Source organism: Adiantum capillus-veneris, chromosome 7 (genome assembly GCF_014529385.1).
Source record: "Adiantum capillus-veneris isolate H3 chromosome 7, ASM1452938v2, whole genome shotgun sequence".
In the NCBI taxonomy this organism is placed as follows: domain Eukaryota; kingdom Viridiplantae; phylum Streptophyta; class Polypodiopsida; order Polypodiales; family Pteridaceae; genus Adiantum; species Adiantum capillus-veneris.
The window spans coordinates 48,028,173-48,100,261 of NC_140937.1; the positions used below are offsets into that span (position 1 = coordinate 48,028,173).

At 44.9% G+C, this 72,089-nt stretch overlaps 2 protein-coding genes and 2 pseudogenes across 2 annotated transcripts; 3 read left to right on the forward strand and 1 right to left on the reverse strand.

Annotated features, from left to right (window-relative positions):
• Positions 1-12,457: 12,457 nt before the first annotated feature.
• On the reverse strand, positions 12,458-21,622 carry LOC147453799 (uncharacterized; annotated as a pseudogene).
• Positions 21,623-31,205: 9,583 nt separating this feature from the next.
• Positions 31,206-32,558, forward strand: LOC147453800 (uncharacterized). The gene has a single exon (XM_086515895.1). It carries the CDS (start codon positions 31,561-31,563, stop codon positions 32,551-32,553), a length of 993 nt encoding a protein of 330 aa, XP_086372021.1. The 5' UTR covers positions 31,206-31,560; the 3' UTR covers positions 32,554-32,558.
• A 235-nt stretch (positions 32,559-32,793) lies between these two features.
• LOC147453801 (uncharacterized) lies at positions 32,794-33,480 on the forward strand. The gene has a single exon (XM_086515896.1). It carries the CDS (start codon positions 32,794-32,796, stop codon positions 33,478-33,480), a length of 687 nt encoding a protein of 228 aa, XP_086372022.1.
• A 78-nt stretch (positions 33,481-33,558) lies between these two features.
• LOC147453802 (uncharacterized) lies at positions 33,559-38,050 on the forward strand (annotated as a pseudogene).
• Positions 38,051-72,089: the final 34,039 nt, after the last annotated feature.

A 72,089-nucleotide genomic window follows, 5' to 3' on the forward strand; every position in this document is an offset into this window, starting at 1 on the left:
CAGACCACTCAAGGAGCCACAAGTGGCACGGTTCAAGGGAACCAAGCTCGCACGACTTAAGGAGTCCAAGAGACAAGTGATGCAGAAGATGCAGAAGGTAGTAATGCATTACTTAAGAATATCACCATTCCTGAGTTTCATGGGGAAGAGCGTGATCGCAACAAGGATACAGTCAATACGTTCTTACACAAATGGAGTGATATTCATAGATTGAGATACACCCCGAATATAAAGACGGCTGTGGAAACAAGTCTATATCTTAAAGGCAAGGCCTATAAGTGGTGGATGATATTTTCAATAGATGCTCGTCCTCCGTATTGGGCTACGTTTCAAGCTTCTTTCTCCAAAGAGTTTTTGGACTCCAATGAAGAAGATAAGAATTGGTTAGCATGGGATGCATGCCGCATGTCTGGCCTCTCTCTCACACAGTACCTTTCGAAGTATCAGGAAATCATATTAAAACTAAAAGGTCTAGATGAATTCCAAAAGTTACGGGGTTTTAATAGGGGTCTTGACAAAGACTATCAACTTCATGTCAAGACCCAACATCCAAAAACTTTGGAAGAGCCATCAGTCATGGGAAAAGATACGATGATGACCAAGAGAGGAAAGGAAATGTTCCCTACTCTAAGAATACTTTTGTTAAGAGAAATGCGGCTAAGAGCCAATCGTAGATCTCCCACACATTCCAAGAGGAATAAGAGACAATCTACCTCTCCACGCCCACAAGAGGCTAAGAAGCCTAAGCAATCACGAGATACTCCACGTGGGTCTCTCAACACTGCTGATTTTGAGCATGCAAAGAAACACAATTTGTGTTTTAGATGTCTTTCGGACCAACATAACAAGAAAGATTGTCCTCTTTTGCAAGGCAAAGAAAAGGCCATGCACACGGTGCAACGCCTCACATTAGATTCATCTCCTAAATATTGTGTTGTAGAGGTTCTTCATATGGAATAAAAGCATAAGTGTTGTGTGTCTGCTTCAATGTGGCAGCCCACCGTTGGCTCCCATGATTTGATTCGCATGCATGGCACTATTAACGTACAACGTGTTCGTATTTTAGTGGATGATGGTGCAACACATAACTTCTTGAACTATAAGCTAGTCAAGAAATTGAAGCTTACACAGACTCCTTGCTCTCACAAGTATGTGGTGGAGCAGATGTCTAGGAATGACAAAGAATTATGGGACACGGTAGTTCAAGGGGTTGAGCTTATTGTTCAAGATCATACGATGACCCTTGACTTCCAAGTTATGAACATGGACCGTGTTGATATAGTTTTAGGACGGGAGTGACTGCATGGTTTAGGAAACACATTGCACACGAGTTATGAACACAACTCCTTATCCTTTATGGCCAATGGTAAACATGTGCTTTTGCTTGTGAGAAAAACATACCATGTGCACCTCTTATATGTACAACCAAGCTTTCTATTCTGCAGAAAGCAAATTTAATAGATGAAGTATTTTTGTGTTCGCCTTCTACAACTACCCCCACAATAACCTCCCATGTTGGACCCCCACATTGGTGGGAAATGTTATCCTCTGCCTCATTATCAGAGGTTTGGTTAGTCTTATCCTCTTCCGGCACGGTTCTGTCCTGACTTGACCTAGAAGTATGACCACCATCAAAAAAATTATTATCAGAATTGACAGGGTTGGCATGCGCATTGATGTGATCCTTTTCTTGCTGGGGGTCAATGTTGCTCCGAACATTTGAGACAGTGGTGAAACGACCATTATGTATACTAATTAGGAAGAGGATGGGGTCTAGAAGGGCCTCTTTATTTGCCATGCGCTTATGGAGGTGATTAACATTTTGACAAAAGCCATGTGTGCAAGAATGGTGGGTGTGTAAGAGATGTGCAAGAGTGGTACTTTTCTCCCAACAAGGAGGTGGACAATTTTATGATTTTCGGCCTTCCATAACTCCCACAGATGATCTTCGATTTGAGCGGAGATTATAGATATGTAATCCACGCGACGAGCTCTTTCCATAGATATGCTACATGATATGGTTTTACCCGCTAGATTTCAAATTCCATTTTGGGGGGAAAATTTGAATTGAAATAAAGTAGTCATTTTGCCTGTTTGAATTCAAAAGCTCTCTTTTGATTACTTTCTTAATACTAAAAGTTTGACTTCCTTAAACTACCAAATAAAGAGGCCCTCCTAGACCCCATTCTCTTCCTAATTCGGATGAGGACTTACTTGCATAGGAACCTGATGGGCTAGAAACAAGACCTCGCGGTTAGGCATTGAATAAAAAGGTCCACCCTCTGTTGTTCTCTGCGGTGACAGAGTAGGAAATTGATGCACATTGTTCAGAGCATTGAAGCCTAAGCGATTTTGCAGAACTTGTGCGTAGGAGCTAGGGCTGATGGAGATGGGCTCGGGTTCCTGCAGCTATGCAATAGGAGAGAAGTGTTGGTTGAAGGACAGATTAGGGTTAACTCTTGCAGCAAGCTGAAGGCCCGTCCTAGCTGCAACAGAAAGTGACTTTCAACTTTCCTCACCACACCATTTACCAGTGCGTCTTGTAACGCCATCGCGTCTCTCCTCAAGGGGAAAGGCAAGTGTTGGAGTCAGAAGGAAGGACCTCATGCAATAACCAGGGCGAGGGTAGGCTTCAATGTACATGCCTTGGGGGATTCCCACTGTACGGAGCTCATAACTCCCTCGAGGTGAGTCCGCGAGCCATAAAAGTACACCTCCAATTACCAAGTTACAATGATCGAAAGACCATTTACTTTATAAAAAGAAGATATAATCTTTATAAAACTTTTCTTAAAGAAGAAACAAGCAAGTCAAGTGAGCATTAAAAGAAAGGGACCAAAATACAATGATGAAAATACTCGTTTACATTATAAAAAAATAGATATAATCTTTATAAAACCTTTTTTTCAACAAAAGAGGACATGTGTCCACCAGCGGCAACCTCTACATCAACGGCCAAAAAATTGCACCATTTTTCCACCACAATGCTACGACCAACAAGGTGAGGAGTCACGATGGCCTGCTGAAGGTAAGGGGGAGGGGGAAGATTTATCGAAAGTAGGTCTCAATCAGTTGTGCAATTGTATTGTTTTGATATAGAATTGTATTGTCTATATACACATATAATTAGGCTCCTATCAACTGGGCCGCGTGTCCATCATGAGTTGGATGACCATGATCAACATGCCCTTGCATGAGAAGAGTTCGGATTACAATAACTAGCACAAATGCTGTCACACTGAGTGCGTGCGTGAAATTAGAAAAGTTGCTACGCGTCTAATCAAACGGCAGGATTAGTGTTGGGGTTGAAGTTGGGCGGGCATGGGAGGCCGATACAGTTTTGAAAAAAGTGTGTCGCTAAGCTAGACGGCCAACTAAGTTGGGGAAACACGGACAACATCCCAGTGTGACAGGTGACTCTATCGGCACATCCGTTGATTGGTTGGGAAGAGAATAAACGTTGTTTGCATTTCCCAATGTGACACGAGCATTAGAAACGAGCGGTTCCAAACTAGCCTATCGATCGGTATGGCCCCCACCACTGCCTTTGACAACGGATTATGGATATGGGAAATGCACTTTCCCTTTGTCCCCAGCCCCCCCACACAAATGCACACACATCTACATAGACGTGAAATGGTCAACAAATAGTGAGGTTAAAGTTTGTGTAAATGTGGAAAGTTATGGCCTTCAAAATGAAAAAAGTGAATCATGCTTAAGATGACACTTATTTTTCCAAACTCTATAAAGAAGTAGTAGAGATGCCTTGTCTGTTAATGGATCTACTTAAACAAGGTGAAAAGATCACATTGACATTTTAAGATAAAATAAAGTAAAATAAAAATATTAAAAAATAAACATAAAAAACAACAAAATAAAGAGACCCCGTTGCAAACTAACAAGTGAAGGGTCACGACGGCTTTCAAAAACAATAATAAAGTGATAAAATTATTAGGTTGAATTAAACTGGTATCAGTGTTTGGGAAAGGATTGTCTCAGTTTAGTCTTGAGCCGATTGAAAATCGAGACTAGCTAACTGCAACCATGGTAAACGGAAGAAACATCGATGAAATATGTGAGAAAGTCATCCAAAAATTTTGCAAATCTCAAAATTTTTGCTAATATTTCTGATTTTCTTCTTTGTGAGGAAGAAACTCAATCAGCAGCCACTTAATAAAATAGACTTTTTTGAACGTTAACACTGAATGGAATCAAGCTATAAAATGCAAGAAATGTAAAGCCATGTGAAGTTGTGAAATGAAAGGTGAAATAAAAAGAACTAATTAATATATATGTGTGTATATATAGAATTTATTAGAATTATGCAAAGTGAAGCTTCACTTTAGTATTCTAAAACAATAGAATTCAAGAAAAGTAAAGACATGTCATGATGTGAAATGAAAGGTAAGTCTCCATCATGCAGTGAAAACAATAGAATTCAAGAAAAGTAAAGACATGGCACGATGTGAAATGAAAGGTAAGTCTCCATCATGTCAGGATGTGAAATGACTAAACCAACACAACACTAAGGGTTTCTTTTAGAAAGCCAAAAAGTAAATCTAATAAGCATAGATAATAATTAAACAAATTCTTAAGAAAAAGTAGGTTCAATAAGAGTAAAAAATAAAAAAATATTTTCATGAAATGTCCTTTTAGGAGGTCTTAAATGAAAAGATTTTTTACAAATCAAAATATTACATTATTCACATCATGTCCTTTTAGGAGGTCTTAAATGAAAAGATTTTTTTACAAATCAAAATATTACATTATTTCACATCATAGGATCAAAATTCTATGAATGTACTACTGATGCTTTGTTCTTTAAGGTTTTCTAAAGAAGTCCAAATAAACAAAGATAAAATAAATTTTTTAATAAAATGGAGCCCATGCTTTTAAATGAAATGATTTTTTTATAAACTAAAATAACAAAAAAGAAGTGGAAGAGGACAAAAAAGACTTTGTGTGACCCAATTTTCAATGGTCCTCTTTAAAGAAAGAGGTACACAAATGTCAACACCTTTCATAAAAACCTTTAAAAAAAAAAAAAAACAAGCAATTGTATACGTGTCCTCCATCCAATCGACTTACATCCACGGTCCACAATTTGCACCCAAAATCCACCCACCTCACTATGGTCTTCTGCAGACCAAAAACTCACTTTAATGGTGGCATGTTTGCATCATTTTGCAACCTCCTCTCAACCAAAAAAGAAAGTCAAAAGTGACCCTTAAATGAAGGGACCAAGTTACAGAGATGGTAAAAGTCCTTTACAATATAAAAGAAAGATATAAGTTTTACAAAACCTTCGTTTTCAACCTAGAGAACACATGTCCACCATCGGCAAGCTTTGCATCAATGGTTGAAAAATTGCACCATTTGCTCCATGACCCCTTTACAGCCTTTTGCAGGCCAATAACCAACTGCTGAAAAAAGGGTTGCCCGACTCCGCGGTGGTGAGCAGTCTGAATGTGCCCTAAGGCACCAAGGCTTCGTTTAGAAAGCCAAAAATGTATAGAGAAGCATCTCGATTCGTCACTGCCGTCGTATATCCTCGTGACTAAATGGCACAGGGTCTTGAATGAAGACCCCGCCATGGGATAGATGGTGGATGGCAGACGGCGAGGATCTCGAGGAGATCCGACGATGGAAAAAAAAAACGGCAGCGCTTCCCCCACCTACACTCAAACCTGGACAGGCACTGTGACGGCCCAATGTGCTAACCGAGCAAACGCAATGATTTGGTTGAAATGGAGGTGTGTTTACACTTATTTATGCTTGTCTGAGTTACACCCCGGATGTCCAAGTTTACAAAATTTGTTTGAGTTTACTTTTTAAAATCAAACGGCTCGGTGCGCCTCTGCTTTTGTGCGTAGAGTTCTCCTCTGTGGATCCCATGACGGGGTCTTCATTCAAGACCCCATGTTCTTTAGTCCTGAGGGTCGTGTATCCTTGGCATTAAGTAACACCCATCTTTAATGCTTAGGGGAGTAATGGGATCGACGGTCCCAGTTGAGGGGCAGGATCTCGAGGCGCACTAAACACGACCGTGCAAAAAACTAAGCGCAGTTCACCTGCAGCGAGAAAAACGAGGCGCATTGCCGGGATTTGAACCGATGACCTTGCAGTCCGGGTTTAGGGTCACATAGGCTAACCACCTCACTCACGTGTGCATCATGTATGTGCAATCATTTTTATGACCTTATATTATGAGGTGACATGCATTCTCTAGGTTGTCCAGGTTTAGGGCCCATCCAGGTTTAGTTTTTGATTTGACTCTTGCGGCTGCGTTCTCCCCCCCCCTCGCGAAGCGGCTTCCTTCCCTCCTTCCTTAAATATCTACTAACATAATATGGTGGAAGGGGAAGCCCTTTACACGTGTCGCAATCTACGACCTGAAGGCTAAAGTCCAAAACAAAAACAAGCCCCTTGCATGCAATAAAGAGGGAGAGAGGGGGAGAGAGAGAAGCCGCCGAAGGTGGCCGGCCATACTAGTAGGTGTTACGTAGTATTGAGGGTCGTGTATCCTCAGGACTATATACACATGCACATTTAAGAAGCTCGTTCATGGGATTGACGGCGCGGAACTGGGGTGCGGTCGGCGAGACGATCTGGATTGTTCGCGTGGCGGGGCCGGGCTCGGGGTAGGAGGTAAACCCGGGCGACGAATGGCGGGATGACATGGCGTCGGGCGGGTGACATGGCCTCAGGCGACGAGGTGCCACATGGATAAAGGGGCAGGTGGGTGGCCGGGGCGGCTTTCCGTGCGCGGACAATGATTGTCAGTTAGGGCGCCGAAAGGGATTGCTTCATGCAAGGTGGGGTGGCGGGCCAGTTTCATATTTGAATTGGGGAAGGTCGTGCAACAGAGCAGGTGTAGGGGTGGGGGTAAACCCGGGCTTCTGAACAGGGGGCGTAGGCGGGTGTTTTGTGTTGACGAAGATGCACGCCTCCACCAGTGGAGGGGCAGTGGTTGGGGCCTTGGGGGTGGGATCTGAATGGGTTACTTTTGTAGCTACAAGGCAATGAGAGCTTCGAGGAGCTTGATGGTGCTTGGAACGAGTCCGAGGGGGGGGGGGGGGGGGGGGGGGGGGGGGGGGGCGGTTGGCGCTTCGGATGGAAACTCAAGTGATATGGATGACGTGGAAGAGTTCTTTGAAGAGCATCGAAGTGAGTGTTTGGATGCATTTGCTTTTGCATCAACTAGGTACTTTGCTTTTGATAGACAAACATACAGGCTTATGATAGCTTCTATCGAAAGTGGCCAAACGATTACCATAAGTGCTCTCAAAGCCCATGACAAGCGAGGTGTGCTAGACTTGAAAAAATGGGCAAGAATGAGGGATTCACTCCACGTAATGGTTGACCAAGGTGGATCTTCGCGTCTTGTTATTGGGAATGGAAAGTTGATTGCATGTATAGAAGATTGGGAAAGCATTGTTTCCGCATGCCACTCAAACGACCATTTATGCTTGCGGGCAACGATGGCATCCATTGCATGTACATGGTGCACAAGTATTAGACAGCATGGAATCCCACTTGCTTATGTGAAGGAGTTTTTGGACTTGTGTGTTTGTGCATCGTTGCCCGGTTTGGGGGAATTGGAGAGCCATGACACCACTTCCACAGAAAATTGCCTGGGTTTACAAGACAGATAAAAGAGTCCCGGCAAGGATGAAGGTGGTGTTGAGGAACATACATCGCCGATGGATGATATTCAAAATGTGATCAACGCTATTGCCATCAAGCACAAGGCTAGATTGGTAGAGCGGCAATCATCGTCGTCGAGGGGCTTCATTCAACTTGTGTGTCATCGCAATGGGGAGGCACAAAGAAAGGGCCACGATCATCGAAGACTGCGCACATCAAAGAAGTGTGGATGCCCATTTACTATCGTCATTCAGCGCGTCTATGATATAAAGGAAAGTGTAAGGATAAGGGTTCATGTTGGGCACAAGGGTCATGTGCCGGGATCAGGTGAGGATCTTTATCACTTGCCGGTGCATCCTATTGTGAGGAAACGATGCATGGAAGATTTTTTTGACGTTGGAACATGTCGCCATGTCGCAAAGATGAGTGTCTCCAAGGAGCTATTCCACTTCAATATGGCATTGCCGATAGAGAAAGTGTCACATAGATTCTTCATGATACCAAAGGAAATTCAAATGATGGCATATCAGCTCCGAGCCGAAGGTAAATAAAGCCCTGAATGTCTCTGGGATAATCATAGGTTTGTATGGGCTTATCTGTCATGGAGCCTGGGTTTATTTGTCATATTGACTGGGTTTATCTGTCAGATTCATTTAAGACTTGAGTTTAATTGACTGCTTTTGTTTAGGGAGGCTAGGAAGAGATGACTGGTCTTCAATGTACTAGGAGGCTCTAAAAGTAAAAGAGCAAAACAAAGTTCTCTATTGTCAACCCTACAACCCGGATGCCTTCGATGAGATGGAAAGGCCATTCATACTCATTATTCAGGATGATTGGATGCTCCGCATGTGCTTGCGTTTCTCAACAAACAATGCTTGGGCAATAGACTCCACATTCAAAACAAATGTTTTTGGGATGCCACTATATGCAGCCGTATTGCCAAATCAAAATGGAATTGGTTTACCCTTGTGGTTTATGTTGTGCACACATGATGTAGGAACATCTCAAGAAAGCATTGCTTTGCAAGTGACACTAAGGCTTGTGTTCCACAGAATGAACAACATTCGCCCTCGAGCATTGGTGATTGACAAGTGTATGACTTCATTATTGGCCATCAATAAAGTTGTTCATGCTGATCAATCTTGTTGGGAGGTGGACAAAGATGGGACAACTCAACAAGTTGCATGTACTGTCTTGCTATGTTGGTTCCATATCAAGAAAGCATGGGTGGAGCACTTGATTCCACAGGTTTGTAATATGGTTATGTATATGTGTACATGGGTTTATCTGTGTGTGTGTGAGAGCTTATCTGTGTGTGCCTGGGCTGATATGGGTGAACTGTAGATTATCTTGTATATGTTTCTTGATATGCCTGCCCACTTTTTTTGCAGGCTCCTAAGGAGATGCGTGAAACCCTATATGCATCAATGGAAAATCTAATGCAATGTGGTACAGAGGACAACTTCAAGGCTTTGTATGCCCAGTTGTTGATAGAATGTGAAGGTCACCCTAATATTGTAAGGTATATCTGCAATGGTTGGGCCGCAAAGACATGCATCTGGCGACAAATGTGCCCAAAATATGATCGTTTATTTCCACATGGGCATGTGGACACTACCAATTTGGTCGAGAGACTATGGCAGTATGTGAAATACACGCTTCTAGATGCAAGGATCAATCGATCAGCCTTGGATCTATTGCATGCCCTGGTGGGTGACTCCAACACCGGGACACGAATGGGTGGCACTGCTATCGAGTTCTTTTGTCAGAAGCAAGAGATGTATAATATTTTCTTTTCATATTAATCATAGCAAAGGCAATGGGTTTTTCTATGACTGCCTAATAGGATTATTCGTTTGCATGAAGACTTGCATTTGTGCCTGGGTTTATAGTATGGTATAGGTTTATATGGTTGCCCGGGTTTATCTGTGTCTGGATTGCTTCTAAAGCTGATCACTGTATATTTTGTGTGGTTGACTCTGGAAAGCACAACATTTATGGAAATGATCTGCTGCAGACCACAAGACTTGCACGAGGTGAAGAAATCTTAAGGAGATATGCAAATGACCCATCGATGATTCAAGTTATCGATGAAGCTGCACTCTTATTTAAGGTCTTGAGCATGTCATCCACAGGGACATGGTATCAAGTTAGTATACAGTCGGCATATTGTGACTGCCCAGATTGGTTTAGCAACTACAAGCATTTATATGGAATGCGACTCATCTTAAGGGACTTCTTTTCTCATATTAGCCATATTCTACCCATCATTGACACGGCACGAGAGCTAGTCATGGAGCACGATCCTGAACAGTTTGAGGATACTACCATCGATGTAGAGCCCACACAAGATGCAGATGGGCAAGGGCCTCCTCCAACACAAGTTTTGACCCAATGCATTGACGAGCTAAAAGCACTCTTGCACAACATTGAAGAGGGCATTCCATCATATAGTGACTCAAAGATCTTGTCATTGGTGGGGCAAGTGCGAGCAGCATATGTTGGCCTCTTTGCTCAAAGAGCACCCATGGAGATCGATTTGCCAAAGAAGGGAAGTGTAACACAAGTACAGGCACATGTAACTGCCACTCGACTTGGGCATGGCCAACCTAGGCCAGAAGGAGTAAATATGCAAATCACGGTGCCCACACGGCCTGCTAGGCAAACGGGTGCCTTGCGACATAAGCATCAAAGGGGCCATAAGCGAGTTCGGTTTGCTTCACAAAGGTGGGTTTACTGTCATCATTGTTGCACAAAGACTTTCTTGGTGGACGAGGGGGTCGATACATGCCACACTTGCAATTCATTGTTGCCTATGACTCCACGGCTAAGAGCTCAAGAAAAGCTAGGAGCATTGATAGGCCGACAAGCCTTGTTGTTTCATGGGTCTAATGCTTATGAATGCCTTGTTACGTTCGTGGTATGCGAACCAAACAATGACGATGAGCGTTTGCTTGATCTGAAGTTCAATGATGGGGAAACCATGCATGGAGTATTGGCCTCAACTCATCGAATTGTACTTTTGTAAAACTAAGCAGTAAACATCCTCCTCTTGCCTTGCTGTTTTGCCCGGGTTTATTTGTATCCCATGTTTGGTTATTTGTACTATTTTTGGACCTCTCAATCACCTACCATATCTTTTCACCTGAAATTGAGCAGTAAACATCTTCCTCTTGTCTTGTTGTTTTGCCCGAGTTTATCTGTATCCCATGTTTGGTTATTTGTACTATTCTTGGACCTCTCAATCACCTACCATATCTTTTCACTTGAAACTGAGCAGTAAACATCTTCCTCTTGTCTTGCTGTTTTGCCCGGGTTTATCTGTATCCCATGTTTGGTTATTTGTACTATTCTTGGACCTCTCAATCACCTACCATCTCTTTTCACCTGAATAAGGCAAGTTTTAAACTTATTATTATGGTGGTAAAGGAGTGGACTATTCTTACTTTGTACAACTTGATAGGCTTTTTGTTTGTCTTCTTTCAATCAACCTTATACCTGTTTTGGGTTTTGCTCAACCTATCGGCACTACTTCTTGTCTTGTGATGGAGAATTTTGACTCATTACCTTCCCTAAAATAATTTTCAATACCTCTGCTTTATACACTTAATTCCATACCTATTTTAATTGACCATGGGCTACCTCTTTATGTGGCAGTTCATTCTCGATGCCCTCTTAGGATTGTATTTCTTGTGCAACTATTAGGTGTATAGTTTTTCTCAACTTTGATAGAGATTGCAGTGTCTATATAGTTAGATTTAAGTTATACAATAATAAATTTTTATGTTAATATTAGACTAATTAGGTTCAAAGACACACACACACACACACACACACACATAGACTATCAACATAGTTTAGTTGTAGAAATGTACGTGATGCAAGTGGAGAAGAGATTTGTCCTTCTAGTATGATTGTCTTATACTCTTGGCAGCATCTTCCTTTCCTCTTTCTACCATCATCATTGTGGATTTTCACTACGAGCACTAATACTACTACCACTACTAATAGCTTAGGCACAATGGCAATGTCAATGTTGTTTTTGAAACTTGTCCAAGGAAAACCAAATGCATGACTAACGCACCAAAACATAAAACATGATGAGGCCTCATAAAACATTGGATGAGTTTTCGTGTGTGTGTGTGTGTGTGTGTGTGTGTGTGTGAGAGAGAGAGAGAGAGAGAGAGAGAGAGAGACTTTCAAACCATATGGTGAAATTGCCATGACACCAAACAACACAACTTGCAAATACAACTTGAATGACAGCTTGCAAATACAACCACAAAATCTACGCACTTCACAAATACCATGGATGTCTACCCAAGGCACACTATTCAAACTATGAAGCAACTTAACTTCATAGCTTAAGCCAAGAGAGAGAAGGGAAAGCCAACACATTGCATGTTAAAGCTGATGAGTATGTGATGCAAGTTCATACAAACAACATTTTCTAAGTTTGCAGCACACTATACAAATAACATATAAAACCATGAATGCAAACCACTATACAAATAACATGTCAACCCCGACAACATATCAACCCAGGAAATCCGTAAAACCTAGACTTATTTGATAACCGATAAAGTAAACCCGGTACACATATCAACCCAGGCAATCCATAAACCCATACTTAATTTAACATGCGAACATGTAAACGTGGATAACATGTCAACCCAATTTTTTTTTAACACAAACTTGTTTTAACCACCTAGCATAAGCCGAGGAGAGAATGAAAAGTTCACATTCCATGTTAGAGCTGATAAGTATGTGAAACAAAATCATACAAACGACATAGTCACTCAAAACAATCTCAAGCAAGGATGCTTGCAGGTGAGGATAAAATCTCTTACGCCTCATCCTCGTCACTACTAACATCTTGGGTGCCATCCTGCTCACTTACACTCTCACTGTCCCCTTTGCCACTTCCACCGCCGTCATCCTCGTCATCACCGCCACCACTTATGTCACCCCCACCATCGTCATCACCGCCACCACTTATGTCACTCCCACCACTTATGTCATCAACGCCACCACTTGTGTCACCCCCACCATCGTCATCATCGGCACCACTTATGTCACTCCCACCACTTATGTCATCACCGCCACCACTTATGTCACTCCCACCATCGTCATCATCGGCATCCCCATCGCTACCATAATCGGGATCATCATCCCCACTCCCATCCTGGTTAGACTCGTCATCCTCATCTCCATCGTCATCACTCCCTCCGCTACTCCCCCCACTGCTTTTATCCTCGTCACTACGAACAATCAAGGTCCCCACTTTGATCTGGCGCTGCAATAAAACAGATTAATTTAAACTCAAACATAGCATAAACCTAGGCACTTACAAAAACACAAACCCGATTAAAATAGTAAAGTTGGCTTCTATGACCATAGAACTTACCCTAGATTCATAGCCTTCCTCCACATGACTCTTGATCTCCTTTTTCATTGCCTCTTCCCTTCGATCGATCGTTTTCATGTGGTTGGCCACAAACTGCATGATAAAAGTATCTTTCTTCATGGCCGTTTGAGCCTTACGCGGAAGAACGTCCCAAGTGAGGGCTGCCCTATTCTTTGCTCTCTCCTCAATCCTCTTGTGATTTACTGCAAAATTTCAACTCACATCCTTAAAGCGCTGTTGGGCCCGTACCTGATCTCGTATACTTGACTTGGGCACGTCGTTGTTGACACTCCCTCGAGGCCGCCCTCCGAGCCTTTGAGGGATGAAGACATCCATCCCATGTATTTTCTTTAAGTGTTGAATCATCCGTGATCGCTTCTCCATGAGAGTTCGCACATGGTGGTTCAGCCCGACAAATCCTCGCCAACTTACCCCCATTGATAACCTCAACATAAGGCGTCTACATCCAATACAATACAAAAGGCAAAGCAAGTCAGTGAGAACCCGGGCAATAAAAAATACTAGAGAGAGAGAGAGAGTTGCACACCATGCCGTGACAAATAAACCCGGGCAATAAGAATACTAGACAGAGAGAGTTGCACACCATGCCGTGACAGATAAACCCGGGCAATAAGAATACTAGAGAGAGAGAGAGAGAGTTGCACACCATGCCGTGACAGATAAACCTAGGGACTTCTTACCACAGTTGTGGAGGTAGTACAGCTTGCCCCTGATTGTTTTGCTCTCTTTACTTAAAGCTTGGGCCGCTTTGAAGAGCCGACAAGAGCAAGAGCCTTATCCGCCGGCCCTTCATCCTCTTGCCCCTTCTCCACATGCTTTTTAGCCTTATTCTTCACACCATCCTCTTTAGAGCAATCTTAACCTCCGGCACCTTCTCCAACTGCCCCTTGCCCGTGTGCCCTTTCACCTTGACCTAACCATTTTATCAAAGAAGAGGAAAACCATAAGATAAAAAAAAACAATTCATTGGCTTCTTGCACAACACTTGAGTGGCTTACCTCATCAACAGCAAGTTTCCACTAGATGGCCTCACAGACTTCCACCTCTTTCATCCTCTTCAACCTCTTCACATTTTGTTGCTCGGGGACCGCCGTACCTTCTTTCTCTTTCACATCGGCCTTGGCCTTTCTCTTGTTCACCTATGACAAAGCACTCAGACATAAACCCGGGTGCAAGGACCAAAAACATTTGCAAGGCACACTTTCATTGCAATAGTCTGCCTAGGGCCGTTTGTTGCATACCTGTGTCTTGGGTGGCTCGCAGCCTGCTGTGCCACTCAACTTCTTTGCTTGACCACTCTTTTGAACCTTCAAGGGACTTGATCCTTCAAGCACAATCATATCCTGCACACATTGACACCCATAAACACCTTACAGCCGACACAATTTTCAAAAAAATTGCACAATACCCGGGCACTAACAGATAAACCTGGGCACAGTCCTACGTGTTTAGTTTGTTGGTCCTCCTTTGGAGCCTTAGGAGCCCCTGGTCGGGTGCCCAATGTGCGGCTCCCCTCCTTTGACTGGCCGCTTTCTTGAGCCTTCAACGCGCCTGATCCTTTAACCAGATTCAAACCCTGCACATGTTAAACACCTAGGAGCACTTAACAGCTAGCGATACTCGGGCACTGACAAATAAACCCAGGCAGCTCGGGCACTGACAGATAAACTTAGGCATTTCTCCTACCTGTTTTGTTGGTTGGATCTCCTTTGGGGCCTTTGAGGCCGGGGCCTTCTTCAAACTAGCATCTTGGCATGGCTCCCGAGGTACATCGATGACAGAGGAGCATCTTGACCCTGCACAAATCTTACATGTTTTGTTGGTTGGGCCTCCTTTGAGACCTTTAGGGCCTTCTTCAAAACAGAGCCTTGGCCTTGCTCTCGAGGTACATCCGCCGACAAAGGAGCATCTTGGCCCGGTGGCATTGCAATCTTCAAAGGCGTTGCAATCTTTGGGGCCTTTGGAGCCTTCTTTGAAGCAACACCTTGGCACGGATCTCGAGGTACATCCGCCGATTGAGGAGCATCAATCTTCAAAGGCGTTTCCCTCTTCAAACCCTGCACATGTGAACACTTAACAGCAGGCACAAATTTCCCTTAAACCACACAAATCTTCGGGCAATGACAGATAAACCCGGGCATCTACAGAAAGAGTCCTACCTATTTTGTGCGTTGGATCTCCTTTGGGGCCTTTAGAGCTTTCTTCGATGTTGGGGTATAAAGCCCAATGTGGTCGCCCAGGTAAGTGGGCGGGCCGCCAGGTATGTAAACATATTCTTTCGTAAAAACCTAATAAGAACTCACTATGCTCTACACATTACAGTAGAGCGAGTTCACCATATCGTCGTGCTCTTCTTCTCGCACTCTCTCTCGCGTCGCACTTTCGCTCGTACTCCTTCAATTGGTATCAGAGCTCAGATCGAGGCTCAGGGCAGCATTTGCAGGTAGCCAGAGTCACCTGCTCAGATTGGAGTGAGATTCTACAGGCGAAGACACGGCCCCAAATCCTGTGAGAAAGCCCGAGGGGCTCGGTGTTCTCAGAATTTCATTATGAGGTCATCTCGGCCACCGTTCGGCTTCGACAAAGTTCTGCGCAGGCCATTTTCGACTACGTGGTCTTAGCGGGTGCAGATCCGACTCTGCAAATTTGGGGTTTCGGCTTATGACTGCAGGTGCTGAGGATATTGGCACTCCCAGAGTGCTGATTCGTGGCTGTCTACACATCGCAGAACGGCTCACAATTCTTGGAGGCGTGTCACATACAACACGGGCACATCTATACATAGATTGTAGGCGACATCCACTAGTTTATCAGGTAGCTTGTGTTTGCTGCTTGATATTCCAGATTTCATCCTGACATTGCAGGTACTTCCACATGGGATGTATTGTCAGAGATGATGTATGCCTGTTGAGGGTTTGCTGGCTGTGAGTCACGCAGCAAACAACCGCTGCAGCGGTTACAACATATAGTGGGAAATTTGTGGATGTATGACTTTGTGGGAAGTTTATGTACTGTCAGATTTACTACAGCCTTTGTTGAGGGTCGAGTGAGGTTTTATTGAGCTGGGGGATTCTCAAATGTTGAGATCCTTTCGGTGATACAGGTCTTGGAGCGATCCCTCGAGCACCCTTAGATAGGCAGCTAGGATGTATTGACTGTGAGTTAGACAGTTGGGATTGCATCTTTGCTTTACTGCCGTTGAGGCATTGTCGCAATCTATGGTTACACGACAGTGACAGGACAGTGAGAGACAGTACAGGTGGAGGACAGGTTTACCCACAGCTTACAGTGTTAGAGAGACAGTGGTTTTTTGAGTTGTTTTTGGTCTGTTTTTTGAGTACACCAGAGCCATTTTACAAAGGAGACTCTGCCGAAATTTATACAGAATTTGAAGCTTTCTTGGTTTATTTGACAGATTGATATTGGTTCAGAGGTCAGTTTACAGGGGAAACTCTGCTGAATTTTTCCCAGGAAAGTAAACTACTGTGAAGCGTAGCTATGGTTGTATCACAGGACACTGCTCTTTACAATATCAAGAAGCTGGATGGAACCAATTTCCCATTGTGGAAGAAGCAGATTTGACACGTGTTGGTACAAAAGAAGCAGATAAAACCTATAAAGCTCAAGGGGATAAAACCAGAAGATATGGACGAAGATGAATAGAGCAAAATGGATGAATTGGCACTTTCTACCATTATGCTGACTTTGGCAGAAAGCCTTTACTTCAATGTAGCAGACGAGATGTCGGCTTATGAAGCATGGACAAAGCTGAGTGATCTTTATGAGAAGCAGAGTGCAGCTTCACAGGTATACTAGCTTAAGAAGCTTGATGACTTGAAGATGAAAGAAGGGACACCTATGTCCAATCATCTGAATGAATTCAACACCATCTACAGTCAGTTGTCAGCTCAAGGTGTCAAGTTTGATGAACCTGTTAGAGCTATGTTCCTGTTGATCACATTGCCGGAAAGTTGGGACACTTTTCACACAGCTTTGAGTAATTCTGCACCTCCAGATGGTTTGACCATAGCAGGTGTAGAAGGCAGTCTGCTTACTAAAGAAACCAACAGAAAGACAATGGACAAAGGCAAAGGAACAGCCTTAGTTGTCAGGGGAAGGACCAAAGAAAAGTACAAAGGTGGAAAGAGGAATCAGTCTCGTAGCAAGTCCCGCAGTGCTAAAGGCAAGAGTGACATAGAATGCTACCATTGTGGCATGAAGGGTCACATGAAAAGAGACTGCAGAGAATGGAAAGCATAAAAAGGCAAAGAGAAAGTTGAAGACCATGGTGAGAAGAACAAGTCCTCAGTGAAGATTCAAGAAATAAATGTGACAAACACTGTTGCAGAGGATGACAGTCTAGTGTCAGGAGACATCTACTTCTTGAAGAATACAATGGACTCAACTCTTCTTACAGCATCTGATGGAAATGCACTGAGTGACTAGATTATAGACTCAGGGGCATCACTTCATGTGTCTCCAAACAAGGAGTGGTTTACCTCTTATGTGACCACTAAAGATCATGTTCGGCTAGGCAATGGGCAGACATGTGAGATCTTAGGTGTTGGAGATGTTCAATTGAGGTTTCAGAATGGCTCTTCTTTCACGCTGAAAAATGTGAGACATGTTCCCGCAATTACATAGAGCTTGATCATCACAGGTTTACTTGATGATGCTGGCTACGTCACCACTTTTGGACATAACATGTGGAAGATATCCAAGGGTTCCATGACAGTAGCACATGGAGTAAAGTCTGGAGGACTTTACATGATTTATGTATCAAATGTCTCTAAAAATGTAATCAATGTAACCGAGCAGCCGAACGTTTCTTTGTGGCATAGCCGGTTAGGACATATGTCCAAGAAGGGAATGGAAATCTTGTCTCATTCTGGTTATTTACTTGGCTTTTCATTTAATGATTTTGAATTCTGTGAATATTGTCTGTATGGTAAGCAAACACAGCAGCCACATAAGCATAGAAGCAGTAGAAGAGATACACAGTTGGCACTTGTTCATAGTGATTTGTGTGGACCTATGCCTAACCTATCTCTAGGGGGAGCTTCTTACTTTATGACATTTATAGATGATTACTCGAGGAAAGTATGGGTTTACTTTCTCAAGCACAAGGATGAAGCGTTTAGTGTTTTCAAAACGTTTGTGACACTTGTGGAGAATCAGAGTGGCAAGAAGCTTAAATGTGTTTCAAAGGCCTTTCAGGACTTTTGTGAGTCAAAAGGTATAAAACGTGAACTTACTGCTCCTTACAATCCTCCTCAAAATGGTGTTGCTGAGAGGATGAATAGGACCATATAAGAGAAGGTCAGAAGTATGTTGTCTAATGCACAACTGCCAAATGGGTTTTGGGCTGAAGCTGTATCAACAGTTGTTCATCTTATAAATAGATCTCCTAGCAAGGTTTTGCAGAAGGATTCAGTGCCAGAGATGGTATGGTCAGGCAAAATGCCCTCATACAAGCATCTCAGAGTCTTTGGCTGTGAGGCATATACTCATGTTCCAAAGGAATTTAGGAACAAACTTGAGCCAAAGAGTAGAAAGTGCATCTTTCTAGGTTATGGTAATTCTGGTGAGATGGGGTACAGACTTTGGGATCCCGAATCAGAAAGGTTATCCGCAGCAATGATGTTCACTTTAATGAAGCCAAATATCATTCTAAACCAGAGAGGGTTGAGGAGATTAGAAGAGTTGTCTTCCAAGAAGATGGACCTGCACGTGCAAGACAAAATGTCAGGGCTCAAGAGGAGCAAGAACAGGATAGAGTGGAACCACAGGTTGTGGTTGAGCCTGAGCCACCCATTGTGCGTAGATCTGGACGTATCACACGACCTCCTGATAGGTTTGTTCCATCTATGAACTATGTCATGTTGACTGATTGCAATGAGCCTTCATGTTACAAGGAAGCAGTGCAAATGAAGGACTTAGGGAATTGGCAATTGGCCATGCAATCAGAGATGAAAGCTCTGCATAAAAACCAGACATGGAAGCTAGTTAAATTACCACAGGGCAAAAAGGATCTACCTTGTAAATGGGTTTACAGGTATAAGATCACCGCTCATGATAGTCAGCCAAAGTACAAAGCAAGGCTTGTTGCCAAGGGCTTTAAGCAAGAACAAGGCATTGACTTTGATGAAGTCTTCTCTCTGGTGGTCAAGATGACTACATTGAGATGCTTTCTTGCATTGGTTGCCATATATAGATTTGGTGTTGCACCAAATGGATGTCAAGACAGCGTTCTTGCATGGTGATTTAGATGTGGAAATTTACATGCAGCAGCCAGAAGGGTTTGTTGAGAAAGGCAAGGAAGATTTGGTATGCCAGTTGTTAAAGAGTCTTTATGGCTTAAAACAATCACCGAGGGTATGGTACCATAAGTTCCACAAGTTTATGCTTTCCAAGGCTACAAACGTAGTGAGTTCGATCACTGTCTATATACAAAGAAGGCTAAGGATGGCAGTTGGCTGATCCTTATTTTGTATGTGGATGACATGTTGATTGCTGGCAAGCACCTGGAAGAAATTTCAGCTTTGAAGTCAAAGATGGCAAAATCATTTGACATGAAAAACATGGGTGAGGCAAGTCATATACTTGGTATGCGCATTGAGAGAGACAGATCAAAGAAGTTGATTTGGTTATCTCAAACAGAGTATATTGACAAGGTTTTGCAACGTTTCAATATGGAGAAGGGAAAGGCATTGAGTGTTCCATTGCCACCTTATGTGAAACTCAGCAAACAAGATTGTCTAGTGTCTGAGGAAGAACAGGCTGAAATGGATAAGATTCCATATGCATCTGCAGTGGGTAGTTTGATGTATGCAATGATTGCTACTCGCCCAGACATTGCATTTGCAGTGGGAGTAGTAAGTCGATACATGTCAAACCTATGCAAGAAACATTGGGAGGCAGTGAAAGGAATATTGAGATACCTGAAAGCTACAAAGAGTATGCGTATATGCTATGGGAGTTAGGAGCTAAGTGTAAAGGGTTTTACAGACTCAGATTATGCAGGTGACTTAGACAACCTAAGGTCTACGTCAGGGTATGTCTTTACATTGGCTGGTGGAGCAGTATCATGGCATTCTAGATTACAAGATTGTGTTACTCAGTCTACTACAGAGGCTGAATATGTTGCAGCATCAGAGGCATGCAAAGAATCAATTTGGCTTAATCGACTAGTAACAGATTTGGGAATCAAAGAAGAGATGCTTGTGTTATATTGTGATAGTGAGAGTGCTATACAATTGGCTCGCAATCCAATTTATCACTCAAAGACAAAGCATGTGGATGTGAAGTATCATTTCATCAGGGAAATGCTCGAGGATAAGAAAATTCAGCTTTTCAAAGTTCACACCACAGAAAATCCTGTTGATCTACTTACAAAAGGACTTCCCTCAGAGAGCTTTGCGCATTTTCGCAAGCAGTTAGGTGTAGGGTAGTACATCACTTCTCTACATCTCTTGTATATTAGCTTGTATAGTAGCTTCTCTCACACTTAAAGTACCACATTGGACTTTAAGTGGGAGGTTGTTGGGGTATAAAGCCCAATGTGGTCTCCCAGGTAAGTGGACGGGCCGCCAGGTATGTACACATATTCTTTTGTAAAAACCTAATAAGAACTCACTATGCTCTACACATTACAGTAGAGCGAGTTCACCATAGCGTCATGCTCTTCTTCTCGCACTCTCTCTCGCGTCGCACTTCCGCTCGTACTCCTTCATTCGAAGCAGCACCTTGGCACGCCTCTCGAGGTACATCCGCCGACAGAGAAGCATCTTGGCCCCGAGGCATTGCAATCTTCAAACCCTGCACACGTTGGAACAAGTAAACCCAAACGTCCACAGATAAACCCTGACATTCACACGTAAACCCGGGAACTATCTTACTTGTTCTGACTGTTGGGCCTTTAAAGCCCCCTTCTTCCCTTCCTTGGTCATAGTAGCAGCAAGCTTGCATGGCTCCGGTTCTACAACCGCCAATGGAGGAACATCGTCATTGTTTGGTCCTTTCCCCACTTTCTTCTTCCTTTCCCCGGTCACAACAGCAGTCTTGACCGGCGAAGGCTCCGGAACAACATCGGGCTGAGACACTGCAAGAAGGAGCTCCCCCCCCCACCTCTTTGACCTCCTCAGCCGGTGTTGGCCCTGCCCTCGACCGTGTGGCTCTCATCGCAGGCGGCTTTTTGGCTCCCCCCCCAGCCCTTCCAACAGACTTCTTTGGTGGAGGTGTAGAGTAGGCGCCCCTCATTCCCTTCCTCCCTCCCTTCTTCGCCTTGCCCGCCATCTCTGCGCAATCCTGGACAGAGCTCCCCCTTGCCCGCAATGCCCTTGAAACCCCCTGAACAGACTTGCGCAATGCCCTGAAACATCCCCTCAAACCCCAAAACAGAGATGGCAATGTTGAACGCCCATCTTGCAAGCTGTACTACGAGGTGCAAAGTGAAAGCAACCCGAGCGACGCCCCGGACGACCAGCAGGCTCCCCTCACTGCCTGAGGGGAGGTGAGGTGAGGTGACACACCCCACTTCAAAATCATGGCGGGGATCCCATCGGATCCCCCCCCCCGGTCATAATTAATGCCGACATGGATCGTCCGTTGCCATCTCACCATCGTCGCCTGAGGCCACGTCACCCGCCTGGTGCCACATCGTCCCGCCATTCGTCGCCCGAGTTTACCTCCTACCCCGAGCCCGACCCCACCACGCGGACGATCCAGATCGTCCCGCCGACCGCGCCCCAGCTCCGCGCCGTCGATCCCATGAACGAGCTTCTTAAATGCACATGTGTATATAGTCTTGATGGTCGTGTATGGTTGGAAAAATGGGACATGGTTGACTGGTCACTGAAGTACATTCTTGACTGGACTGGAGACTTCACAGCAGTGGATTTAAGTCAAGCTTGACTGGACCCCTGACAGATAATGACAACTTGTCCCCAATGCCACATTGCCAAGTGGCAAGACTCAAGTTGCCCGGCCAATTTCAAGTTGGAATCCTGCGGGATCGGTGGATTGGCTTCCTCGCTAAAGGCCTTAAATACTGTAGCGGCGTAGCCAGAATGTCTACAACCTCATGCAGGTTCTCTTGCACACCCTGCTAAGAGAGCTTCTGTCATAAAATCTAATATCTAACTAACCCAAATGATTTTCTCATATTAAATTGATCACTTAATGTGGGAGAATAAACGGGAACAAGTGTTAAGATATAGGTATGTGCTTTTAGATCTATCTCAACACGGGGCCAATGTAAAGGGGCCCAAAAGGGAGATGGTCTATCAAAGAGCAAGGCTAACCAATGGAGCATAAGACCTTAGGGTTAGCTTCATTGAAGACCTCCAATAAATGTGTGTAAAAGTCCTTTTGACCTTAAGTAAGCTAGGGCTGAGCTTGAGGTGGGAACCCGGCCCAAGCTCGAGGTGCTTGTCCTGCTTGAGGTGCTTGTCATGCTTGAGGTGTTTTTCATGCTTGAGGTGCTTGATTAAGATGCTTGAGGTGCTTGACTGGCTCCATGCTTGAGGTGCTTGACTTGCTACATGATTAATGTACTTGAGGTGCCTTGAGAAGCTTGCCTGAGATGCTTGTGGGAACCCCCCCTAGTTCAAGTGCTTTGTCATGCTTGGTGAGTAAGGTGCTTGATCACCTAAAAGTCAAAAGCATTCCTACAAGAGGGGGGGCGAGCCCTTTTCCTAGGGCCTAGAGAGAGAACACCCACTCACACACACAAGGGAAGCCCATCTTGAAGAGGCAGCAAGGACACATGTCAGGCCCCTACCCATGTTACTTTCATGTGTTTCTTGAAGCCTATTGGCTAGGCTTCAAAGGGGTCCAATGATAAATTACATGAATTATCTAATTGTTTTAGCATTTATCAAGTCCTCTCTCTCAAAGGGGAAAGGGGGACACTTGTCCCAAGGCTACCCATGTTGCTTGTAATGGCTCCTGCTTGTGATTGGCTAGGCCTGGAGGGGTCCAATGAGCTTCAGGCATGAGCTACAAGGGGGGGTCGACCCAAGCAAGCTAGGGGGGTGCCTAGGGGGTATACTCACCCACACACACTCACAAGCACTCTCATTGTGTGATATGCAAAGTGCAAGAGCTCCCTCTCCAAGCAAGTAGAGGTTGAGAGCCTACACCAACACTCTTGGCTATGGAGTGCAAATCCAACCAAGAGCCATGCTTCGATGCTTAAGCTTGCCATCTCCTTCTTCTTCATTACTATGCTATTATGTATGCTAGCAACAAGAGTATGATAAGTGAGGAACTAATTCTTTCTCCTACGAAATGTTTCTTCTTCCTCTTCCCTACCCTCATTCCCTGCTAGCTCTCTCCACCTTCGAAGGTGTTTGAGGTCTTGGGACTGAGGCTTGGGATAGTTAAAGCTTTCTTCAAGTTTATGTTATGTTTGTGGTGCATGAAGCCTTCCATCTTCATGGCATCACCTAGGTCACAAGGAACACAAAGACTGTATTGTAACGAGTCTCTCTTTATGGGAGAAATCATAATACAAATGCCTATTGGAGGGGGGACCGGCTCCACATAAATCCGGTCCTCAATTGTTGTCATGTTCTCTAAACTCTCTCTCTTGCAAAAGTATTGTCTATGCCAAGTTAACTAATTGCTATGATTATGTTGCTATCTTCAATTATGTATACCCACTATGCTCACAAAATCATTTCTTGAAAGTACTCTCATTAAATTCCGCTATTCTCAAATTGAATAGGCAAATTCCATTACATTGGTATCAGAGCATTTGGTTTCTCTTTTCTTGCTTAAGAAGAGAGGTCCTTAAGTAGCCTATAAATGGTTGATGTTGTTAATTATAATAGAGTAAGTGGAACTGGGATCTAATACCGGTTTTGTTAAGCCCACTATGTGGGGGATGGTGCACACCTCGGGAGCTTTGGACTTAATAATGGAGTCTTTTTAGACTTGCCTACGGCTTTACCATTATTGAGCCATAAGAAGTCCGAAAGGAGCTAGCCCTTGGCAACTCTACTATGTTAGACCTACTCCTCTACTCTCTATAATTAACCACTTTGAGCCGTGGGTGTAGATACTTAAGAGCCGATTTTCAAAGGCTAAGAGGAGTGGCAACTAAGGTTTTGAATTGCCAAAGCATACACTAAGTACATACATAAAATTTTGTTAACATGGCTGACAATAATCAAGAGAGTAGAATGAACATTGATAGCTTTGATTTTGCACATGAAGGTGCTAATGATGATGCTCCCATGTTTGTGAATTATCTTGTGACTAGGTTGCAACAAGCTATGGGCAACCCTACCTTGCAAGCCGAAGTTACTCAACAACTTCGTGCCTATGGAATTTCCCTTCCTCTCCAAGAGGAGAGAGAGCTTAGGAGGCCTCTTGAAGAGACCCCCAAAAGAAGACTCTCTCCCATTCGAGAGGAGGAATCCAAAGAGAAAGAAAGCAATGAAAGTCTAAGTTCTTCTGAAGATGTGGCTCCACGAAGAAGGCGGTCTAGACGATCGCCTACTCCTCCCAAGAGGAAAAGAGCAACCCATAGTCCTTCTCCTCATCACTCTCAAAGGCAAGAGAGGAAACAAAGGAAGAAAAGGGCTAGAAAGAGGTCACCCTCTTCTCCTTCTTCTTCACCTTCCTTCTCTTCCGATGAAAGTTATGGCTATTCTCCTAGAGAATACAAGAGGGGAGGGCATCGCAAATCATTTCCTGCATGGCGAAGGTCACAAAAGCTAAAGAAGTTCAAGGAGGGAGGAAAGAGTATCTCTTTTCTCACCTACGATGGCACCTTTGGTGCTACCGACAAAGTGTTGGCCTTCATCCAGCAATTTGATGCGGCCTTTGGGGACGAGGGCTTCACAGAGTCCTCCAAGCTACGCCATGTAGCTATGCACTTCCAAAAATCAGCTCGTCAATGGTGGGCTAGCCTTCGTGGCAATGGAGAAGCCCCAAAGACATGGAAAACTCTACGAGTTTCCATCATGAAGCAATTTCTTCCAAGCGATACTAAAGATAAAGTTCTTACCGAATGGCGCGGCTTGAAGCTCCTCTCTCATGAGTCTATCAACAAGTATGTAGATAAGTTTTGGGATTTACATCTCAAAGCTACTGTCTTTCAAAAGATAGACTTTGCCGAGCAAAGACAACAATTCTGTGCGGGATTACCTGAAGAGATGGCCGAATATATCAACTCTCAACGGCCCGGTACTATTACCGAAGTAATCCACCACACCATGGCTGCTTCACGCATCAATTTCCATCAAGGGGCTAAACGTAATGTCAAGCCCATGGAAAACAAAGATAAAAATGATGCAAAGGGGAAATCCAATGCTCAAAATAATTCCCAAGGCACTTCCAACAACAACAACAACAATCGGTCCAAGGAGAAGGGAGTTTACAAAGGTAAAAACAAACTCTCTCCTGAAGAGCTTGAAGCTTTTCGCAAGGACCATAAGTGTTTCAAGTGTGGGGAGCAAGGACATGGCTATCGTTCTTGCCCCAAGAAGAATACTCGCAATGAGACTCCTAGGGCTTCCACCATCGAAGCTCCAAAAGAGGATGCTCATTGCAAAGGATCATCACTCTCCTATGCTTGGGGAAAGGTAAGAGAGCATGATGCGTTCATCTTGTTTGAACCTGGCTCTACTCTCAACTTCATATCAATAGAGTTGGCCACCAAGTTGGGCATTCAAGCTTTTGAGATGGGAGATATAGTAACAGCTGATGCAGCTTTCAAGGGACAACAAGCCTCCGTTACTCCCTTGATTGGGAAGTTGAGGCTTCATGTCCAAAGCTATGTCGACAAAGAAGACTTCTTCATCTCTCCCCTCCAACATCAGGATGTTATCCTAGGGGCACCATGGTTTGATCGCATGGCTGCCAACATGAAGTTCCCTGAAAGGAGAATTTACTTCACCTACAGGGGAAAGAACATGTATATAGATGCTAGTGAGCGTGGTCGCACTATTCCACTTGTAAATCCTCTTTCTTTTGATAAATCAATGAAGAGCTCAGTTTCTGCGTACATGATTTATGTCAAAGAGTCTCTAAAAGCTAATAATGTTTCATCAAATGAAAATGATAGGAATCAAGAAGAGTTAAACTTGTCTACTTTTCTAAAAGGATTCCAAGATGTGTTCATCGATGATATCCCTATGGACCTACCTCCAAAACGAGGGGATGATGACCATCGTATTGAGCTCCTTCCAGGAAGCTCACCGCCTAACAAACCTCCTTATCGAGTCTCACAAGCTCAACAAGAGGAGATCATGAGGCAAGTACAAGAGCTGGTAGACAAAGGGATGGTGAGGCCTAGTTCCTCTCCCTTTTGTCCTCCAGTCCTTTTAGTGCAAAAGAAAGATGGTACATATCGTATGTGTGTGGACTATCGAGCACTAAACCATATCACTATCAAAAATAGATTTCCCGTACCTCGGGTAGAAGATTTGTTTGATAAGCTACAAGGCTCTACCTACTTCAGTAGGATTGACCTTAAGAGTGGCTATCATCAAATAAGGATAGTGGATGAGGATATCTTAAAGACCACGTTTCGCACAACATTTGGTCTTTATGAATATCTAGTCATGCCTTTTGGCTTGACTAATGCACCAGCTACGTTCAATCGTTTGATGGAGAAAATTTTTAGACCATATCGAAAATTCACTGGAGTGTTCTTCGATGATATCATCATCTACTCCAAGTCTTTGGAGGAACATAAGCAACATCTCCAAGTGATTTTTCAAGCCTTGAGGGAGAACAAACTTTTTCTCAACCAAAAGAAAAGTGAATTCTTCCTTCAAGAGATTCAATATCTAGGCCATATCATCTCTCACGATGGTATTCGTATGGATCCATCAAAGTTAGAGGTAATAAAATCATGGCCTAACCCAAGGAATCTACATGAGCTAAGAAGCTTTATTGGTATGTGTGCATACTATAGACGCTTCATAGCAAAATTCTCTCAAGTAGCAGGACCACTACACGACTTAACCAAGAAGAACGTTAAGTTTGTATGGACTGCTAAGGAGCAAAATGCTTTTGAAAAACTCAAAGAGAAGCTTACTTCCCAACCAGTCCTCGTGCTTCTGGATCTCTCAAAGCCATTTGAGGTCCAATGTGATGCTTGTGGTGATTGCCTTGGAGCGGTTTTGCTTCAAGAAGGGCATGCCATAGCATATGAGAGCCGAACGCTCAATGGTGATGAACGAGTCTTGGGCATTTATGAGAAAGAGCTTTTAGCTGTTCTACATGCCCTAGACACATGGAAGCACTACCTATTGGGGACTCCATTTATCCTACGAACCGACCACCAAAGTCTCAAGTATTTCATGACGCAAACCAAGCTTTCCGACAAACAAATGAGGTGGGCAAATTTTCTTTCGCAATTTAATTTCCATATTGCTCACATAGCTGGTAAGCACAATCAAGTTGCCGATGCACTTTCACGACGACCAAAAGTTAATGCGGTGTCTATAGCTACTCACAATGATCTATCCTCTATGATAGATGAGTATGCTACTGACCCTGACTTTAGAGACATAATGTCAGCCCTTGCTTTGGGGAAGAAAGAGGAACCATTCACCTTGCAGGATGGTTATCTTCTCCACGGCAATAGGCTATGTGTTACCCATTCCCTTCGTGAGAAGGTTATGTATGAATCCCATGCTCCTCCATATGCAGGGCATAGAGGTATTCAACCTACTCTCCGAGGAGTAGAGACGTATTTCTATTGGCCTACCATGAAAGTGGACATACAAGAGTATGTTTCAAAATGTGTAGTATGCCAAAAGACCAAGTATGATAGAGGGAAGCAACCTGGATTACTCCAGCCATTGCCTATTCCAAATTCACCATGGGAGAGTATATCCATGGATTTCATCTTTGGATTACCCAAGTCTATCCATGGGAATACAGGAATATGGACAATAGTCGACAGGTTTAGCAAGCAAGCACATTTTATTCCTGTCAAAAAGACTATTAAGGCACATTAAATGGCAACTCTCTTCATATCTCAGATTTTCAAACACCATGGATTACCCACATCCATCGTGTCAGATAGAGATCCTAGAATGACCAGTAATTTCTGGAAAGGTCTCTTTGAAAATCTAGGAACAAGATTGAATTTCTCTTCGGCCTATCACCCACAAACGGATGGCCAAAGTGAGATAGCCAATCTTACGATACTCGATCTACTCAAGACTTATGTTACCGAAGTAGATCAACGCTCACAATGGGAAAAGTATTTACCGCTAGTAGAGTATGCCTACAATAATACTGTACATACTTCTACGGGCAAAGCACCTTTCGAGATCATAGAAGGAAGACCTAAAAGTCCCTTGCTACTGAAAGTACATGGGAAGATCTTCGCCGCCGATGAGTATAGCCGTGACCTACAAGAATCTTTTCAAAAGATTAGGGAGGCTATAGCCATCTCTCAACAAAGGCAAAAAGCTGCTGCTGATAAGCACAGAAGAGCCTTAATGTTCAAAGAAAATGATTGGGTCTTACTCAAGTTTCCTAAGGCTTGATTAAGGCAAACGACGGGCAAAAATCCTACGGGCCATCAAAAGTATTATGCTAAACTAGCAAAAAGATACTATGGTCCTTTCCAAATCTTGAAGCCTATCAATGAGACGGCTTATCAACTCAAGTTGCCCAACCATTGGCTTATACACAATGCCTTTCATGTAAGCTTACTTAAGCCCTACAAAGGAGAGCCACCAATTGAACCAATTATTGAAGACCCTCCCGAAGTTGAAGACCAAGAAGAGGTGCTACAACCCGAAGCTATCCTTCGGCATGAAGACAAGGTACTACGACATGGTAAGATTATCCGACGGTATCTTATTAAGTTCAAAAATTATCCTTTTGAAGATGCTAAATGGATGCAAGGAGTACAACTTAAGGATAGTATGAACCTTGTCAATGCTTACAATGCTACATTAGAGTAAGCAAATGTACAAATTTCTTTTAAATAACTCATGTTTTTGTCTTATATGACTAGTCCTCTTTTTAATTGTGCACAAATTTAACTAGTATGCATGCTTAGAATCATGTTTGTGATGACGACGTCTCTCAAACACCAAGTAGAATTTGTCACTCTACTTTGGGAGAATGAAATGGACTAAAGAGCAGACATGCTTGCGGCAGCTATGTCTCCCAAGCACCAAATGGATTAGTCATCCATCTTGGAAAGATGTCGTAGGGTAAAAAGGGGATCCTTTACCCGCTAAGTACGATTGACTAATGACTAAGACTTTATCTCTTCTACCTCATAGTCGAGGACGACTATGATTTCAAGAGAGAGGTAATGTCATAAAATCTAATATCTAACTAACCCAAATGATTTTCTCATATTAAATTGATCACTTAATGTGGGAGAATAAACGGGAACAAGTGTTAAGATATAGGTATGTGCTTTTAGATCTATCTCAACACGGGGCCAATGTAAAGGGGCCCAAAAGGGAGATGGTCTATCAAAGAGCAAGGCTAACCAATGGAGCATAAGACCTTAGGGTTAGCTTCATTGAAGACCTCCAATAAATGTGTGTAAAAGTCCTTTTGACCTTAAGTAAGCTAGGGCTGAGCTTGAGGTGGGAACCCGGCCCAAGCTCGAGGTGCTTGTCCTGCTTGAGGTGCTTGTCATGCTTGAGGTGTTTTTCATGCTTGAGGTGCTTGATTAAGATGCTTGAGGTGCTTGACTGGCTCCATGCTTGAGGTGCTTGACTTGCTGCATGATTAATGTACTTGAGGTGCCTTGAGAAGCTTGCTTGAGATGCTTGTGGGAACCCCCCCTAGTTCAAGTGCTTTGTCATGCTTGGTGAGTAAGGTGCTTGATCACCTAAAAGTCAAAAGCATTCCTACAAGAGGGGGGGCGAGCCCTTTTCCTAGGGCCTAGAGAGAGAACACCCACTCACACACACAAGGGAAGCCCATCTTGAAGAGGCAGCAAGGACACATGTCAGGCCCCTACCCATGTTACTTTCATGTGTTGCTTGAAGCCTAATGGCTAGGCTTCAAAGGGGTCCAATGATAAATTACATGAATTATCTAATTGTTTTAGCATTTATCAAGTCCTCTCTCTCAAAGGGGAAAGGGGGACACTTGTCCCAAGGCTACCCATGTTGCTTGTAATGGCTCCTGCTTGTGATTGGCTAGGCCTGGAGGGGTCCAATGAGCTTCAGGCATGAGCTACAAGGGGGGGTCGACCCAAGCAAGCTAGGGGGGTGCCTAGGGGGTATACTCACCCACACACACTCACAAGCACTCTCATTGTGTGATATGCAAAGTGCAAGAGCTCCCTCTCCAAGCAAGTAGAGGTTGAGAGCCTACACCAACACTCTTGGCTATGGAGTGCAAATCCAACCAAGAGCCATGCTTCGATGCTTAAGCTTGCCATCTCCTTCTTCTTCATTACTATGCTATTATGTATGCTAGCAACAAGAGTATGATAAGTGAGGAACTAATTCTTTCTCCTACGAAATGTTTCTTCTTCCTCTTCCCTACCCTCATTCCCTGCTAGCTCTCTCCACCTTCGAAGGTGTTTGAGGTCTTGGGACTGAGGCTTGGGATAGTTAAAGCTTTCTTCAAGTTTATGTTATGTTTGTGGTGCATGAAGCCTTCCATCTTCATGGCATCACCTAGGTCACAAGGAACACAAAGACTGTATTGTAACGAGTCTCTCTTTATGGGAGAAATCATAATACAAATGCCTATTGGAGGGGGGACCGGCTCCACATAAATCCGGTCCTCAATTGTTGTCATGTTCTCTAAACTCTCTCTCTTGCAAAAGTATTGTCTATGCCAAGTTAACTAATTGCTATGATTATGTTGCTATCTTCAATTATGTATACCCGCTATGCTCACAAAATCATTTCTTGAAAGTACTCTCATTAAATTCCGCTATTCTCAAATTGAATAGGCAAATTCCATTACAGCTTCCACACAATGAGTTTGCAAAGTCACTAAAGACTTTTGATGTTGCATTCTCACGTGACCTATAAAAAGGAAAATAAAGTTCACTTTCTATTCTTGCATTATATAAAAGCCTTCATGTTCTTGAACTATGCTAACTTTTGCATATTTGCAAAAGTTTCTTGAACGCATCCTCTCCTCCTTTATTCCCTCTTGTCCCCTTGATTTGGTAAGTGTGGGTTTTGAAACCCACCGTGTGAAAGCCATGTAACACAACAAGTCAAGTGACCATTTCAATTGTAATCAGGATTCTGTATAATCAATCTCTCTCTCTCTCTCTCTCTCTCTGCTCTACTCTAGATCATCCTCTATGGAGGGTCTGACACTGATCATGTCTGAAGCAAGCGCGGGCAGAGCCTTGCGAGGCTCGTGGCCCATGCTCGACATTGAGGAGTCATCCAGGTTGGGCACTCAAATGCTGCTGCAGCCACCCACCGATCTGCGTATGATAAACTCCAACCAAGCAGTGCTGTCTGTGGCCTACTGCTTTCCACCTCTGAGGAGTCGGCCTCATTTGCCAAATGTGTGCAGGAGAAGGGCTGGAGCATTGCCACCCCAAGCTTTGTCAATGGGGCGTCAGCTGTGATGCCTCGTTCGCCATGAATAATGCTACACAAGAGGTCTCCGAGCAAAAGCTGAGCAGGAAGGTCTCTCGGGCATGTATCACCCAATGTATTTACATGCCCCTCTCCTGCTTCCAAATACCCCGAAGCAAAATGGTGCTCTCTCAGGCCGCTTTGGAGCGGGCCCTTGCAGTCCAAGATTGCTCAGATGCCCATGATTTCCTGCAGAGCTTTGGCCCTTTTGCTTCGGAGAGTTTGTACCACTTGGGGGGCGTCTTCTTCAGCGAAGTTGCTGTGGAGTGCACGGAGGAAACCAGCTTGTTGGCTCTCATGAGCCAGACACAACAAGAGATGAAGGGGAGCTTCAAGGGAGGTTTTAATCTCAAGCTTCTTGCTAGTGTGGGTGCAGAAGCGTCTGGGCAGATGAGAAAATCGATGGACAAGAGCTCCAGTGACAGCTCTGCAATCAAGCTAGCCAAAAGAGTGGAGAAGACATCAGTGTTGGGCCCGGCCGACGCAGTGGATGCTGCTCAATTTCGGCAAAAGCTGAAGGAGAATCCGCGTTGTATGGCAATCATTGACAAAGTTATTGATGGCAGGAACACCCTGTGTGGTGTATGGGATCTCCTTGTACAACATTCGCATCATGTTCTGCAAGCGCAAAACACAGGTCAGCTTCCATTGAAATGGGGGAATGCAAAGGATGTTTCAGTGAAGCTTAAAAACGCTGCCAAACTCCTTTGTAAGCGGTGGCTGGAAGAAGCAACAAGTCGCAGCAATGCACTAATGTCTCCTCCGTCATCTGCTGCTGCAGACGATTACTTAGCATTGATCAACCAGAGTAGGCTCTTCTTGGCCAACTTGTCATCAGACCCCACCTTGTTGCATTTCAGGCTCTTACATCCCCCAGCACAGCCCTTGCACCGCTGCCAGACTCACCCAAGGACCTAGTTCAAGCTTTAGAGCAGCTGATTTCAGCTACTGAAGATTCAAATCATATTGGGACTGCAGTCAAGCATAACATATCTCAAAGCGTTGCAGATGTGCTGAGATCCTTTATCTCGGGATGGTCAAGAGACTCTGCCATGCATTCTATTTCTGAGGAAAGACTCACAGATTTTCCGCAATTATGGGTTTCATCCTCATAGTGGTGAGTGGGATTCTCACCTGAACCTTATCCAGCTCAAGACCATGATGCAGGAGCTAAAAGACATCAATCCGAATGCCCAAGCTGATGGGTCATCTACACAGGAGCACATTCCGACATCTGTTTGGGGGGAAGATCCGATTGACCAGGGTAGAAGTCCAAATGCATCAGCAGCAGCTAATTCTTCCTATGCAAGCTCTGATTACCAATATGAGTTCCGATACTTTGGAGATGTGCTGGTGGACAGGAGCCTGTGTGAATTTCCTCCAAGCTGCATATTGCAGAGCTCACAAGGCAGTATGGCAGCAGATGCGCAACAAAGGCGGTTAAACTTCCGCCATTCTGCTGCCTGCCGCCTAATCGACTGCCTTAGGCATCGATTAAATCCCCTCAAACATTTGCTGCAAGCCAGCAACACTTCTTCATCTTCGAGCAGCGACCCCACGTCGGATAATTTCTGTTGGGAATCTGACGATACTGATCAACAGCAGCTCACTGATGATGAGCTGCAGACCAATATTGATACGGAGGTTTCTCCTTTAGAGCTCCTCATTAAGATTATGCAAGGCTCAGACTTGTCTACTCAGATTGCAATTTGCGACTTGCTACTCTCCCAGCGTTCAGCAATTCCACTCATCTTTCCTAGTGACATCCAGCAGCTGAGGGTAGCAGCGGTGGCCGTGCGCAACATGAAGCCAAAGTTAGATTGGTGCATTACACACAGGCATTGAGCTTTGTGAAGGTAAATTTGGAAAATGAGCAGAAACTGTGCATTGCAAACGACACAAGCTTACCCCGGGTGGTATTCATCTCTAACAGAAGTGTGCAGGAGTCGCATGCTGCAATAGTTGCAAGCCGTGTCCTCAGCTGTGACTTCATGAGCCAACATCTCCGCGAGAAGATGAATCAGCTGACACAGGAGATGACTGTGATGGAGGTGGGGGTTGGCTTCGTTCCTTGTCGCAACACGGCATTGGCAGCCAAATCTGCAGGCCAACCAGAAAAGTCTGAGTATATGGCCTGTGTTTGCATTCAAATTACTGGAGATTACGGGAGAGTGATAAGCTTTGTAGGTGACATTGCAGATGTAATCATTCTGGAGCTGAAGGGACCGGGGGGCGCAGAAGGGCAGCAGTTGCGACTTCCAATGCAGTCTTCCGCCAGAATCCTGCGATGGCAAGAAACAGCAACAAAACCAGGATTTGATAAGACAAATAAGGTGTTATGGGGACAGGAAACCTTTCTAGTTAAAGGAATTAGGAACTTTCTGCAGGAGCAGATGATTAAGGCAAGTGAGATCCAGGACAGAGCAAGCATTGCAGATGTATGCAGTATACATTTTCCTCTGGGACATGAGCAGCTGCAGCACAGCTTGGAGGAGGCTCTGCAAAGAATGCTCTCACAGTGCGATTTCCAGGGCATTAGGAAGAAATTGAGCCTACAAAGGAGCCTCACAGTGGAGGCAGACGCCTATTTTGCGGGTCTCCAACTGCTGCATGATCGGGCTAAGAAGCATGAAAAGGACAAGGCATGTAAAGAGGAGAGGGATAGGCGCTTGAGGTTGGCCAAACAAGTTTTGAGCATGCCTCTGATGAAGCTCTTTTACCATGTGCTCAAGCAGGGCGCCGTCACGCCACGGAGGTTCGGAATAATGTGGCTAGAAAGAGCACTCTCTGAGAAGATGTCCACCATCCTTGAGGATGCTTCCCTGAGCGTTGACAGACTTTTTGATGCCTTCAACAGAGACCGCAAGAATGAGCGGGCCAAAAACCAGTACTATGAGGCAAAGCAAGACTATGTGGATAAGAGCGTTGGGCTGGAGAATCTGTGGAGGGAAATGTGTCATATCTTTGAGGCTGATCCTGAGAATCAAAGGCACCTGGCAAGGCTCGCAGCGCAACACCTCTTGGATGGATTTCCCCTCGAGATTCTTGACGGTGATGCGGGTATGTATTGCAAGCTTTGGGTAGAGAGTGTGCTTGTGGAGCTAGACTCCATGACCAAGGTGAAACCAACAGGCAAGTCGGCTCGCATTTTCGTGTTGAGTGTGATGGGACTGCAGAGCAGTGGGAAGAGTACAATGCTGAACCTCATGTTCGGGAGCCACCTGAGAACCAGTGCAGGGCGGTGTACTCGCGGTGTGTACATACAACTAGTGCCATCAGAAAGACAAGAGTACGACTATGTGCTTCTGCTAGACACAGAAGGGCTAAGGTCCCCTGAGTTCTCTGGGCTGAATGCATCTTTACTGCCGGACAATCGGCTAGCCACCTTTGGGCTGTTGCCAGCAGATGCATCCATGGTCATGGTGTGCAACGAGGACGATGGCGGGCTGAAGGAAGTGCTTCCCATGGTGCTTCTGGCGTTCCGAGGCTCTGCCATTGCTGAGGAGTGTGGGCAACGGATCAAAGCCAAGGTGGCCTTTGTCTACAGGAGTGTGGATATCAATGATAAAAAGAAGCTCAAGGGGAGTACACAAAAGCTTCATGAGCACTTGATAGAGGCCGCGGAGCAGGTGCCTCGCATGGGAGGCATTCTCAGCTTGTCGAGTGCTAATCATTCTAGGGCCCAGCTGGCTGCAGGGAATGGGATGAATTGCAAATCAGCAGCAAGTAAGTGAAGCCTTGCTTGCAGACTTCCGAGTGAAGGACTGTGATGAGGAAAGTGATGTGAAGTTCTTAGGGAACTTGAAAACTGGGAGCAAGCCGCCTACTGACACCCCTGAATGGGCGTATGGGGAAAGCGTGGTTGCGCTGAGGGAGTACCTTCACTCAAGGGTTGTAAATGAAAGCGCAGGAATATGGAAAGCCTTGAGTTTCAAAGAATGGGCTGAGCGCCTCAGGCTGGTGTGGGAGTGCATTTGTAGCGCAGATTTTGAGCTTAGTTTCGCTACTAGAATGCAGTACGCCTCTTACTTGGAGCTTCAAACAAGCCTTCAGCTGCCTCGTGCAGGGGTTTGTAACAAGTACCAGGAGGCTTTCAGAGCTTTGGAGAAGAGAATATTGAGGGACGATGCAATTAGCCAAGAAGGTGCAGCCAGCAGCAGCACAGATCATCTTGAAAGCACTGTGTTGGAAGCAGATGTGAGAGTCGTCGTGGACAGCCAGACCCGGGAGGTGGAGAAAATCCTGGATATGCAGAAGAGCTATGCCCAATGGAAGCTGCAGGAGCTGGAGAATTGGAAGCGTTTGTGTGAAAGCACTGAAGATTGGTACAAGAAGAGGGTTAGAGACTTGCTTAGTGGTGTCCTGGGGTTTGATAAAGTGGTAGCCAACTATCAGCATTGCAAGTCCATACTTGTGGATGAGATCGAGAGGGGCCAATGGGGTGCTTCAAGGCAAAACGATGCGCAGAGGAAGAGCAAGTTTGAAAGTCCGTTCAAAAGAATCCTGGATGATGCACAGAGAAAGCATCCACAAATAGCTAAGGATGTCCGCAAGAAAGTCCATGATAGGTATGTCCAGTCCGGTGTGGGAAAGGTGATTGACATGCAGGATGCTCAGTACGGCGAGTTGGCAGGACAGCCCAATGTTAGGAATCCAGCAGCTAGCCAACCGCAACCAAATTTGTTGCAGAGGACATTAAATATGTTGCCTTGGGGCAATTCCTGGGAGGAGCCAACAAACATGTATCCAGAACTGGAGTTGCCAAAAAACATGTATCCAGAACTGGAGTTGATGATTGATCGTCAGCTGAGAGATGCAAATCAATACTCGGATGTCATCGTGGATAACGTCATCAATGCCACAAGAGAGATTCTAGAAGCACGAGTCCCCAAACTCATAAAAAAGGAGCAAAGAAATGCACATGTTTGGGTGAAGGAAACTCTGACGAGCAGGCTGAGAGTCATACAGAGCGAATGGGATAAGAGTCACAATGTAGTGGAGAAGCTGAAGAGTAAAGAGATTAGAGGTGAATTGGAGAACTTCTTTGCTGATCTGTGCAAGGGGTTGGAGGCCACTGTCCTGCTAGTAAACCAGTTGGAGCGTAGCTTAGAGAAGGAGCTGAGAGAGGCCCACCGTGCTGCTGTAGTGCGGTCTGTGGTGAGCAACCTAGGGACACAGAGCTGGGTCAGAGATTGGCGGTTGATGAGGTCCATCCTAGATTACCACCTTCTCACTCTTATGGAAACGGGGAAAATTGACAGGCTGCTCATGTATGTAACTTGTGGGCCTTTGCATTTTACTGAGATGATGAATGCACTTGTAGGGCACGCCATTGGAAGAGACATGGTCAAACAAGAGTGGGGCGCTCTGGTCCAAAAAGTGCAGAACTGTCTGAAAGAGGAAGCCTGGATCAAGAATCCCTCTGTGGAAGTGTTCTTGGCCACTCTCAGGTGCAGGCTGGATGCTTGCATGGATGGAAAGCTCGCAAATGCAGTAACAAACATTCATGTGAAGAGGGAGGACAAGAGTAGAAATCTGGATGGTGAGTTCTATGAGAAGAAACTACCAGACCTGTGCAAAAGCCTGCAGAGAATGGCAATGCCAAATTTCAACCAGATGTTGCCTGATCTGATACAAGGTGTGATGCAGGAGATGTCGAGCTTACCGGATGAGAACTGCAGACCCAGATGTCAAGCCCGTTGCCCGGAGTGTGGCAGCATATGCTACCATGCCAAAGGGCATAGTGCTGCAAAGCATAACACTATACATCAGCCTGCAGGTCTGGCTGGACACAAATGGTTTTGCAAAATTGCACTGGTGGAAAGGTCCTGCCTTCAGTGTCTGGAGACGGGGTGCTTGATGGTGCGGGAGGATGGTGCCAGAGAAATACCATTCTCAGAATTTGACAAAGAGCATCCCGAATGGGATATGCCTACCAGCAATGAGGCCAGCGCAATCCAGTGGATTTTCTTTCGCTACCAAACAGAGCTGGTGGATTACTTCAATGCCCAATGAGCTGGCTGGGAGTTTGGGCCAGCTGAGAATATGCCTACCGCCTACAACCACGATTGTGCCCAGCTTCAAGCCCAACTCCACAACACATTGCGCCCCAAGTTTCCCAATGAGGAAGCCTGGACCCAGTTCACACAGCTCCTCAAAACATTCTAGCCTAGTCTTCTAGATCAGAGCTGGCACACAACAGATCTTCCTACATACTCACCTACGGTCTAGCTGTCACAAAGTGATGACGAGGCGGATAGCAGAAACCCTAATTTCTGCCAGAAACCCTAAAATTCCTGCAAACCCTAATTTCTGCCAAAAACCCTAATTTCCGAAAATCACGGAAGTTGAATTTTTTTTTTTGGAAAATGATGAGTGACGCGAATCTTGCTTTAAAAAAAAAAAAAAAAGAAAAGACTCTCTAAGAGAGAGAGAGAACTGATGCTTTTCATTTTAAAAGCTTTTGGGGCTCTGCTTTTGGGCATCCCTTGTAACCTTTAAATTAGTGGTGAGGGCCTCACTTCTCAGAGCATCTGGACGCAGAGTCTGAGAGTGAAACCCTAACCGCTCTCTTGTACTTTGATGATTGATTAATACAAAAAGAAATACCGAAAGGGGCGCCAGTCTTTGGGGCCAATATCTCTAGGCACGGAACTCCGCTGGGCCAGTGCAAATCTATTGTGATCTGTGAATTGTTTTGAAGTGGTTATTTGGTGCTGTCGCGGTTGATTCTTGACTTGGAGTGTCCAAGTCTGTTACAGTGGTATCAGAGCACGGCCGATGTCTCTTCTACGGAAAATCCGATCCCTGAATTTTTTTTTTCCGTGGCACCTATGGCTTCAGGCAATGATCAGTCGACTCCCTCTGCATCTGGAGATGCGGGCTGGGATCACAACGAAGATTCAAACAGAGAGTATGGCCCGCCTCGACCTACATAGGCGGAGTAAAGAGAGATGGAGCGTCGTCAATTGATTGGCGATGCAACGAAGATGATGCTCAATTTTGCCAAGGACCCAAAGATGGCAAAATATATGAACTAGACCTCTTTGGAAGAGGTACAGATGGAGTGGCAGGGAAACTTTTATGCGAACAAGAAGAATTTTTACAAATAAGACCAGTATGACTTTCTCAAAGATAAAAGCAAGAAAGTCCGAGAGTTTAAGGAAGGTGGCCACTCGATCAAGTTTGATACTTTTCAGGATACTTAGATGCTTAAGGCTTTGTCTTTTATACAACAGTTTGACATCGCTTTCACGGGAGGACACTATTCAGAGCACTCCAAGATTCGGAGAGCTATCTCTTACCTTAAGGGGAAAGCTCGTACTTGGTGGTCCACGCTTCTTTTAAACAAGACTGCGCCAGTTACATGGCTGAAATTTAAGAGGCTTTTTATTTCTTCTTGGTTGACGCAAGAGTTTGAACGAGATATACGAGCTACTTGGAACCATCTTCGGATGACCAAGAGCGATACAGTAATGTGAAAGATTCTGGAGCTCTTTTCTACCCGTCTCTTCATTCAAGAAGATCTTGTTCAGAGAACAGATTGAGTGGTTTACCTTGGGTCTACCTACAGAGATCTGAGATCACTGCTTGGAACAGAAGTCAGCTTCTATTCAGGAGTTGATGAGTCATGTGAAGTGGGGCTTTGCCATTCACTCTGGCAGTTTGACCTACCCCACAGATGAGGCCATGACACAACGAGCCGAACAGACTTCTGGGAATGAAAGTAGAAAGAAAAAGAGCAACCCAGAGAAAAAGGATGCACGACCCAAGCTTACTTCTGAGGAGAGAGCTCGCTTCATCAGAGAGGGGAAGTGCTTTGGATGCGGGGAACATGGACATATCTCCGCGAAGTGCCCTAAAAAGGCACAGAAAGAACAGAATGATAAAGACGACGACAGGTCTGAGAGTTCGAGAGCAGCTGAGGAATGTGGCAGAAAAGACAGATAGAAAAGCAGAACTGGTACCACATGGCGTGGGAACTGCACCGAATCTAATGAATGAAAGTACAAACTTTACCGCTTTTGGGGCAAAGTGAAGGATCAGGAAGCCCTTTTGAAGGAGCCAAGGTCAACTTCTTTTCACTTGGAATTGGCGGCTCGATTTGGAACTACGCCCGACAGACTGACGCCACAGGCGGAGGTAGTTCGATTGGACACCCGGATGGGATGTTGCCATTACACCGAGCATTGGCAAACTTCGTTTGCAATGACGGGGCACGCGAGTGACGTTCTACTCGGGATCCCTTGGTACCACAAGAACTACGCCGTGGTTGACTATCGGGTCGAGAAAGCGACTTTGATAAATGAAGGGCTTAGAGATTGTACTTGATGAACTTCAGTTTTCTTACTCATTCTTTTGGGAGAACTGAACGATGGATAAAGGTTGAATATGTTTTGACATGAAGAAAAGACCGCCAAGATTTTTTTCTCCACGCTCATGCCGATTGCTTTTGAGAGGGCCTGAAGATCATACCATTGATCTGATATTTGGAAGCACGCCACCGAATCGGCCACCTTATCGTGTGAGCCGAGTACAGAATGAAAAGATTATGAACCCAGTGAAAGACCTCTTGGAAAAGGGTCTTGTCCAGCCTAGTACTTCACCGTATTGCTCTCCAATATTGTTGGTTTTTGAAGAAAGACAGATCTTGGAGAATGTGCATCGATTATAGCACTCAACGAAATCACCATCAAGAACAGATTTCCGATTCTTAGGATCGATGATGTACTCGACAAGTTACAGGGATCCAAGATAGAGACTATCTGTGATTGGCCCGATTTGAGGAATGTCCATGAAGTTAAAAGCTTCTTGGGACTGATTTCGTACTACAGGCGGTTCATACGAAAGTTTGCAGAGGTTGCTTCCCCTTTGCAGACCTTGACACAGAAAGGAGTACCTTTTTCGTGGGGACCCACAGAGGTGACTGCCTTTCAGACATTGAAAGAGAAATTGACTACGGGACCTATTTTGACTTTGCCGGACTTGCAGAAGTCATTTGAAGTATATTGTGATGCTTGTGGTCGTAGTCTGGGTGCGGTCTTGATGCAAGAAGGCCATGTCATAGCTTACGAGAGCCGTTTGTTCTCTAGGCCAGAGATGACAGCACAGATCTATGAGAAAGAGCTTTTGGCGGTTATCCATGCTCTTACTCAGTGGCGGCATTACCTACTCGGAGCGGATTTTACTGTCTTTGCAGACTATCAGAGTTTGCGCTACTTCTTGTCACAGAAGCAGCTTTCAGAAAAGCAGATGCGGTGAGCGAACATCTTGTCACAGTTCCACATCCAGCTTGTCCATGTGCAGGGACAGAAGAATGTGGTGGCAGATGCTTTGTCTCGGAAACCGTTGGTTCTGGCTATTTCCGCGATACATCATAGGAGCTTCGAGGATATGGTCGATCAGTGTGCCACAGATACAAATTTTGCAGATATTTTCACACGGATACGGGATGGGGAGACAATAGCTGGATACTCCCTTCGGAAAGGCTACTTGATGAAAAAGACTATGTTGTGCGTTACACAGCCGTTGAGGGAAAAGGTTATGACTGAATGCCACTGTCCACCTTTTACGGGTCACCGCGGCATTGCTACCACCATGAAAGGGGTAGAGAGATATTTCTTTTGGCGGAGACTCAAGAAGGATGTGGAAGAGTTTGTGCGCAGTTGCTTGGTATGCCAGAAGGTCAAGTTTGACAGGCATAAAGCACAGGGATTGTTACAGCCTTTACCCATACCCACCCGCCCCTGGAAAAGTATTGAAATGGATTTCATTTTTGATCTCCCAAGAACACAAAATGATCACGATGATTTTCCGACTACATGGCAGTCTGAGAGGATTGTCTCCGACAGAGACCCTAGATTTATGAGTTGGTTTTGGAAGGCAATTTGGGAGAACATTGGCACGCAGTTGCAGTTCTTGTCATCGTTCCACTTGCAGACTGACGGGCAATTTGAGATTGCAAATTCAGTGATTTTAGATTTATTGAAGTCTTGTATCTCGGATCAGAAGACTCAATGGGAAAAGAACTTACCTTTGGTGGAATTTGCCTACAATAACACGATACACTCTTCGACGGGGAAGACGCCATGTGAGATTGTTGAAAGTGCTGCGAAGGTTCCATCTTTCCTCAACACGAAAGATTAGAAATTTGAAGCGGATGAATATTCGCGAGATTTGGATACGGCTTTTGCCAAGGTTCGCGAGACTTTGCAGGAGTCTCAAGAACGACAGAAAAAGGCAACGGATCGCCATCGTCGCGATTTGAAATTGAAGGAGGATGATTGGGTGCTCTTACGTTTTGAGAAGGCACGCCTACGAAAGAAAAAGGGAAAGGAGAGGCTTTTTCCAAAGCTTAGTATGTGATACTACGGACCTTTCCAGATCACTGACAAGATAAATGATGTCTCCTTCTGATTGAAACTGCTAGATACTTGGAGGATTCATAATGCATTGCATGTGAGTCTCTTGAACCCTGTTAAAGGTGATGTGCCTGATGATGGGGAGCCTGATGAGCAACCCGAAGTGGAAGAAAACGAGGAAGTCCTTGTTCCTGAACAGATTTTGGCACATAACGATACGAAGAAAGGTAAAGTCCGAAGGCGAGTTCTTGGTTAAGTTCAAGAACTTTCCTGCATTTGATGCGAAGTGGATGGAGGAGGAGGCCCTAGCAGATACTCCTCGGATTGTGAAACTTTACCTCGATGTTTTGGTTTAGCATAGTCTACTCCAAACGGAACCCAGAATTCAGCTTGGCCGGAGATCTGGTGCAGTGGGATGCACAAGAGGGGAGTCACTCGGCTCCTTTGTCAACATATGCCTTGATTTTGATACTAAAGTCACTGATGTCTCTTTGAGCTTCAGGGATACTGAGAGCTGACAGTATTCTGCTAGATGACTTTATGAAATGGAATTCCTGATTATGATACTGATTTGTTCTTGACTTCTTGTGAGTGCAGGAACTGATAGACGAAATGACTGCAGCATTTTGGTCTGATTGATCTCGAATAGACATGGTTGTAATAGGGGTTAGTCAATCGGACATCGATGAGGTCTCGATTGGACCTAGATTTGATTGCTAGCTACATTGCCGATAAATCATGGTCTAAGATCCGAATGAATGTTGAATGTCATGTGATGTCTGGTGATGTCCTGTGATGTCGTGTGATGTGACTGTCGATTTTGTACATGTGCTAGATGTGTGTTCCTAGTACGTAGGTACTAACAGTCAGTGTTTGCCAAGACGGTTTATGGCTTTTGTCGGTTTTGCAGGCGTAATCGCGGTTGATTACAATGCTTTCAAGAGGGGGGTATGCCACAAAGTGATGACGAGGCGGATAGCAGAAACCCTAATTTCTGCCAGAAACCCTAAAATTCCTGCAAACCCTAATTTCTGCCAAAAACCCTAATTTTCGAAAATCACGGAAGTTGAATTTTTTTTTTTTTGGAAAATGATGAGCGATGCGAATCTTGCTTAAAAGAAAAGAAAAGAAAAGAAAAGACTCTCTAAGAGAGAGAGAACTGATGCTTTTCATTTTAAAAGCTTTTGGGGCTCTGCTTTTGGGCATCCCTTGTAACCTTTAAATTAGTGGTGAGGGCCTCACTTCTCAGAGCATCTGGACGCAGAGTCTGAGAGTGAAACCCTAACCGCTCTCTTGTACTTTGATGATTGATTAATACAAAAAGAAATACCGAAAGGGGCGCCAGTCTTTGGGGCCAATATCTCTAGGCACGGAACTCCGCCGGGCCAGTGCAAATCTATTGTGATCTGTGAATTGTTTTGAAGTGGTTATTTGGTGCTGTCGCGGTTGATTCTCGACTTGGAGTGTCCAAGTCTGTTACACTAGCCTACATCACTCTTAAAATAATCCTCTCTCTCTCTCTCTCTCTCTCTCTCTCTCTCTCTCTCTTTTGCCAAGAGAAAATCTTCTATTAAATAAAACAACTCAAGAGCACAGGCTCAATCACCAAATCCCAGAAATGTCCATAAACATACACAATAAATTACCAAGACTATTTCTTGGTTTTCAAAAAACTATCTTAGATCTCCTAGCATAATGTGTGTGTGTGTGTCTGTCTTCTTGGCTTGCAGAAGGCCATGGAGGGGAGATTGTCTTAAAAGAGCATTTTCTAGCATCGAAGAATGAAAGCATTGAATTCGCTTAAAAAATGAAGGTTGGGGCCCTGCAGCATCTAGGAGCATGCTTACACAAGTCAACACGACCCTTACTAGTCTATAAGATAACTTTGTTCTGTACTAAAAGACCCTCCTCCCACTAAATTTGGAGTACCTTCATGCAAGGCAAGAGCGAACTGCATGCAACATTACTGTGCTAAGCCAGAGATTTCAGATACTCACCTTCGGAGTTGGCGATGTATGGTCTCACACACCATTTTTCACCACATGGTACACCTTTTACGTCACATGTCCCTCTGACAATACCATCCCTTTGATAGCTCTCTATACATGAATACTGTCATCTGTACCACCCTCGGTGGTGTCTCTCTATGTGTTTCCACCATGCCTTCACTCCAGCCATAGTAGAAGTGTGGGCAATCATCTACAAGGTGACACTTGTCTTCGAAGTTACCTTGGGGCCGTGGATCTTTGCAAGCTAGTGATCACCACTCCTCTCGTAGTGATAGTTCCTGTTCGGATGGCTTGCTTTATAGGGGGGATCAGTTCACTAGGCACCGAGTCTCTTGCACTATCAATAGAGACACAAGACCACAATGGACCCAAACGCGATGTTGTTGGACGCTATTATCACACCCATTCAACTAGCAAGGTAGATTTGGCATTGAGTAGAGAATTCTCTTCGGACGTCGCCTGAGGACACTTATCCACTCTACCTAAAAAAATTGTTTTTTAAAGTTCTGTTAGGTGCAATGGAATGATTGTTTGTGCTTTGCTCAAGATGAGTGCTCCGAACTGTGCTCAAGGTTCCTTTTGTTCTTATGGAAGGTAGAGCCTTCCGTTTCTTTATGAGAGAATGCTATGATCACAAACAAAGTAAATGGACACTATGCGTGCAAGTGTATGAGACTGAGAGATAGAGAGAAGAGAGATACGACACCAGAGACGTTGTAAAACCTTCCTCTGAAGGCCCCACTCTCGTCGGCGAGAGTTGTCTATTATTGATTGCACAAAGTGGTACAATGATGATGCATGGAAATTGATGCAACTTGTGATTGTGTCGGTGACGATGACGATGACGGGGATGACGACGACAACTTAAGGGGCTGAAATCTGCAGTCTTCTATCTGCTGTCCATAAAAACGCTATGGTTGAAAATCTAAGACTGATTCGGGTGGCTGAAATCTACTGTTTTGGCTGCGTTTTTGAGGGCTGAAAATGGGGATCTTTTGCAAGTGGCTAGGGCTGAATCTGCAGTTTTCCTAATGGCTGAAAACGTTGGTTCATCGGCTGCAACTGAGGCTGAAAATGAAAACGCTGGCAGCTCTTGATAGCGTTAGTAAAAACGCTAGGGATCTGGGCATGTGGGCGATGACTGCAAAGCTGAAAAACACCAGCTTGGGGGGAGGTGGTGACGATGTCCAAAAACGCTAGGCTGATGGGAGAGGGGCTCGCCAAGGGAAGCTTGGAGAGGTCTTGCTGAGAGAGAGGGAGTACTTGCTGTCTGGGGGCCTGTTGTGCTCCTTGCTCATCTGCCAAAGAGTGCTAGCTTTGGTTTGCTTATATACTTTCTTACCCAATTTGCCCTACCTACTTTTGTTGGGAAGTCACTTAAATTAATAAGTGAAAAATGTCAAAAATAGGGAAAATAGGCTACAATCACTGGAAAATTCCCCTGATGGAATCTGATGGGAATACTGATGATCATGCTGTGTGCAACCAGAGGATATGCATCTACACTAAGTGACTGGGCATGCACGGTCTGCGAATAGACTCACAAAAGTGCCAGATCACTTCTAAATCTAGACTGACCAGACTGACTGAACCCTGATCATGCTGTAGCTTGTCCACGGACACATAGGGTTGGATGTGTCACGTGACATCCCCTCCTTTTCAAAGTGAGGTACTGGTACCGAACTGTATGGCGTCGAGGGAGATCGCCAATAGCATCCGGAATCTTGGAAGGGACTCTTCACCGGCCCATTCTCATGTGTGGGTCGTGCGGTACTTGAACTTCATAAAGGTCTGCAACGCTTGCTTCTTTGGGCTGCGCCGAAAGCGACACAAAGTCTTCAGTGACTCCTTCGATGCTTCAACTTCGTATAGAGTCGTGCTTCTTCCATCTTCAAGAATCTCCATGGCTGAAAATTCCTGAAACCATTTCCAACACAAAAACATGAACATACCTATTCCATGTAAAGTGAATGGAAAAAATCTTGTCTTCGCTAAAATTGTGTATGCAATGTAGATGAACATAAAAATGGAGTGACAATCCGTTCATCAAACACATGCAAACAATGAGATCGAATCTTCTCTTATGATCTAGAGTAATTAACTGTGGCAAAACACAATGGAAATGCCCATGGCTTGGTGCTCACACTTTCATGTGCTCGTTCGGAAACTGTGTCATGCCAAGGAAGAGACATGCAATGTGACTTCCTTACATACATACTTTTCAGCTTTTCATGAAAAATCCGCATACATTCGTGCTCATCCATGAGCGAAACGTGCTCTGATACCAATGTAAGGTGCAGCCGAATGAATGTTGTATTTTCTCAAGATGAGTGATCCATATTTGCTCAAGGTTCTTTTTAGTTCTTATGGAAGGTAGAGCCTTCCGTTCTTAGGGAGAGTGCTATGATCACGAACAAAGTGAGTTGATATTGTGCGTGCAAGTGTATGAGACTGAGAGAAAGAGAGAGGAGAGATACGACACCAGAGACGTTGTAAAACCCTCCTCCGAAGGCCCCACTCTCGTCGGCGAGAGTGGTCTACTTATGATTGCACAAACTGGTACAAACGGTATGCATGAGACTGATGCAAGTCTAGGCTATGTCGGTGACGACGATGATGACTTTATGGCTGAAAATTGGTGCTCTTCTATCTGCTGTCCACAAAGAGATTATGGCTGAGAATCTGGGACCACTTCGGGTGCTAAAACGCTATTTTAGCTGCTGTTTTTGTGGCTGAAAATCCTTGGTTTGTCGCAAGTCTTATGGCTAATAAAAACGTTGAGAAATAGCAGGTCTAGGGCTGCGTTTTTATGGCTGCAATCGAAGGCTGAAAACGCTGAATGTCTGCTGCGACAGAGGGCTGAAAACGCTGTCCTTTGTAGTCCCCTTTGGCTGAAAACAATGGCCTACTGCAGTCCTTTGAGGGCGATCCCAAATCGCTATGCCTGGCGGGATGATGGCGATAGCAAAACGCTGGGGTTGGGTGCTCTGTCGACGAGGTATTGCTTGTGGAGACGCCAATCTGCAAGGGGAGGTGGCGATAGCAAAAACGCTGGCTGAATGGGGAAGGGCTCACCAAGGGGGGCTTGGAGAGGGTCTTGCTGAGAGAGGGGGAGTATCTGTTGCCTGGGGGCCTGTTGTGCTCCTTGCTCATCTGCCCAAGAGTGCTAACTTGGGTTTGCTTATATATTAACTTACCCAATTTGCCTTACTCAGTTCCCAACAAAAGTCACTTAATAAATAAGTGAAAAATGACAAAAATAGGGAAATTAGGCTAAAGTCACTGGAAAAATCTCCAAACTGACTCTGATGGAATCTGATGTAAATGCTTATGCTTATGCGGTGTGAAACCAGAGGATATGCATCTACACTAAGTGACTGGGCATGCACGATCTACGAATAGACTCACAAAAGTGCCAGATCACTTCTAATCTAGATTGATTGGACTTAACGAAAACCCTGTTATGATGTAGCTTGTCCACGGACACATAGGGTTGGATGTGTCACGTGACATCCCCTCCTTTTTAAAGTGAGGTACTGGTACCGAGCTGCATGGCTTCCTTGTAGTCTGGATAATCTTTGAAGAACTCTTCGTCTACCCACACCGCTTCATGGGTTCCTCGATCTTTGAACTTCAAAAAATATTGTCGTACTTGTTTCTTTGAACCATGGCGAAACCGATGCAACAAGACTTGCTCCGGCTCCATGACTTCAGCTTCATCGATGATCTCCGGTTCTTCTTCTTCCGAAATGCCCTTTGGAGGTGTTCCCTGAAACACTTTTAACCAAGAAACATGAAAAACGTTGTGCATTGACCAGTTAAGCAACTGCAATTTCATTGAAACCTCATTTATCTTTTTAATGACTGGAAATGGACCATACATACGAAAAGACAACTTAGGACACTTCTTTCCCACTTCCTTAAGACGTTGCTTCATGATTCTTAAATACATCCAATCTCCTTCCTTGATCGAGACCTCCTGACGATGCTTGTTAGCCTGCCGAGAATAAGATTCTTGAGCCTTGCTTAGCCGAAGCTTCACACTCTCAGAAATCTCATCCAATGACTGACTCTCAGCATTGGCATCAGGCATTTGACTGACCGATCTAGTCAAAAGTGACTGGAACAGACGGCCAAAAACTGCCTCATACGGAGTTTGACCAATAGCAGAAGAAAAGGAGTCATTTAGAATAGCCTGAACCAATGGGAGATAGAGCTCCCAATGAGACTGTTGATCATGAATATAAGATTTTAACACATCAAAAGCCAATTGATTGTAAATTTTTGTTTGACCATGTGACTGTGGATGAAAAGCCGATGAAAAATTCAACTTTGTGCCAAAATTTTCAAAGAGTGCGCGCCAAAAGTTGGACGTGAACTTAACATCCCTACCTGAAACAATGGACTTTTGCAAACCATAGAGGGGATACCAATGCTTAATGAACAACCGTGCTACATCTTGTGCAGTGACTGTGGCCTTACAAGGAATCAACATGCAAAATTTGCTAAAACGATCGACAATTGTCAAACATTGAGTGTTCCTCGAATGCAAACTTGGTGATAAGTTAGTCACAAAATCCATAGAGAGATCCTGAAAAGGTCCCTCGGGAATAGGCAGCGGAAGCAAGAGGCCTTGCTACTTACCCCGAGGAGCTTTTACTTTTTGACATATAGTGTACTGTGTGACATAACGAAACACATCTTTTCGCATTTTAGGCCAATAACAAAATCGTTAAATTTTTTCCAATGTGGTGTTCATTTCCCTGTGCCCACCCGTGAGAGAATCATGTGCATCATGTAAAAAGACAGCCCACGACTGGAATCGAACCAATCGATTTCACCTTATGAAATGAGCATATGCGCAACCGTGGGAATTCAACCCACATAACACCTTGGGGAATAAGTCAGGTATAAATAAATCTATATTCATAAGTGTTGATATCGAAACCATATGTATAGACGATGTACATGTTCCTTATGCTATGGGCTACGTCTTCATGAGCTCTTTCGAGCCGGTAACATACTGTATCAAAAGCCCTTACTATACTGGTGAGTTTAAGGAAAGAAGTCGTAGCATGTTTAACGATTCGAAAAAAAGACCCTAGCGTCAGTAGAAACCCAGAAAGCTGCCTTTGCTACTTCGGCGTTCTTTCGTATTTTATCCATACCACACGAAATTCCACTCCCCTCTATCCCACTCAAGTGAATTGGTTTTGAAAGCATTCCGCCAGTTGAGCTCGCGCCTTTAACTTTCAACCTGATTCACTGCCTACGTGCCCTTTACGCCCAGTCATTCCGAATAACACTAGCCCCTCCTGTCTTACCGCGGCTGCTGGCACGGAATTAGCCGGGGCTTCTTTTTCGAGTCTTGTCATAATCGTCACTCGACGAAAGAGCTTTACAAGCGGCATTACCCTTCCTCGCTAATGCGACATTTTTCACTCACTCATGCGATATTGCTGGATCGGGCTTTCGCCCATTGTCCAATATTCCCCATTGCTGCCTCCCAATGGAGTCTGGGCCGTGTCTCAGTCCCAGTGTGGCTGATCGTCCGAAAAGATCCGCTACGCATCTACGGCTTGGTCAGTCTTTACCCAACCAACTACCTAATACTACGCAGGCTCATCAAATAGCGCTTTTTAGCTTTATCGAAGCTTGCTTTTTTGCTTTCGTTTCTTTGGGATTCGACCCAAATTGTTTGGCAGATTCCCACGCGTTACACACCCGTTTGCCACTTTGTCTTCAACTGTTTTATAAACAGAAAACAACGTTCAACTTGCATGTGTTAAGCATATCGCCAACGTTCATTCTGAGCTAGGATCAAACTCGGTGTTTTGGTTAATAAAAGTCAATCTTTGTCGTTGATGATCTCTTGGTTAGTTACCAGCTCTTGCCAATAATCGTAAGCGGAACGGCCATCGGCAAGGCAAATCATCTTACGTCCCGGGATTGGGGTCGAACGGGGGTTAAGCATAATCTCAGATCAACAAAGCAGTGCTCAACTAAATAATAGATACTACCGTGACCTTTCCGATCCAGGAAAGTGACCAGACTTGAACCGGTGCCGTTTCCTTTCCTGGTACATAGGAATGCTCTATCCCTTAAGCTACGTGAGCCAAACGGGGAAGCCCAACAACCCCAAGCCCCCTGTTACTTTGTCACCTGTGCGTCTCTCTTTTTGTTGAGTGCCCAAAAACACTCTGGCTATCCAATTTCACTCCACCTTATGATTGATAGCCGACAAGTACACAACTTGCTATCAATGACCTGGACTCTTAGTTTAGTGGTTTGTTACGTAAACGATGGCTAAAGCCTAAAGACAAAGATTCTCTAGCGTTCTCGTATAATAGTCAAACTATAATAATCAAATGTAAATATTTGTGTGGTTAATGGACAGATCATCAAGAGGTGACTTGCGATGATGAGAAGTCCCCACTTGCGCTTGGTCCGGGATCCCTGAGGGATAGTTTGGCTTCAGGGCGGACGCTCCAGCAAAGCTAATTCTGTATGCCTATGCAGCGTGTTAGCCAAAGAAGAAGACTGAATTAACGCCATAGCTGCTCTCAGTAGTCTTAGTGAGAGATTTAATCCTACTTGGTTTTGTGAATAAAAAAAGTTGAACTGTGCTCGATACAAATCCGCAAGGTTTCAGAGCCTCTCGAATTCCAAAAGCATGCCCCGCACAAAAGAAACAAAAAAACAGCTTCCGCTTACGAAAAGCCCCGCAACGAAACCTAAACCAAACAAGAGCATGGTGCAATTAATGCTTTTCTTTTAACATTTGTTTTTACACATTTTCATAAATGCTTTTATGTAGTGTAGCTAGCACGCAAAAAAGCTAATGTCGAACGGAGTAAAGCAGTTGGCCGGCAAAGATTGCTTTGCTTCAATTTTGCTTTATTTTAAAGCAAACGCATCTTTTTCTGCTTTCGCTTGTTTGCTTTCTCTATCGCATCTTTTTCTTTACTTACAACTTGCTTTCCTTTCCTTCTAAACGGTGTTTTTCTTTGCTTTAAAACTGCTGACAACATGTAGTGCGGGGGTAGGATTCGAACCTGCAGTCTTCAGGTCATAAGCTTGACGAGTTGGCCATTTACTTCACCCCGCAATCTTGGCCTTGGCGTTTGGGGTTGGTTGCCCACCAGTATAGGGACCGCCTAGCCTACCATCGGTCCCGAGAGGTTACGTTAGCCTAGCACCTAAAGATCTAAGGGGAACGATACTCCCCAGGCGGGATACTTAACGCTAAGTTAGCTAGAGCACTTAGGGGTTGATACGCGCAACGATTAGTCTCCATCGTTTACGGCTAGGACAGAGGTATCTAATCCCATTCGCTCCCCACTTTCATCTCTCAGTGTCAGTGTTGGCCTAGCAGAGTATCCTTGCCAAAGGTGTTTGAATTGATTTCTACGCATGAAAGAAATTGGAGCTTTACTAGTGGAGTGGTTTTAAGCCTTTTTTTTCATCGTTGCTACGTTCACAACGTCATCATGGTAAACTACAAATAGTCATCAAATCCCTCCCATTTTCTATGGATCCATAGTTTAGTTCACCTACTTATTCTTATTGGGTAGTTCGTTAGGTTGTTGAATCCTCCTCAGGTAGCCTCGTCGGAACAAAATGAAGAACGAGAGTGAGATGTTGAAACTGCCTTCATTTCAAAATGAATTCCTTCTCAGAAAATGATTAATCATGTGGATAAGCTGATACCGACTTGTCAATCTCCTCCATATTCAATCCGCCTCATATTATTGACGCAAAGGCGGGAAACTCGTTGTATCGGTAAACCCACGCATCAATTTGGGATATTTTTCATTTTTCCATCTGCGTCGCTTTTTTGCAATCCGGGAAATTGGTGGGGCGCAACGGCGAAACTTTGAAAATGAATTTGCAAGGAAAAGGGGTAAGATTTCTTTTCATAAATTTATTTTTGTACTTGTAGTCGAAATCGATTGAGAAGAGTTCTCCCCCCAACAGTAATTGAATGACGAGGAGCCGTATGAGATGCGAATCTCATGTACGGTTTTGTATAGCGATGTTATAGCTGTCGACTATCTCACAACTACACCGAAAAAACCCAACTTTGCCCTACGTAAAGTCGCTAGGGTTCGATTAACCTCCAAATTTGAGGTAACGGCTTACATACGAGGTATTGGCCACAATTTGCAGGAACATTCGGTGGTCCTCGTAAGAGACGGAAGGGTCAAAGACCTACCCGGTGTTAGGTATCACATCGTGTGAGGAGCCTTAGATGCTGTAGGAGTGAAAGATCATAAAAAAGGGCGTTCTAGTGCGTTGCAGAGCATTGTTGCAACTCGTATCATCGCAACGATTCCGTATCAATTGTTGTGATATGTTAAATGTGTAGCCTATCCAACATTGCTAGGGGACCTCGACTCGAAAGCCAAGATCAGTTCTTCGTGATTGATCGAACCTACAACGAGGTTAGCTTCGCTAGAAAAAGCATCCACTAACACATCATCCTTGTGAACAATCACATCATCTTCATGCAACTCATCATGCTTGTGAGAAATCACATCTTGATCATGCAAAACATCATGCTCATGAGAAATCACATCTTGATCATGCAAATCATCAGGCTCATCATTATCATTCAAATCATCATGCAAATCATTGTCATTCAAATCATCATGCAAATCATGTGTGTCTTGCTTTGGAGAAGAAGAGACTGAGATAGTCTCCTTTTCCCGAATCTCTTGCATCTGTGCCTGAACTTGAGAAAAGAGTCGCAAGAATTCTTTCATGTGTTGGTCGCTCTTTTCTTTCATGGCTTTGTTCTCGCGATCAAATTCTGCTTGTCTTGCTTTGTTCTCGCGATCAAATTTAGCTTGACTTTCTTTTTCTTCCAAGTAGTACTGACGCTCTATGGCTGCCATTTCTTCTTTGTATTCACGATCTATGGCTGCCCTTCGTTCTTCGTAGGCCTTTCTTTCTGCTTCTCTTTCTGCTATTCTTCCTTCGCGTTCTAACTGTCTTTCCTTAACCAACTGCTTCAACTCCTCCATAGGAGTTAGTGCAATCCTTGGCGTAGATGGGGAAGGGGGAGGGTCGGAAAAACCTCCTGGTGGGGGAAATTCTTCTTCGCCTCTCTCATGCTCATCACCTCCAAGCGAAGTATCCATTCCGCTTTGAGTGACGACCATCCACTAAAGTCGTGGGTTCTTGTGGTTCTTGGGGTCTTGGTTTCTTAAGTTCACGAGGAACTTGGGTTCTTGGGGGTCTCGGTTCTTGAGGTTTTCTTTCGCTTGCAAACCGTGTTTGAGAAGGATCTTCTCTTCACCCGAGTTCTACTCCTTTACGCGGGCGTACCCCTTGGCGGCCTTGCGCTCACACCAAGGTTGCTTTTTCCCACCTCATGTCGATTGGCCGGCCGCTAAGTGCACGGTCCGCTCTCAATGAGTTAAAAGAGACACAAGGGGAGGCTGGACAAGCCCTTCTTTCCTGGGATTCCTGTCACTCTTTAAAAACACGATTAGGAATCGACCGCAACAAGCAAAAAAATTCTTGTGATTCTTGTGGTTCTTTCCTTGAGTGATACAGAACACTGCCAAAGCTCTGATACCAATGTTAGGTGCAGCGGAATGATTGTTTGCGCTTTGCTCAAGATGAGTGCTCCGAACTGTGCTCAAGGTTCCTTTTGTTCTTATGGAAGGTAGAGCCTTCCGTTTCTTTATGAGAGAATGCTATGATCACAAACAAAGTGAATGGACACTGTGCGTGCAAGTGTATGAGACTGAGAGATAGAGAGAAGAGACATACGACACTAGAGACGTTGTAAAACCCTCCTCCGAAGGCCCCACTCTCGTCTGCGAGAGTGGTCTACTATTGATTGCACAAAGTGGTACAATGATGGTGCATGGAAACTGATGCAACTTGTGACTATGTCGGTGACGACGACGACGACTTAAGGGGCTGAAATCTGCGGTCTTCTATCCGCTGTCCATAAAAACACTATGGATGAAAATCTAAGACTGATTCGGGTGGCTGAAATCTACTGTTTTGGCTGCGTTTTTGAGGGCTGAAAATGGGGATCTTCTGCAAGTGGCTAGGGCTGAATCTGTAGTTTTCCTAATGGTTGAAAACACTGGTTCATCGGCTGCAACTGAGGCTGAAAATGAAAACGCTGGCAGCTCTTGATAGCGTTAGTAAAAACGCTAGGGATCTGGGCATGTGGGCGATGACTGCAAAGCTGAAAAACACCAGCTTGGGGGGAGGTGGTGACGATGTCCAAATACGCTAGGTTGATGGGAGAGGGGCTCGCCAAGGGAAGCTTGGAGAGGTCTTGCTGAGAGAGAGAGGAAGTACCTGCTGCCTGGGGGCCTGTTGTGCTCCTTGCTCATCTGCCAAAGAGTGCTAGCTTTGGTTTGCTTATATATTTTCTTACCCAATTTGCCCTACCTACTTTTGTTGGGAAGTCACTTTAATTAATAAGTGAAAAATGTCAAAAATAGGGAAAATAGGCTACAATCATTGGAAAATTCCCTTGATGGAATCTGATGGATTCTGATGGGAATACTGATAATCATGCTGTGTGCAACCAGAGGATATGCATCTACACTAAGTGAGTGGGCATGCACGGTCTGCGAATAGACTCACTAAAGTGCCAGATCACTTCTAAATCTAGACTGACCAGACTGACTAAACCCTGATCATGCTGTAGCTTGTCCACGGACACATAGGGTTGGATGTGTCACGTGACAAGTTCTAAGACTAGGATTGTAAGAATGCTCATTACATTCCATTGAGGAGACATTGCATGCTGATTTTTCCAACCCAAAAACTGAATACTTCACAATCCAACGCTTGGAGGCCTATGTCAAGTTCTTTTTTAAGAAGCAGCAATCAGCCAATGGTGCCCAGGTGGAGCCTACCGTGTAGCATAGTTACCCAAAATGGGAAACCAGAACAGGAATGGAGACGGCACCAGCGTGAAATTCCATTCCTTGCTACAGATACTCACATTTGAAACAAGGAATGGGGATTCGGAACGGGAAGTTGGAATGGGAATGGGGAACAGAGATCTCAAAATGGCCATTCCCTGTAACTACATCGTACAGGTAAACAAAGACCAAAAATTCAAACTCTCATTTGATGCTACAACTCACAAACCTTCTGAGGACTACCGTGATCTCCAAGCTACATCGCTATGTCATAAAATCTAATATCTAGCTTACCCAAATGATTTTCTCATATTAAACTGATCATTTAATGTGGGAGAATAAACGGGAACAAGAGTTAGAATAGAGACATGGATCTCCCAAGGATCGTACGCCCATAGATGATCAAGCCGATATGGAAGATACCGTGTACTGCAACAGTCATTGAGAGACCGCATGGACCACCACTGGATGGTGTCCTGGCAGGAGGTAACCCCATCCTCTATGAAAAACACAAACCATGTGGCTGCTGTAAGCACAACTGCGAGGTGATGAAAACGCTGCTGTCCAGCGAATTTCAGCGTGCTCGTACGCTCCCGGCGAGGTCCGGAACAATGTAGAGGGTGTAGGCAAGGTGGGGAATCAAAGTCACAACCCCAGGTGGGCTGAAAACAGAGAAAACAGCAGTGATTAGAGGCTGAAAACTGTTGTAAACGAAGAGGATCAGGGCCGGCAAGGCACTGGATGCCAAGCCGGGATGGTGGTCGCAAGATCCATAATGGGCATAGGTTAGCGCTCCCCCTCTTCTGCAAAACGCAGCAGCCAGTCAAAAACGCAGATCTGGCCAAAAACACAGGTGGTAGGGAGGGGGTTTTCTGCGACGGAAAAGCCTATAGAGGCCAGCGCTTTCTGTCTGGAGGTGATCGCCATGTGGGAGAGCAAAAAACGCAGGCGGAGAAGGGTTTCTCCGCGACAAAAAAGCTCCAAATTAAATCGCTTGCCTGGCTGATGCAAAAACGTTGGCTGATCTTCTTCTTGGGAGGAGTACCTGATGCGGAAGGTGCACCCAGACCATGGAGAGCTGAAGTTGCTGATACCATGTGAGAGTGTGCGTGTGCGGAAGCGAGAGAGAGAGAGAGAGAGAGAGAGAGAGAGAGAGAGAGAGAGAGAGAGAGAGAACACAACACCAAGAGGGGGCGATCAGCCCCCCACTTACTACCAAAGCAAGAGACCAATACAATGATCAGATGATAATGATATGTGTACCCCCCCTAGCCCCATATATATGAGTGCCCAAGGTGGGCGCCCAAGTCAAGTGGGCGGCCGGCCCCAAACTCGGGCGGTCGGACAAGGTACAGCCTATCCTATGCCGGAGACACTAGCCGTACAAGGAAGTGTCCTAGACCTGTGTGAAGCAGCACAGTGGTGTAATCTAACATCTCTGTCGGCCCCCATCTAAAAGGAACTCCTTTCTGAGTCAGCATATGCAAAGGAGAAGCTATCTCTACAAATATCAAATGAACCGCCGATAATATGAGCACAAGCCCAGAAAACTTTTAACTTCATGAACATTTTTCAAATTAGGCCAATCACGGATGGTCTCTACTTTGGCCAGGTCCATCTTTACCCCTTCTGCTGAGACAATGTGTCACGGGGACGGGCACCACGTGCCAATGGAAAAGAATAGACTAGACAACTTTAAGCACTTCAAATAACAACGGAACTGAAAGAGATGCACAACACACGACACGGGGAGTGGCGGAGTTCCACCCCGAGAGAGCACTGGCCCCAAACCTTGGCGCCCCTTTTGGTTTTTTTTTATATTGCTTGAACAAGGTACACTTTGTGGCTCTTGCTCTGCATTTGCTCGTGGGAGAATGCCAGAGTGAGAGCTCACAGTTCATATTTAAAGGCCCTTGGCCATTCAAAAGCAGTTACATGAAAAGCTTCGAGTTCTAAAAGCATTTGCTGTCCAAAAGCTACCAGCTCGCAAAATGTGGAAATCCGTACAATTGCCAAGTCAGCATGTCAGCGCAAAACCCGGGAGTTCCGTACAGGTTGCCACGTCAGCAGTCCAACGTAAATTTTGAGAATTCTGTATTATTGTCACGTTATCAGCTGCACATTCTTCTGTGTATGTTTCTGTTTTATTTAATATCTTTATGTCGCCTGGGTCCCATCGGACGGGGTCCAATACGTTGGTAAGACTTCTTCTGCTTCTTAGGGTTTAGACACCCTCAACCGGGATTTGCAGGTTGGCTCCGTTCTTTAGTGGCTTGACACGTCAGCAATTTGTGACACGATGTGTCCCAAAAAGTGTATCTCTGGCAAGAAGAACTCGCTCTTTTTCGCATTTATAACCAATCTATGTTTTCGCAATGCCTAGAAAACCTGTAACAGATGGTGTCGGTGCTCTATTTCACTCTTGAAGAAAACGATGATGTTGTCAAAAAAAGTGCCCACAAATGATCGGTATTCTCTGAAAATCCTATCCAGGAGCAATTTGGATCGGATGATAACCACTCTTTAGATCAATTCAGCAAGTAGAACCCTGAAGTCTATCGAGTATATCATCGATCCTCGGAATGGGGAATCTGTTATGGTTCGTTATTTCTTCATTTTGGGCTCGGCTAGGTCGGTAAGATGGCCAGTTCGGGGTGTACTATCGGGAATCAAATCAATCGCATGGTTTTCAGGACGTGGAGGCGGTAACTCAAGAGTTAGCCCGCGCATGTAGAAATTCTTGGCGTTCCTTTTCTAGATCCTTTGTGCATTATTCAGTTCTTTCAAGAAAATCGAGTAAACAAAAAGACTGGATTTCATTACTTTGGAAACTGCCGAAGCTGCCGATACTAGTGGGATAGACTCGCCCTTCAATACAATCTCTTTGCCCTTCTAATTCTTCAAGATGGCTTTCCTTGCCCTATAATCGACCACGGCATTGTTCTTGGGGAACCAAGGGATTCCTCAAAGGATGTCACACACTTCCAAAGGCATGATGTAAAAGTCCTCGTGCCCTAAACACCGCTGACAATGCAAACATACAGATTCTCCCTTAAGTACAATCTCTTTTCCCTTCTCATTCTTCAAGATGGCTTTCCTTGCCCTATAATCGACCACGGCATTGTTCTTGGGGAACCAAGGGATTCCTCCGAGGATGTCACACCCTTCCAAAGGCATATGCAAAAGTCCTCGTGCCCTGAATACCCATGAGAATGCAAACGTAGTTTGCCAATGACAGGTGTAATGGAAACATCCCGTCCGGGTGCCTCTAGAAGAGCCTTGGCTGGTGGCCCCATTTCCTCGGGCGTAATTCCAAGTCAAGCCGCCAATTCGGTTGAAATGAAGTTGTCCTTGGCTTCTCCATCAAAGAAGATAAGGGCCTCCTGGTCTGACACTTTGCCCCATGCTTTGCAAATTTTGGTACTTTCGTCCATCTGATGAGGGTTGATCCTCACAAAGTCTGGTACTAGTCCTGCTTTTGTCTTTCCTTTTCTTCAGCGCTCTTCAGCTGCTCTTGAATTCCCTGGCTTGTCTTCTGATGGTCCTCTGGTTCTTCTTTTCAAGAATTCTGCCCAACTCTTTCTGCGAGTACAGGTTTCACTTTTCTGCACTCATGTGTCCTTTGAGCTTTCCTCCCGACCTGAGAGGCGAATCAATGGTCTCTCGCCATCTTGAGCAAATCTCATCAATCGGGTAATCTTCAGGTGTTTCGCAAATCTTGGGTCTCTAGAGTACTTGATCAATCTTTTCACACATGTATCAACCTGCAGTCGAGGTTTGTACTCTGTTTTGGCAAACTTTTTTGCCAAGAATTTGTCTAAACCTTCATTCTTTTCTTCAGTTCCCACGCCGGATTTCAACTTTTCTTTGCCTAACCCCAGAGGTGTTATCTCTATCAGATTCTCCGCGAGAACCCATGTGTAATCTGGGGTTCTGTATGGCTTATGCCCAGTAAGACAGAACGATGAAGATGGGAACGCGCCCGATGCACGATGTACAAAGGGTGGGGTGGCTAATAAGTCCGAGGTCAGGACACAAAGATTCTTTCACAAAAACCTGCATGTGCTGCAAAAAGGATCGGATCCTCAATAGAAGAAGAATCTTTCCGAGCTCTGATACCACTATAATAGGCTTGGACACTCCAAGCGAGAAATCAATAGCAACACACGAATAGAAACTTCAAAATCATTGAACTTCAATAGAGAGAGAGAGAGAGAGAGAGAGAGAGAGAGAGAGAGAGAGAGAGAGAGAGAGAGAGAAAATTGAAACGGCCCGACGTAGTTCCGTGCCCAGAGGTATTGGCCCAAAAGTATGGCACCCCTTTGGTATTTCTTTATTATTAATCATTGAAAAGTACAACTCCCGAGGGACCTCTGCTCTCAAACTCTACGTCCAGATGCTTTGGAGAGTGAGGCCCCGAAGGGCTCTTTTATTCTTACAAGGGTTGCCCCAAAACTAGAGCCCCAAAAGCAATCACATGAAAAGCTACAAGTTCCAAAGCATCTGGTCCAAAAACTGATGTCAAAAGCTGGCAGCACAAATTGCGGGAATCTGTACATAGTGCCATGTCAGCAGCTAATGCGTTTTGTAGACGTCCATACAGCCTGCCACGTCAGCACTTTCCACACAACTTTAACTTTCTGGCCTATTTTACTTCCTTGTGTCCCTTGGGCCCCATCAAAAAGGAAACATAAGTTGGAACAACTTTAAAAATCATGTTCATCTACTAGAGATTGTCCAGGTGGTCATGCCACGTCATCATTTTGTGACAAGGACTCATCTTCCTCTGAAAGTTCAGACTCCGATGAGCAGACTTTTTATACGAAAAGGAAGCACTTTTACAGAGCCAACCAATATGATTTTCTCGAGGATAAGGGCAAGAAGACGAAAGATTTCAAGGAGGGTGGACAAGCCTTAAAATTTGATACTTTTCGCGTTTTTAAGATACCCATAAGGCCCTCGCTTTCATCCAACAGTTTGACATAGCCTACTCTGGAGGACGCTACTCAAAGCACTCCAAGGTCATGAGGGCAGCATCTTATTTGAAGGGATTGGCGGCTCGACTTTATTTCAACCGAATTGGCGGCTCGACTTGGAATTACGTCAGAGGAAATGGGACCACTCGCAAAGGTAGTTCTAGTGGCACCCGGACGGGATGTTGTGTCACCAGGAGGTGTATTTTTCCTTTTGCCTTCCGTAAATAAGTACTAGATATTTTTATTTATTTTTATTTTTACTTGTTTTCCCCGGAACCCTTGAAAAGGTGCAAGTGGACATTGCATGGCCAGTGTGAAACGGCTGCAGCCGAATAGGTTTCTCACAACGGGAGTCTGGGTCGGTCAGTTTGGGACTGGTCGGGCTAGTTAGCACTGAATTCTGATGAGTATGGAAGCCTATGTGCGCCAAATGAAGTCTGGGCCACTCAGAAAGTCACTTATAACTTTACAAGTCAGTGGGAACTAGAGAATTAACTCAAAAGGGACAAACTGGACACATGGCGGCTCTTGGCAGTTTTGCTACTTCCAGCTGAAGAGGGGGCGCCCAATTTGAGAGAGGAGGCTGATTTTTGAGGATAAGTGACCTACAGTGTGCGTGTGAGTAGTGGGTGCAGGTCTACAGCTTTAATGGAAAGCTTGCCTTCTCCTCTGTCTCATGTAGCGCGATGACTTGCTCTCGTGTATCTCTCTCTCCCCTTTGGCACATATGGTAATGCCCCACTAGTTGGGCTACTCAGATGAACATGTACAGTTCTGGGGGTTTATGCGCGTTTGCCAAGGCAAGAGCCTACCGGATTAGCTAATTGCTAATCCCTCCACAGGTATGCACAGTTCCATCGCGAAAGATTGCGAGTTTGGAGAGTTTTCTCGCGTGAAAACTCGTCCAATTCATAGGGGAACTATCCCATTGCATGCGGGAGCCCTTGGGACACGTGTAGGCGTGTTCGCTCCGCTAAAAACGATCCGAAACAGCGAATTACAGCCTGCTGTGTTTTTTTGCAGGTTTAGGGTTTCGCACCTAAACTGCAAGGGAACCTCGGGGGAGCCTCGTGAGAGCCTTGGGATGCGTGTACAGGCTTTTGGACACCCGACAGTGAAAAACAGGGAATTACAGCCCGCTGAATTTCTGTGACAGCTCACCAAAAGGCTTCCAGATAGCAAGGGAATCCGTCCTAGACAGGTGCTTTTGACCTACAAGGGTTTTTGCGCCGTTATGCTGCCAAAATCAGGTCGAAAACCTGCGTTTTCAGCCCTCGCCAGGTTTGGTCAGCTTTGTGAAAGCTTGTGCTAAGTGGTCGGATCGTCTACCTTAATTTGAATAAAGAAATACCGAAAGGGGCGCCAGTCTTTGGGGCCTACAGGGTGTCGGTCTCGTGTGCGCAGTGACATTCTAGTCACTGGACGAAACTGTGTTCTCTTCCCTTCTCAGTGCTCTGTGTAAAACAGGTAATTGAAATAGTACCGCCCTCTACGTTGTACAGGACGGTTATATGTTGCCATTACACTTAGGGCTCTCCCATGTGTGATGTCCTCTTAGGAATCCCTTGGTTCCACAAGAACAGTGCAGTGGTTGATTACAAAGCAAGAAAAGCCAACTTGAAGAATGAGAAGAGCAAAGAGATTGTACTCGATGTAAAACTGAAGGGCGAGTCCGTCCCACTTGTATCGGCTTAAGCCGTTTTCAAATTAATGAAATTTATTTATTTTTTACTCGATCTTCTTGAAAGAATTAAATGACAATCAAAGGTCAAATATGTCAGACCTTGAAAAGGAACAACAAGAGTTTCCAATTACATGGTATGCATGAGTCCATTGTTTCGGACAGAGATCCCCGAATCACTAAATTGTTTTGGAGGGCAATCTGGGAGAACATTGGTACGTGTTTGCAGTTCTCATCGATAAGATTTTTGGAGCAGATCAGTACACTCTAGATCTGAACACTGCTTTTGCCAAGGTGCGCGAGGCTCTTGAGAAGTCCCAAGCACGGCATAAGAAGGCAGCACACAAGCATCGACGCGACTTGCAGTTGAAGAAAGATGATTGGGTGCTTTTACGGTTTGAGAAGGCATGCCTACGGAAACGAAAGGGTAAAGAGCGGGCTTTTTCCAAAGCTAAGTATGCGATACTATGGCCCTTTCCAGATTCAAAAGAAGATCAATGATGTATCCTTCAGATTGAAGTTGCGAGATACTTGGAAGATTCACAATGCATTTCATGTGAGTGTTGAAACCTTTCAGAGGTGAGGTGCTAGTCGACAGGGAGCTTGAGCAGCAACCTGAAGTGGAAGAGACCGAGAACACTTTCTTTCTAGAATAGATATTGGCTCACAAGGAAAGGAGAATGAAAGGTAAAGTGATATGGCGGTTCTTAGTTAAATTCAAGAACTATCCGGTATTGGATGTGAAGTGGATGGAGGAGGAGGACCTAGTAAATACTCCTCGAATACTAGAACTTTATCTTGAGGCTTTTGGTGTGGCTTCGACTATTCCCAGAGTTCCCGGAGATCAACGGGTTGAATCTGGTGTAGTCAGGACTACACAAGAGGGGAGTTACTACACTCCTTTGTCACAGATTGCCTAGATGGAATAAAGTCACTGACTTCCTTTGGATTTCAGGGATACTGATGGGACTGACAGTATTCTATTGTATGACTTTATCAAAGTACTTCGAAATGGGAATTCCCAAAATGAATCTATTATATGTGCTCTCTCATGTGAGTAGTGTTTGAGTGCATGTTTGAAAGACGAAATGACTGCAGCATTTCGGTCTTGTTCTTCGGAGAGATGAGATGGACATGATAGTAACAAGATTAAGTCAATTAAGACATCCGCGAGAGATCAATGCCAGATTTGGATGTGATTGCTTAATACATTACAATAGATCATGATTCTCATCCAAGATCTTGTTCTCTGGAGAGATGAGATGGACATGATAGTAACAAGATTAAGTCAATTAAGACATCCGCGAGAGATCAGTGCCAGATCTGGATGTGATTGCGAAATATATTAAAATAGATCATGATTCTCATCCAAGATCTCGATAGGGGTAGTGATTCAAATGTTTAGTGACTGTCGTCTTTGTGCAAGTGGTGGATATGTATTGTCTAGTGCATTAGAGTTCGTGTTTACTGGACTAGTTTCTGACTTACGTTGGTTTTGCAGGCGTTATCGAGGGCCATTACAATTCTTTCAAGGGGGGGGGGGGGTATGTCACAAAGTGATGACGTGGCATGGTCATCAGGACAAACCTCAGTAAAAAAAGACAGATTTCGATTTATAAGCTGTTTCAACTTATAGGGTCCCGTCCGACTGGGCCCAGGGGACACTAGCAATTAAAACATAGCAAGGACCCAAGTTGCGAGGACCTATTGACGTGGAAATGGTGTACAGATTTCCGAGATTTGCGGCAAGATGCTGACATGGCACAAAGTATGGACCTCCACATTTTGCGCCGCGATTTGTGCTGGCAGCGTTGACTGCTTTTGAGACCAGTGCTTTTAGAACTTGGAGCTTTTCTTGTATTGCTTGTGGGCCAGAGGGCTTTAAAAGAATTCCAAGGGCCTCTTTCCCAAAGAGAGAGGACCCTTGGACATTGTACTTTGCCAAGCATATATATAAAAAGAAATACCGAAAGGGGCGCCAGACTTTGGGGCCAATCTCTCTGGGCGTGGAACTTCGCCGTGTCGTGTCGTCTCTCAGAATATTTTCAGTTTCTCTCACGTGTTGCATCAGATTCTCGACTTGGGGTATCCATGTCACGAGGACGTGGCAACTGCTAACCTTAGTTGTTGGTTTCTTTCCAATGATTTTTGTTTAATTTTTGAGACCCTCTTTTTGAAGTTGCAAATGGTCGGACATTGTATGGTCAATGTGAACGGTAGTTTCACCCGCAGATGAGTAGTGGTCGACACTGGAATTCGTATGGTAAGAGGATGTCTAGGCTCAGAGCAAGATCATATAGGTCCCCCCCGTCGCACTTAGCAAGTTGGTGGATACTAGGAAGTGAACTCAATAAACGCGTAAAGTCAAGGTGGGGCTACCAACAGAAAGTATTCGACAGTTGGGCCATATTGCACTTTTGGATGCGGTCCCAATGAGGATAGATGGTCAGAAGACCAATGGGAGCCCAACGGAAGCATCTCCTAAAATTTAGGGAACTGCTATTTTGGGCCGTGAAATGTGTTCGCGTCATTACCTCCGGTATGACAAGGGGAACATTTTATTCCTCTGCTACAAAGTCAACTGAGGCATCAGTTGAGAGATTTTTAAGCAAGAAGCCCAATGCGAGGAAATTGCATGTATGAGTGCCAAGTGGCACTTTTTGGTCAATTTACCAAGTTTGGGAGAAGAGAACTCGTAACTAACTTTTTGGAGCAATTTCGGAGGCTGATAACTGTGATTTTCAGCCATTTCTCTCCATTTTTGAGCTTCCCATGACTTTACCTAAGACTCATGAGCTCATTTTCAGCATTGAAAGGCATCAAATGCGTGTTTACAGGGCTGTTTTGCTGCGTTTTTAGCGATACGCAGGTTTTGGCAGCCATGGAAATCTTCCCCTTTTTGCATCTATTTGTTCACAGATGCATTACAGGTTAAGGGCAGAAGAGAGGGCGATTGATTTATGCTTGGGGGATGCTTCATTGAGAACCTGTCTCACAGGTTAAGAGCTATGGAGTGCTTCCTTTCCCTCTTATGTACAATGTGGTGCTAGGAGTGATTCCTTGCACGCTACACATTGCTCTCTCTTTCCCCTACGTGTAGTTATGTGATGGTCCACAAGAGGGCTCTTCATTTGACTGATGTACAGCTGTGTGGTTTCATGCTTTTGTGCTGAGGCAAGAGCCTCCTTGCAGGAACGGGGGTAGCTAGCTGCTACTCCAAAGCAAGCATCGGTGAGGGTCATAACCTCACCGTACAGGTGCAAATTCAGCGCTGTGTATGCGCAGAAAATTGACTATTTTTCAGCCATACGGACGTCATAACCATTGGGAATAGTGCTCCACTGGCAGAGGACAATTAGGGGACTGTTTGGGGCTGAAAACAGGGCAAAAACCAGTAAATACAGCGTGCTGAATTTATTGTTTTTGGCTAGGAATCAGAGGGTTTGAAGTGAGTTCCAGCAGGGAATTGATTTCGCGCAAGTTTTGGGGCTGTTATGCTGTCGAAATTTGGCCAAATCAGGTAGTATCTAGTGTGATACAGGTAAAGGATTCCCAGGACTCTACTTTGTAATTTATCCTCTCAAAGTATAAAGAAATACCGAAAGGGGCGCCAATTTTGGGGCCTACAGGTTGTCGGCGTCTGCTCGGGGCATTCTAGCTTCCGAGCTGTGTGTGTATTCAAGTGTTAATCCCATCGCAGGTTCTTTTTGCAAAGTGCTCTGTGTGTGTGTCTAAAGTAAAGAATTTCGGGTGAAAGCCAACGTCAACCGCCCCACTACGGGCCCGTTTCAAGGTTCCATCGCCGGGACATCAATCACTTTTTCCTCAAAGAGTGAGCCTCGGTTGTTTTGAGTAAAGACACAGAGTACAGGAACGCGGGATTACATTATGGCCGACAAAGGGAAGGGCATTATGGAAGAGGGTTCCTCTTCACAGGACAGACAGAAAATTCCGCATGTACGCCCTGCTAAAAAGTGGTCAAATTAGGGCTAATTTTTTGCTGCGTTTTTAGGATTTGCAAGTATGAACCAAGATGAGATAGGGAGAGGTCTCACGGTGGTAGATTGGCCACTAGATCTCCTGCAGGAGTGATGTGGGTCTGCCAGGTGACACGCTGCTTGCCGATTCTCTGAGGCGATTGCTTGGATTCTATGACGCATCGATAAATCATCTTGAAATTTGAGCTTGCTTGGTCGTGGATGGTAAGTCAATGTTGTGGAATTATGCTCGTTTTCAGAGGCAAGAGCCTCTTGCACAGGTAAAAAGTTAAGGGACAGGTTGCAAGATGGTATGTGGTGAAGTTAAAGAACTATCCACCTATGGATGCAAAGTGGATGGAAGAGCATGAACTGTCAGAGTCCCCAAATGTATTACAACTTTACCTTGAGGCCTTTGGGTTACAGCCTACGTATGCCCCAACCCAATGTCTGCAAAGGAGGGGTAATGACAGAGCTAGCACATCAAATGTACTCATGGATTCAGTGCAACAGCAGTGTACAGTTTGACAAAAGTATGAAGGTCTCATTAAGTCATTTGTACATATGTTTTGACAGTCTTTCTTGCGGATACATGCAATGATAAGAGGGTGCTTACCACACAAGATCATCTATGGCATGTATTTATGGTATGCAATCGAGGACGTTTGCGATTTCAAGAGGGGGGTATGTCACGAGGACGTGGCAACTGCTAACCTTAGTTGTTGGTTTCTTTCCAATGATTTTTGTTTAATTTTTGAGACCCTCTTTTTGAAGTTGCAAAGGTCGGACATTGTATGGCCAATGTGAACGGTAGTTTCACCCGCAGATGGGTAGTGGTCGGCACTGGAATTCGTATGGTAAGAGGATGTTTAGGCTTAGAGCAAGATCATATAGGTCTCCCCCGTCGCACTTAGCAAGTTGGTGGATACTAGGAAGTGAACTCAATTAAGGCGTAAAGTCAAGGTGGGGCTACCAACAGAAAGTATCCGACAGTTGGGCCACATTGCACTTTTTGGATGCGGTGCCAATGAGGATAGATGGTCAGAAGACCAATGGGAGCCCAACGGAAGCATCTCCTAAAATTTAGGGAACTGCTATTTTGGGCCGTGAAATGTGTTCACGTCATTACCTCCGGTATGACAAGGGGAACATTTCATTCCTCTGCTACAAAGTCAACTGAGGCACCAGTTGAGAGATTTTTAAGCAAGAAGCCCAATGCGAGGAAATTGCATGTATGAGTGCCAAGTGGCACTTTTTGGTCAATTTACCAAGTTTGGGAGAAGAGAACTCGTAACTGACTTTTTGGAGCAATTTTGGAGGCTGATAACTGTGATTTTCAGCCATTTCTCTCCATTTTTGAGCTTCCCATGACTTTACCTAAGACTAAGGAGCTCATTATCAGCATTGGAAGGCATCAGATGCGTGTTTACAGAGCTGTTTTGCTGCGTTTTCAGCGATACGCAAGTTTTGGCAGCCATGGAAATCTTCCTCTTTTTGCATCTATTTGTTCACAGATGCATTACAGGTTAAGGGCAGAAGAGAGGGCGATTGATTTATGCTTGGGGGATGCTTCATTGAGAACCTGTCTCACAGGTTAAGAGCTATGGAGTGCTTCCTTTCCCTCTTATGTACAATGTGGTGCTAGGAGTGATGCCCTGCACGCTACACATTGCTCTCTCTTTCCCCTACGTGCAGTTATGTGATGCCCCACAAGAGGGCTCTTCATTTGACTGATGTACAGCTGTGTGGTTTCATGCTTTTGTGCTGAGGCAAGAGCCTCCTTGAGCAGGAACGGGGGTAGTTAGCTGCTACTCCAAAGCAAGCACCGGTGAGGGTCATAACCTCACCGTACAGGTGCAAATTCAGCGCTGTGTATGCGCAGAAAATTGACTGTTTTCAGCCATACGGACGTCAGAACCATTGGGAATAGTGCTCCACTGGCAGAGGACAATTAGGGGACTGTTTGGGGCTGAAAACAGGGCAAAAACCAGTAAATACAGCGTGCTGAATTTACTGTTTTTGGCTAGGAATCAGAGGGTTTGAAGTGAGTTCCAGCAGGGGAATTGATTTCGCGCAAGTTTTGGGGTTGTTATGCTGCCGAAATTTGGCCAAATCAGGTAGTATCTAGTGTGATACAGGTAAAGGATTCCCAAGACTCTACTTTGTAATTTACCCTCTCAAAGTATAAAGAAATACCGAAAGGGGCACCAATTTTGGGGCCTACAGGTTGTCGGCGTCTGCTTGGGGCATTCTAGCTTCCGAGCTGTGTGTATATTCAAGTGTTAATCCCGTGGTAGGTTCTTTTTGCAAAGTGCTTTGTGTGTGTGTCTAAAGTAAAGAATTTTGGGTGAAAGCCAATGTCAATCGCCCCACTACGGGCCGGTTTTAGTCCAAGTCTGTTACATTACAATTCTTTGAAGGGGGAGTATGTCACAAAGTAATGATGTGGCATGACCTAAAGGACGGATTGCGGACAGAGAGGGGTTCAGACCGTTGTGAAAGAGGCAGATAATGTTTCACCAAACTCATAAGGCTTGCCGAGAGGCCTTTTTCTAAAGTCAGTTCCCACCAACTTATGGGACCTTCTCGGATGGGGCCGAGCCCGAGGTAGTTGTCCCGGTGAAGATGGTTTGACTCCCAGCTTTTTCTTGGAGTACTGGGACTTGCTGGGCACAGACCTTTGCAGCGCTTTTCAATACATCTTGTACACAGGAGAGATGCCTTACAGCATGAGTGAGGGCTTGATGTACCTCACAGCTGAGTTCTTGTCAGCCTTTTGGGCGAGGTTGTGGGACGTCAGAAAGCCGCGGCGAGTCACTTTGTTCCAGTGGCTAGTTGCACATAGAGCTACAGCAGTGGGGAGTTGGCTAGTACATAGTGGCCTTTCAGCAGCATGCGCAGCTTGCACATTACCCAGTGTGTTGCAACAGATAAGCCGGCGCAAGAAGATCAGCCTAGTGTTTTGCAGACCAGCAGCCTGGTGTTTTTGCTTCCCTTTTTTTCTTTTTGAGAAACAGATCCTTCTATTAGTTAATGAAACTGCCCATGGGGCTACCACCACCTCTACTAGAGAGGGATACAACAATCATAAGGGGGAGACTCTCCCAATGAAAAACAACATATGTACAATGAGGCTAAATCAAGAGATGGGAGGAGGGAAAAACCACACAGGTGGTGCTCTCAAACTGTCCTCTGAGAGTATGGACCCAGCTCTAGCCAAAGATCATGAACAATCTTAGCTGGTGGTACAGGGTGAGCCTCAAAGATGCGAAAGCAACGAGCCCGCCAAATGAACAAGAGTGTCAGGCCGCAGATAAGCTCCCAACACTGCTCTCTTTCACTACACCAGTGGAGTAATCTCTATAGCAAGCTGGAGTGTAGGTCGACCCCCCTGCATCACTATCATCCTGTTGGTGGAGGATAGCTCAAACTGAAGTGCCTGGCACGTGAGAGTGGACCAAGAAGCTGCCCCCCAAGTGTACTGTCATGTCGTGGAAAGAGCTGGCATCAGCCGAAGGACACGAGGCCAAACCTGTGGTGCCAAAGGACAATCCCAAAGACAATGGCACTGACTCTCCATAGGATGGTCACAGCTGCGCATGCTGCTGAGAGACCACTATGTACAAGCCAGCTCCCAACTGCTGTAGCTCGATGTGCAACCAGCCACTGGAACAAAGTGACTCGCCGCAGCTGTCTGGAGTCCCACAACCTCGCCCAAAAAGCTGACAAGAACTCAGTTGTGAGACCCTCCTCCTACCAATGAGGTGCTGCAGCAAGACGAGCCTCTCTCCGTGCTGCCAATATGTGACGTCCCTGTTGAACAATGTACTGAAAGAAAGGGACACCTGGATGGTCGGCTGAGGAGAAAGGGTCCCTCCAAAACCACTCTCCAGGATCCCACTGCACTCGTGCCAGTGGAGAGCACTCCCAAGCCCACAGCCTCTAGTGGCCAGTCTCAAGAGAGCTGCTCGGTCAGGATCTATGACACAAGTCCTCCCACAGATGCCCACAACTCGGATCCTCTGAAAACAACACTCTGCCACCTGTGGGGCCTCTACTGAAACTCGGTGTAAACGCCCCTCACCCTGTAGCTCGAAAAATAGGGGCTCTGCCACGTCATCAATTTGTGACAGCGCGCTGCTCCGCTAACAATCAAAGGCTTGAATGTTCCTTTTTCTGTTGCTTTCCCTTCCTTCTGTAACCGTTTTTGATTCTTGTCCAGTCCGATCTACGACCAATTTGTTTGTAGGGTACATGAGAGTGTCCCCGTGCATTGCAAACCCTTACTTGGCATGTCCCATTAGTCGTTGCATGGACTCGGACTTCTATAGCAGGCATTAGTCATGTGTCTCTTAGATAGTTCATAACAAAATCGCTCAATCTGCTGCTTGAGGGTGATTTTCTTAAAAGAAGAGGCCGGTAGAAAAGTGTCCCAAAATCTCTGACAGTAAGTATCCAATGTGTCCTCCTTGGTCATACTGAGATGACTCCAAGTTGTGATCACATCGTGTTCGTATTCCTGGGTGAGCCATGAAAAGTGAAAGCTCGCTTGAACTATGGCCACTTCCTTTGTGCTTTCCTTCGTAGAAGTAGGGTAGACCACCAGGTTTGTGCGTTCCATTTGAGATAAGATGCCGCCCTTCGGACTTTGGAATGCTGTGAGTAGCGTTCTCCGGACTATGCTATGTCAAACTATTGGATAAAAGCGAGGGCCTTGTGGGTATCCTTAAAGCTGGAAAATATATCAAACTTGATTGCCTACCCACCCTCCTTGAAATCCTTTGGCTTCTTGCCCTTATCCTTGAGAAAATCGTACTAGTTGGCTCTACTTATGTACTTTCTCTTTGTTGAAAACATCTGCTCATCGGAATCTGAACTTTTTGAGGAGGAAGAATCCTCGTCCGAACCGTCAAAATACTTTCGAGATGTTTTGCGGGAGCGGCTCTTCTCAGTCCTCTTCTTGCCTTTGCTATGTCTCTAAGTCTTTCTCTGTCACAAACTGATGACGTGGCAGTGCCCACATACATGGAGACACACTGCTGACGTGGCAACAAGTCCCGGATTATGTGCCCAGGCTGACACGTGGCAGGTTGTACGGATCCCCGAAATTTGCAGCAGAAATCACACTACTGACGTGGCAGGCCGTATGGAATTGTGTAGATTGCGCTGGCCAGCTTTTGGGGCTGAATGCTTTAATTTTTGAAAGCTTTTGGGAAAATTGCTTTTGAGTGAGAAGCTTTTTAAGTTAATGATTTTGGGGCTCTTCTTTTGAGCATCCCTTGTACCAATAGATAAGTTGGTTGGGCGTCACTTCTCAGAGCATTTGGACGCAGAGTTTGAGAGTGATCACCTGCTAACTCTCTTGTACTTTGAGCACATATTAATATAAAAAGAAATACCGAAAGGGGCGCCAGTCTTTGGGGCCAATACCTCTGGGCACGGAACTACGCCGGGCCGTGTCATCTTTGTGAACTGTTTTGAAGTGAATATTTGTTGTGTCGCGGTAGAATCTTGACTTGGGGTGTCCAAGTTTGTTACAATGGTATCAGAGCGTGGCCGATTTCTCTTCTACCGGGAAATCCGATCCTTTTCTCACGGCACTTATGGATTCCAACAAGAAACAATCAACTTCTTCTGCATCTGCGAATGCAAGAGGAGATCACGAAGAAGATTCTCATGAGCAATCAAAGGAAGAGTACGGCCCACCTCGGCCTACTCAGCTCGAGATTGAAGAGATGGAACTTCGACAATTGGTTGACGAGGCAACAAAGCAGATGATTAAAATTGCGAAGGATCCAAAATTTCCGAAATTTTTGTCTCAGCAGTCCCTCGCAGAAGTACACACCCAGTGGCAGAAGGCCACAGAACCACCCATCAAACCGGAAATCAAGAAACCTCCTTCTCCAAGGATGTTTACAGAGCAAGAATTACAAGAGGTGGTTCAGACACAGATCAGCCAGCTTTTGGACGCAAACAAAAAATCCAAAAAGCATGAGAAAAAGCACAAGAAAGGAACTGACTTCCCGGGTTATTTGGGTCGTCAATCTTCTTTACATCGGCAAGAAAGCAGAAGAAGCGTGTACGATTTGAAGGACTACCCTGTTCTTCTTCTTCTTCTTCTTCTGACAGTTCTTCTAGCTCTTCTAACTCGAGCGTCAAAATCGAAGCTTCGGAAAGGGCAAGAAAAAGGCAAAGAAGCGTAGATTTTTTCCCAGTTTCTGACAGTTCTACAGAGGAGTCATCCTCAGATAGTTCAGACTCCGACGATCACGTGTTTTATGCAAAGAAGAAGCATTTTTACAAAGCCAACCAATATGACTTCCTCAAAGATAAAAGCAAGAAAGTAAAAGAATTCAAAGAAGGTGGACAGTCGATTAAGTTTGACTCTTTTTCTGGATTCTGAGATGCTCAGAGGGCTTTGGCCTTCATTCAACAATTCAACATAGCTTTCTCTGGAGGGCATTACTCAGAGCACTCCAAGATTAGGAGGGCTACATCTTTCTTCAAGGGAAATGCTCGAACATGGTGGTCCACCCTTCTTCTGAGGAA

Coding starts and splice junctions, on each gene's coding strand:
- LOC147453800 (XM_086515895.1), top strand. CDS start 31,561: ATGTGTGCAGGAGAAGGGCTGGAGCATTGCCACCCCAAGCTTTGTCAA.
- LOC147453801 (XM_086515896.1), top strand. CDS start 32,794: ATGATGCAGGAGCTAAAAGACATCAATCCGAATGCCCAAGCTGATGGG.